The sequence below is a fragment of the Microcaecilia unicolor genome, chromosome 11 (assembly GCF_901765095.1).
Source record: "Microcaecilia unicolor chromosome 11, aMicUni1.1, whole genome shotgun sequence".
NCBI classification, from domain to species: Eukaryota; Metazoa; Chordata; class Amphibia; order Gymnophiona; family Siphonopidae; genus Microcaecilia; species Microcaecilia unicolor.
This window is the reverse complement of record NC_044041.1, coordinates 75824072-75878765: the sequence shown is the minus strand read 5'-3', so window position 1 is coordinate 75878765 and position 54694 is coordinate 75824072. Positions and strand designations below refer to the sequence as shown.

At 44.7% G+C, this 54694-nt stretch overlaps 2 protein-coding genes and 1 long non-coding RNA gene across 5 annotated transcripts; 1 reads left to right on the top strand and 2 right to left on the bottom strand.

Annotated features, from left to right (window-relative positions):
• The first annotated feature begins 5281 nt into the window (after nt 1-5281).
• Nucleotides 5282-44842, top strand: TMEM221 (transmembrane protein 221). The gene is made up of 3 exons (XM_030217872.1): nt 5282-5636; nt 20138-20223; nt 44255-44842. The coding sequence occupies exons 1-3, from the start codon at nt 5341-5343 to the stop codon at nt 44782-44784; spliced, it is 912 nt and encodes a 303-aa protein (XP_030073732.1). The 5' UTR covers nt 5282-5340; the 3' UTR covers nt 44785-44842.
• LOC115479727 lies at nt 29429-39671 on the bottom strand. The gene is made up of 3 exons (XR_003943742.1): nt 39628-39671; nt 32830-32832; nt 29429-29545 (listed from the first exon to the last, which is right to left on the bottom strand). It is a non-coding gene; the product is annotated as an uncharacterized LOC115479727 (long non-coding RNA).
• BORCS8 (BLOC-1 related complex subunit 8) lies at nt 42900-53814 on the bottom strand. 3 transcript variants are annotated; one of them, XR_003943741.1, is made up of 7 exons: nt 53724-53814; nt 50954-51066; nt 50034-50098; nt 48097-48204; nt 46841-46923; nt 44851-44967; nt 42900-43433 (listed from the first exon to the last, which is right to left on the bottom strand). XR_003943741.1 is itself a non-coding variant. In XM_030217873.1 (6 exons), exons 1-5 carry the CDS (start codon nt 53758-53760, stop codon nt 46881-46883), a joined length of 366 nt encoding a protein of 121 aa, XP_030073733.1. In that variant the 5' UTR covers nt 53761-53814; the 3' UTR covers nt 42900-43433; nt 46841-46880. The 3 variants fall into 3 exon arrangements, 2 of the variants coding, with proteins under 2 accessions (XP_030073733.1, XP_030073734.1); XM_030217873.1 differs by lacking the exon at nt 44851-44967; XM_030217874.1 differs by lacking the exons at nt 44851-44967; nt 46841-46923.
• Between the last annotated feature and the right edge of the window lie 880 nt (nt 53815-54694).

Here is a 54694-nt window from a genome sequence, read left to right as displayed (position 1 = left end):
GCTCCCAGGCAGGACAAATAATGCCAGCTTTGAGCTAGAATTATTTTTCCATGAATAATTCAATTTACATATCAATGAGGAGTTTTGCATATATTTGCATGCTTTACATCTCATTATTATGCACCCTGCAGCAGTGGTGTAGCCAGACCTGCTATTTTGGGTGGGCCCTTCTGACCTCCCCCCCTTATGTAGCTCAGAATCTCCCTTGCTCTTCCCAACTCCCCCCCTATAGGTATATATAGTGTGGGGAGTTTTTATACCTTCTCCTCTGCTCCCACATCCAACATCTCTTCCCACCACCTCCTCTGTCTCTGGTCACAACATGTCTGCATTCTCTCCCCCCCTCCCTCTCTCTCTGAACCCCCTGCCCTCCCCTGTGTGCCTCTGAGGTGTCATTAGTGGCAGCACTGATTCATATTCGCTACCTGCTGTGGCCCCTGCAGGCTTCTCTCTGCCATGTCCCACCCTTGCTGATGTCACTTCCTGTTTCCCCAAATACGATTGTTAAGTGCACTGATATGAATTTCTAAACAATTATTTTATATAGCCACTATTTTTGAATTGCTATCTTTTCAAAGAGTATGGACATTTGAATATGTATGGTGATTTGTGTTGTACAATGATTATAAAAGATTTGAGATGTACTGTCCATGAAATATCATGAGTTTACAAATGTCTCAGTGGTTATGAGCACATATCTACATTTGATTTATATATGAAGTGTAGGGTTATTTTTGCTATATATTTACCCTTCAACAATTTACTGTTTCCTGATGCACATTGAACTGAGAATGCATGGGGAGCGGGGTGGGGTAGCTGCTGGCATCGGGGGCCCACCTGTGACTATGCCACTGCCCTGCAGTAACAAAGTAATGTATGTTTAATGCACAAGAAGAGGCAAATATTGTGTGTTATTCCCTTAACACATGTTAGTAACTACCCCCTTAGAGTGTACAATTCTCCTAGGGCCCTTTTGCTAAAGTTTAGCATGTACTAAATCCCATGTGTCCCATAGGTATAAAATAGAATGTGCAGCAGTTAGCATATTCTAAGCTTTGGCAAAAGGGCCCCTTAATCTATGTAATAATCGCCCCCTTAGTGTGTGCAAAATTTACTTAATGCGTGTTTGCCTAAAAATTAATGCATAAAACAATCAATCTGTATGCATTAAAAAGTTCTAATACTCTTAGGGGCCCGTTTATCAACAGGTGATAGGGCTGCCACTGGGGTAGCGCAGGGTAAATTGACCCTACTGCCAGGCTTACCCAGGAGCCCAGCAGTAGTTCCAGTTTTCTAGCACCTGTGGGCGGGGAGTAGGTGTGATTGGTGGTAATCACTGTCCAATTACTGCTGAGTTACCACTGGAGCCCTCACCATAAGAGCTCCTGCAGTAAATGGCAATGCCAATTTTCTAAGTAGCGTACATTTACTGCCCTGACTTGGAAAATGCCCTTTTACCATCTGTGGTAAAAAGTAGGCTCGGTGCCCAGCAATCCCACATGCCAACACCACCGCGAGTCACCTTTTACAGCCGCTTGGTAAAAGGACCCCTTAACATTTTAAAATGTAGACAAATGTGGGAAATGAACTGAAAAAGCCTGAAAATTAGGGTGGAAAAAAACCCTAAAAAATCTGGAAATAAACCAACATTTTTTTGCTTATGCACATCCCTAAAATGGATTACTTAAACGACTGGAGGTTAATGAGCTAGGGTACAGTATACTGCTTTTATTAATATGCCTCATCTCTCCAGCGCTACCAGATGCGCAGTGTGAGAACAGACAAAAACGTAGGCACAGCGAGGCCTCTTTTATAACAGATTCTGCATTTAGACAGACAATGAAAAGCCCCTGAGAGGCAGAATGTGTGCGAGGGAGAGTGAAGCACATTGAGGCAGAGACCTCTTGGGAGGAAACGATGATAAAAAAATCATAAAATCGGTTCTGGCCAAAACTAATTGGAGTGCTCTCACATAAGAAGTGAGTTCTGGCACCTCTGCCACCTTCTATAACCACAGCTCAGTAGGCTGAACAGATTTTTGTTATTCTTTAGTATCAAACAGCAGCCACTATATTGAGAGCCTCGGCCCTAAGAGTTATGCTAATCAGACAGACCCTAGCCCTGGCTGAACCAAACTCACTTTCCCACAGTGCGGAAAGTTGGAATAATCTGGGTTTCCATGGGAACAATGGGAACATAATGAAATTGCAAAGAGAGGCTTAAGGGGAGCAGAGAGCCAGGGCAGGCCAGAAGCAGGGAAAACAAGGTCTGCAAGAACAATGCTGGGCCTTCTCCCCAGCCTTAAAGCTGCAGTACACCCACCTGCTCAGCTGCCACCTCTAGAAACTCAGCTTCTTACCCACAGGCAGCTAGCTGGGCACTCTGCCTGGAGGTCAAAATTAAACAAAACCGCATCTACTATCATCTAAGCAAACTAGCCCAAAGAGACCTGAGAGTTACAAGAGCAGAGAGAACTTCTGAGGGAGGAATTTCAGGTTGTCTTCCTTTTTATGGCCTCTATTTACTTATTCCAACCCCTATCCTTCTAATCAGTGATCCGTCAGGGATATCTTCAGTACTATATTGTCCTTGTTTTCTCTTACATTCTCTTTCATGTACCCATAGAAGCCAACTTTTCAAAATGATTGGGAGTGCTAAACTCAGTGGAAATTACCCCTCCCTCAAGAGTTTACATCAGCACCAACTAATTCAGAATGATGCAGCATGACTAACAGAAGGCTGCAAGCGAGGTGACCCAAAAACTACACTGGCTACCGGTATCTTACAGGGCTAAATTCAAGCTCCTCAAACAAAATGGGCCAGAGTACTTAAAGAATAGATTTGCCCTTTACATGCCTTAAGAATAAGTTTGCCCTTTACATGCCTTTGAGACCTCTAAGGTCCTCTCAAGGATCATCAAAAGAAATTGTAGGATGTGATACCCACCAGGGAGCATTCTCAGGAGCAGCCCCCATGCTCTGAAATTTACTTCCAGAGGGGCTACCTATAACTCCAGACTACCTCTACTTCAGGAAGCAAGTGAAAGCCTGGCTCTTCTCCCAAACCTTTAATACATAGGGTGACTGACTACACACTCATTCTGCACCTGAACTAACTTGTGTAACTTAGATCAATTCCTTATTTCTTGCTTAACTGTACAATGAACTTGCTTTGAGTTTAGCCACCCATCTATTTATCCCAACTGACTCTGTACCACCCATCTTGTCCTCACCTATATATATCTGCATTTGGTCCCTCAGCTATATGGTAAGCTGTATTGTAGAAAAACATTAGCATCATTTCTATGTTAGTTGAATGTTCTAATTCTTGCTTATTAGATGTATCATTAGTATTATGTTAACATTGTATTATATCTCTGGTATTTGAATTCCAGTGCTGTTAAATGTGTATATTTTTTGATACTGTTTCATGGTAGCCCTATTATTAGGTTTCAATTTGCTGCTTTCAAGTTTACCTCATTTATTGTATTTATATTTATAATTGGTCATTTTACTATTGTTATGCTGTAAACAAAATTGTAAGTTTTATATTAAACCGTACCTGCTGTACAGAGCCTTGGGTGATTCTCTTCATAAATACTCAGTGCATTTTTTCTAGCGAAAAAGGTGTCGGTACTCAAATGCCAGGCCACCCTTTGGGGTGTGGTCTGGGATGATCACTGAGGGACCCCCACCCCACAATAGCCAGGCCTCCTGCAATCATTCACTGAATCCATGACAAGGTGGAATTGGTGTGTAGAGCCTGAGCTCTTTCATTAAAACTTAGGGACCATGGGTCAATTTTAGCAGACAATGGAAAAGGTACCGGTACTCAGTACCCCTAAGTACCCCTCAAAAAAGCCCTGTAAATACTTCTCAAGAACCTACAGCACTGGCTCCTATGCAAGTAGCAGACCAGCTACTGCAGTGGCTCCCTGTAATGGAGTGGAGTGGCCTAGTGGTTAGGGTGGTGGACTTTGGTTCTGAGGAACTGAGTTTGATTCCCACTTCAGGCACAGGCAGCTCCTTATGACTCTGGGCAAGTCACTTAACCCTCCATTGCCCCATGTAAGCTGCATTGAGCCTGCCATGAGTGGGAAAGCGTGGGGTACAAATGTAACAAAAAAAATGATGTTCTTTGGGCAACCACTGGATATGACTAGAAAAGCAGTGGTTGGCTCTCCCTCTGCTCCAGGTGACCTAGAGACTCTGTATCACACCCAGCCAGACATCTTGCTTTTGCAAGCACAGTCCTGAATTCTCTCTCTCTCTCTCGTTGTTGAAACAATTCTAGTTCATTTTCATTGGAATTGTATTCAAATATTCTTTCCCAAAGCACAGTCACTCCAATATAGCACTAAAAGCTGGGTCACCCTGACAAGTACCAAAATTGGTCCCCACTGGCTATTTCTAAACCATTAGTTCAATTGGCTGGGCTAGTGACACCATATACACCACTTAAAAACCCAGCAGGCCTTCTAGATTTGACAGTCTTGTTACTGAAAAGTCTCCTGATAAGACACACAGCTATAGGCATCAGGTGCATCACCACAGTTTTCACCATCTGACCTCTCCACAAAATTGGGCCCCAAAGCCTTTCCAGGCAGTATGCAAAACAGCTTACAGATGCATCAGAAACCCAAGAAAACTAAGCAATTAAAGATTAAGGAGACTAAAAAAAAAATATATATATATATATATATACACAAATGCACACTGTAAATACGAAAAGTAGTTTTCATGCAGCTTCCCTTAGCTTAGACCTGGAGCCATGCAAGGGAATGTAGTGTGAATGCTTGAACCTAACATGTACTGCATACCGAGCTTAATCTTACATTGCTAATACAGAGAGAATAATATTGAGAATACCAAAAGACTTTGGGATTTGGATATATTTTACTTACAAATTATCTAATAATATTAAAAAAAAAATTAGAGAGCAACAATATCAGACCTTCAACGCCTTAACATTTAGAAATGTTAAAAAAAAAAAAGATCAAAACTTGGATACCCAGAATCTGAATACAAGACAGTGGAGTTTTACCTCCCTCTAACAGAGCCACAGTAAGGAGGGATCTGTTTGACCCTCCCCTCTCCCAGGCATCACATGTCCTACAAGAGACAGCTACAGTTACCCGGAAAAATGTCTCAAACTTACTCTCTTTTCTGTAGTGTCTGACCTCTCTTTAGTCTGGCACAGAGTGATGTTGTGTTGGGGGGGGGGGGGGGGGGGGGGGGGGCTTTAGAAAAGTTTTTTTTTTTCAGTGGATGTGCCAGTGAATGGTAAGGCACGGAGGAAGGAGGTCACGAGAGGATCTGGTCCCCCTTTGGAAGTTCCAGCATGCCTTCCACATATAGCCAGCACTCGCTCACAGTGCTCGCCCTGTTTGGGATTTTAGCAGCCGTGATGTCGGTGCTCTCCCTGCTCCTCATCTTCCAGATCCAGGGTGGGCAGTTGCTGGTGAAACAGGGCCCTTCCCCGGCAGGGTTCTCGGTCGCAGGGGCTGATGTCTTGCTGCCTGTCTCGGCAGTGCTGGCAGCCTTGTGCCTGTCTCTGAATATCAGCTGTCTCAGCATTTGCCTGCTGCACAGCTACTTTACCACGGATGTCTGCAGGGGAGATGCAGACCCTGACAGGTGAGGCTTCTAACTTCATCGCCAGGGTGCCCGTGTCACACTTAGAAGCTCCTGGGAAAAAACGATACATAATTAACATAAAAACTGGGTTGGAGGGAATGAAAAAGACGCTCTGGTACTGTAAAACGGGTCACTGCATTTACACGGAACTGAGGCTGGGGTGGGGGAGAGGGAAGGAGATACCCCAGTAGCAGGGATATCGGATTTTTCAGTCTCTCTAGGTTTATAGTACAACATTCTTAGAAGAGTGAAAGGAAAGATTCAGCGAGCAGGAAAGTTCAGTAGTTGGGTAAAAGTTAATGAGTGGCTGAGAATATTATTGCAGTAATATTTTGTGTGCACTATGGTGCATTAGTCTCAAGATGGTAGAGTTAATTTGCCACCTCATTTTCTCTGCGGATACTTATCCGCCACCAGAAAGGACTAAATTAATTCCCCCCCCCCCCCCCCCCCCCCCCCCATCCAGTTTCCTTCTTGCCCCTGCTGAGTCATGTGTGTGTTTTGGGGTTTTTTTTTAACATCCCAACCAGTGACTGGCAGGATGCACATTTCCAAATATATCCGTACAGCATTTACACATTGCTTCAAATCTAGAGGCACAAGAAACTCTAACGTGAACCAACCTGATCCCCTTCCCCGGGTTCTTCTGTTAAACGATAAAAGCAAAAACTTGAAAAGCTCTACCGATTGCTTCTTATGAAGCGAAGCCCACTCTTTTCTTCTCAACCAGTTGATGCTGAACAGCGTCCCACCCCCCTACAAAACACCCCACAATGAATAATCCACAACTCTTCTGGCACATCATCTAAAATGTAGGACCCCCCCCCCCCCCAAACAAACACACTTCTGACATCTTTACTTAAGGTACTGCCTCTGACCCTGCCATAAGAATTAACAGGGGTTATGAGACTTTCACCGCCTTCCCCTTCCCTCACAATTAAATACCACAAAATTATTTTAACAACAAAGATTGATTGAGACTCAAATAACTCCACATCAAAACAGGCATGGGAATAAAAGCAGACTACAGCTTTGTTTATTGGTGGAAAAAATTCTGTTAACCAGAGCTAACAAAAATAAGTCAGACTTATAATTTATATACTGAAAACAGGACTACCTGCTGTTAGCAGTTAGAAGTCTTAGTGCAACAAAGAACAGTGTATAAATATATTCCCTGCCTGCCATATCAGCTAGAAGTAAAGCGTAGGCCTAGGTCTACCATTCACCTCCTCCTGAATATTAAGGCCCTGTTCAAAAGGATCTCCTTTTGAACAGGCTGTAGCTCAGGTACCCCCCCCCCCCCCCCCACCAACTGCGACGAGTTCAAATACCCATGGAACACTCCCCAGCAACACAAAACTTCTGAAATAAGGGACAGCAGTGTGGGGGGGGGGGGGGGGGGAGGAGGGGGTAAACAAGCCACCTCCTGGAAGCAGGATCCTGGTCCAAGGAGAGGCTGGGCTTCAATATAGCCAAGAAAATCCCTCCGCGCAGCAAGAAGGAAATGCCCCGACTGGAGGAGGATTCCCAATAGTTAAACAAAATCTGCCCAATCAGGTAGAGATCCAAACCTTCCCTTTTGGCTCTTACCAGCACTTGAGCTGATGCTTAAACTGTGAACGACTCCATCATTCCTAGGCTTCCCTTTCAAGGCCCAACCAGAGTTCGCCATAGTTCGTCCAGGGGAAAAAGTGTGTGTGTGTGGGGGGGGGGGGGGGGGGGGGGGGGGAGAGTGGCTCATCCCACCATTAAAAGTCAGGCTCCGGCTGCCCCTTTGCCCACAGGCACATCCAGCAACACTCCACGGGAATAACGAAGGTGTTTTTGTGTGCACCAGGCCCTGAATCACCTACAAATGTATTTTCTCCATATTTGTATCTATAGCATTATACTTTGGCATTAAGGGGTTAATTCTAGAAGGAGCTGCTTACTTGTAAGTAGTTAGAAAGATGTGCAAATAGTGGCACTTTAGCCGTTTACACATGTAAATGACCTCTTATAGTGGAAAAGTACATGCCACAAACAGGTTCATGGCATCTATTTTGTCGGTGGTGCATGGGTGGAGTGCACAAGTATGCATGTAAATGATAAAATACTTTAATTTATGCATGTTCTAGCACACAACTAGGCCTGGGCATGTACACCAGCTCTAGGACTAGTGTAAGTGCTCATGCCTTAATCCTAGGATTCCACATAGTGCTTAAAATTGCATGCGAAATTCAGGCACATGCCCAATTAGCTCTAACTGGCCTAGTGGTTAGGGTGGTGGACTTTGGTCCTGGGGAACTGAGGAACTGAGTTTGATTCCCAATTCAGGCACAGGCAGCTCCTTGTAACTCTGGGCAACTCACTTAACCCTCCATTGCCCCATGTAAGCCGCATTGAGACTGCCTTGAGTGGGAAAGCGTGGGGTACAAATGTAACAAAAATAAAAAATAACTGGCCACTACTAATCAATTATCAGCACTAATTGATAACTATTAGAATTTAGGTGCGCACCTTGCTAGACATAATCTATAAAGATGCACACCAGGGGTGTAGCCAGACCTTGCGGTGGGAGGGGGACAGAGCCCAAGGTGGGGGACACATTTTGGTCTGTGGCCCCACACCCACTGTTGCAGCAAATAACTTGGCTGGCAGGGGTACCCAACCCCCACCAGCTGAAGCGTTGTCCAGCGCCGGTCTCAAGCGCCGCTGTTGCCTGTCCTGCTTTGTCTTCCCCACACATCCTGCACGCGCCTTTAAGTGAAATTGAGCATTCTCAGTTTCATTAAAAGGAGTGTGCCAGACGTGAAGGGAAGACAGAGCAGGTCAGCGGCGCTGGAGACCACCGCTGGACAACGCTTCAGCTGGCGGGGTTTGGGGACCCCCACCAGTGAAACCAGGGGCCCACAGGAAATTTAGGGGGGCCCAGGCCCCCCTGGCCCCACATAGCTATGCCACTGATGCGCACATAAATTCTAGTGTGTGGATCTGAAAGGGGGCAGGGTTATAGGAGGGACTTGGGCAAGTCATAGGCTTTCCAATAATTTGCATGCACTGTTATAGAATATGCCTGATTTGTGCCTAATTTAGGCACAGGTATTTACACCAGGTTTCAGCTGGTGCAAATCCCTGCACGGATCCCGGTGCTAGGCACTATTCAATTAGTGGCACTTGACTAGGAGCGAAAGTGCAGCAAATTCCAAATGACCAAGGCAGACAAGGAGTAAGAGCATCCAAAAAGTTTATTCACCAAAATAAACTGACCCAAGTGACCCTACACGGGCCATGTTTCTGCACAAGGCCTTCTTCACTCGCAGAGAAGACTGATTTCAATGGCATGCAGTGTATTGAGCTCCAGTATTCATTGGTTTTTACATTCTCTGCATTGCTCATTTACCCAAACCATATTGACCCCTGAAGAAGGCCTTGTGCCAAAACATGGCCCGTGTAAGGTCATTTGGGTCAGTTTATTTTGCTGAATAAACTTTTTGGGATGCTTCTACTCCTTGTCTGCCTTGGTCATTTGGAATTTGCTCCACTTGTTTTGTGCTTTCCTCTTTGTGGAAGTTGTGGGCCCCTCTTCCCCTTTGGTTGACCTGAATCGATGCGCCATTTATAGAAACATAATGGCAGATAAGGGCCAAATGGCCCATCCAATCTGCCCATCCTTAGTAATTTGGTCCTAAATGTATACGTGTTTTACATAAGTACTGTCAGACCTGTGAGTTCTTGTACCAAGTAGAGCGCTGCTGAGCCCAGTACTTAGACCAGGTTCTGCTTGGCGGCCGGACAACCCCTGGTTTCACCTGCACTGACCGCCATTCCCCAGAGGTTGAGCCCCTAGGTGTGGGTGGCCTGCAGGGCTTACGAGATGGAGCAGGAAGCGGGGTGATGAACGTGACAGCCAGACAGGCAGCAGGCAAGAGAGTGATCCAGGTACAGGCAGAGTCAGTAGGCAGGCAGCAGGTCAAGAGAGTAATCCAGGTACAGGCAAGGTCAGTAGGCAGGCAGCAGACACAAGAGTAATCCAGGTACAGGCAAGGTCAGTAGGCAGGCAGCAGACACAAGAGTAATCCAGGTACAGGCTAAGTCAGCAACAAAGAACAAAGTAGAGGAGAAGCACACTACTGAGCAAGTAACACCTACCAAAGTACAAGCCAAGCAAGGAGTCTAGGGAGATCTCAGCTGATAAAAGTGCTGGCGTCTGACATCAGCAAGGAGAAGGGGCACAACCATAGGACAAGAGCAGGGGAAGGAGGAACCAGAAGACCAATAGGAGAGAAGCAAGGGAAGCCAGGCAGAGGAAGAGCAGACCCAGGTGGGTGGAAGCAAAGCAATCAAGGAGCCTGGAAGCCAGACAGAAAGAGAGCAGAGCCAAGTGCATGGAAGCAAAGCAATCAAGGAGCCTGCAGCCAGAGAAGAACTACACACACATGGCTCAGGGCTGTGCCAATCAAGTGTGCGTGTCGATGGGACCCTGCGCAGCCCGAGGACACCGCTTGCGTTGAGGTAGGGGACATGACAAGTACATAAGTACTGCCATACTGGGAAAGACCAAAGGTCCATCAAGCCCAGCATCCTGTTTCCAACAGTGGCCAATCCAGGTCACAAATACCTGGCAAGATCCCAAAAAAGTACAAACATTTTATACTTCTTATCCCAGAAATAGTGGATTTTCCCCAATCCATTTAATAATGATCTATGGACTTTTCCTTTAGGAAGCTGTCCAAACCTTTTTTAAACTCTGCTAAGCTAACCGCCTTTACCACATTCTCTGGCAACGAATTCCAGAGTTTAATTACATGTTGAGCTAAGAAAGATTTTTCTCTGATTCGTTTTAAATTTACTTCATTGTAGTTTCATCGCATGCCCCCTAATCCTAGTATTTTTGGAAAGCGTAAACAGACACTTCACATCTACCTGTTCAACTCCACTCATTATTTTGTAGACCTCTATCATATCTCCCCTCAGCCGCCTTTTCTCCAAGCTGAAGAGCCCTAGCCGCTTTAGCCTTTCCTCATAAGGAAGTCGTCCCATCCCCTTTATCATTTTCGTCGCCCTTCTCTGCACCTTTTCTAATTCCACTATATTTTTTGTGAGATGCGGTGACCAGAATTGAACATGAAACATGAAAACCTGACTGGCTGGGATGTGTTCCGAGGACTGGGTTGAGAACCCCTGCTATAGAGTGATAAAGCTACTATATCTTTATCGCTCTTTAAATGCTGTTTCATACAAGAGCAGATTACTGGTACTCTCTCCTAGTGAAATCTGGAAGCGTCAGGATTCCCATTTTTGATCCTGCTTCTGAGGCACTCCTTTAAAACCTACAGATGCAGCCTCAATATTATATAATAAAGCAGTCCAGAGCCAGACATGCCAAGGGCAGAGTGGAATCTGGTTTTGAAAGTGAGTAAAACCAATGTTCAAGTATTTTGCTAAACTGTAAACTCATCTGGACTGTTTGTGACCTTATGGTTTTGGTAAGGAGAGTTTTATCAGTGTATTTGCACATGTTTGAGTGTGGAATGTTGCACACATCCTGAAGCTAAGAAAATATATATTTTTTATTAGTCTTATAACAGCTCACCTAAAGAATGGAAAGGCCCACAGACCTCTATTATACAGAAAGATGTAGGTGCCTACATGTCTTTCTAAAATTGCCCCACAAAGCTGCAGAAATCATGGCTACAATGAAACCGTAGACATTCACATGGGCTTGTGAGCAGGTGTAAATGTTCACACATAAATCACAACTCCACAGTCTGTCACTGAACATGCCTATTAAAAGGTCACACCGTTCATGTGGGGTAATTTTATTAGCAGGGTTTTAAACAGGTATACAGGCATATACCCATGAAAATGCCTTTACTATTCTTAAGTGTACGTATGGCCTAGTTAAGCAGGCCTCATCTCCTTCCCTTTGTTTAGCTCACTCTTGAAGAGAGAGCCCAGCACTCCGTATTTATATTTTCAGTGTGGTACAGCTCTGGGAAATATTACAAGACATTAGCTGACTGTTGTCCATGCCGGGAGGGGGACAAAACAAGTTTATTGCAGCAGTCAGCCACTGGAGGCTTTTCCACTCTTACTAGCAAGGCAGACATTCTTGGCAGATTCTCTCATTAGTAAACATTTCATAAAACTTATCTAGCAGTAGTTGCAATTAAGCATCCTCTACTTTCTTTTCTTCATGTGTTTTGGGACGCGGGCCTTGTAATGTTCTCGTAACTACTTAGGTTGAAGTGTTACTAGAGGCATTTCCCATTCCACTGCCAGGTTCCTCAGACCCCATCCCCACCAACTTACTTAACACCATCACTCCTACTGTCACCCCCCCCCCCCCATCTGTCATATCCTCAACCTCTCTCTCTCCACTGCAACTGTCCCTGACACCTTCAAGCATGCTGTAGTCACACCACTCCTCAAAAAACCATCACTTGACCCTACCTGTCCCTCCAACTACCGCCCCATTTCCCTCCTACCCTTCCTCTCCAAGATACTTGAACGCGCCGTTCACAGCTGCTGCCTCAATTTTCTATCCTCTCACGCCATCCGCGATCCACTTCAATCCAGCTTTCGCCCCCTACACTCGACGGAAACGGCACTATCTAAAGTCTGCAACGACCTGTTCCTTGCCAAATCCAAAGGTCACTACTCCATCCTTATCCTCCTCGACCTATCCGCCGCTTTTGACACTGTCAATCATAACTTACTTCTTGCCACACTGTCCTCACTTGGGTTCCAGGGCTCTGTCCTCTCCTGGTTCTCCTCTTATCTCTCCCACCGTACCTTCAGAGTACATTCTCAGAGTTCTTCCTCCACCCCCATCCCGCTGTCTGTTGGAGTTCCTCAGGGATCTGTCCTTGGACCCCTTCTTTTCTCAATCTACACCTCCTCCCTGGGTTCCCTAATCTCCTCCCATGGGTTCCAATATCATCTTTATGCCGATGACACCCAGCTTTATCTCTCCACACCAGACATCACTGCAGAAACCCAGGCTAAAGTATCAGCCTGCTTAGCCGACATTGTGACCTGGATGTCCAACCGCCACTTGAAACTGAACATGGCCAAGACCGAGCTTATTGTCTTCCCTCCCAAACCCACTTCTCCTCTCCCTCCACTCTCTATCTCTGTTGATAACACCCTCATCGTCCCCGTCTCATCTGCCCGCAACCTTGGGGTCATCTTTGACTCCTCCCTCTCCTTCTCTGCACATATCCAGCAGATAGCCAAGACCTGTCACTTCTTCCTCTATAACATCAGCAAAATTCACCCCTTCCTGTCTGAGCACACCACCCGAACTCTCATCCATTCTCTCATTACCTCTCGCCTTGACTACCGCAACCTACTCCTCACTGGCCTCCCAATTTGCCACCTATCCCCCCTTCAGTCCATTCAAAACTCTGCTGCACGTCTTATCTTCCGCCTGAACCGGTACACTCACATCACCCCTCTCCTCAAGTCACTTCACTGGCTTCCGATCAGGTACCGCATACAGTTTAAGCTTCTCCTTTTAACCTACAAATGCACTCGATCTACAGCCCCTACCTACCTCTCTACCCTCATCTCCCCTTACATTCCTACCTGTAACCTCCGTTCTCAAGACAAATCCCTCCTGTCAGTACCCTTCTCCACCACCGCCAACTCCAGGCTCCGCCCTTTCTGCCTCGCCTCACCCCATGCCTGGAATAATCTCCCTGAGCCCATACGCCAGGCCCCCTCCCTGCCCATCTTCAAAGCCTTGTCAAAACCCACCTCTTCAATGTCGCCTTCGGCACCTAACCATCATACCTCTATTCAGGAAACCTGGACTGCCCCTACTTGACATTTCGCCCTTTAGATTGTAAGCTCCTTGGAGCAGGGACTGTCCTTTATGTCAATTTATGTTAATCTGTACAGCGCTGCGTAACCCTAGTAGTGCTCTAGAAATGTTAAGTAGTAGTAGTAGTAGTAGTAGTGGTTGTTTACCACAGATACCAGCAAACTCACTTTCCAGCCACGTTGGTCAGTGCTGAAGAACTGAAGGAAACCCCTCAGAGTCTATCAAATACCCCCAAATATGGTATGGTAGTATATCTTGTAAGAGCTACCACTTACTAGAAAGAAAGTTCATTTTGATACGTTGGGTGGGAGAATTGTAGCAGGCGCTCAGAGATTTATTTCTCTCTTTAATAAAATTTATAGACCACTTAGTCCTAAGCGGTTTACAAATTTAATACATACATAATCCATAATACCAAACCCACATACACTCCACACTAGCAGACAGCTACAAGAATATGAGGTATTTGACTATGAAATTTTGATATGCCATCTTACGTTTACATCCCACATCAGGTATTTATTTATTTATTCATTGCATTTGTATCCCACATTTTCCCACCTCTTTGCAGGCTCAATGTGGCTTACAATATATCATGAATAGTGGAATAGATTAGAAAATAGTCATTTAGTGTTACAGAAGGATCTTGGTAGCATTATAGTGATAAAACATGTTAGTTATATAACAAGCAGATATTATAAGACAATTCTGAATGTATGTGGAGGAGTTGTGTGTATTTACGTTTGTTGATCTTTTTGGTAAGCCTTATTAAAGAGATAGGTCTTCAGTAGTTTACGGATGTTGGTAAGTTCGTAGTTCGTTTTTAGGTTGCGCGGTAGTGCGTTCCATAGCTGTGTACTCAAGTATGAAAAGGTAGACGCATGCATTAGTTTGTATTTCAAACCTTTACAGTTAGGGAAGTAAAGATTAAGATTAGCAGAGTGTAGAACTCACCAGCTCAGCCTGTCTAATAAAAAAATTAATTAAAATAATGATAACAAGGTGATACTTTCCCTTTCAATAACAGAGCTAACTAGGGCTTGGAGAGATCATTTTTACCTCCAAACCTTTTCAGTGTCCTAACCGCCCCATAGGCGCCCTGCATGAAATTCTGATCAACTATTGTACAGCACTCAATAAACACCAAGTAAAAGCAGACCGATCTAAAGACTGATTGCTCCAATTTACTGCTTGTAAAATTCTCTCTGGCCCAGCTCAACTCTTGATAAGTTCTTTCCTATATGAATATTGTAGTTCTTTTCTGTCTCTTCCAATTTTTTTATGTATCGCTCTGCTAAGTTAGTGAAGGCGGTATAGCAAAGGCTAAATAAACTAAACTTAAGATCGTCAAATTCAGGGTTAAATATAAAGAAAGAGGCAGGTCTCTTTTATATAGGAATAAACAGGGCATCTAAGCAGAAGATGGATGATACAGGATAAGAAGAAAAATGCTCACTCAACAAATAGTTCAGCTCTGAAACTCCTGTCCATAGTCAGCTATTGAGATAGACATGGGGAAGCCACTGGAACATGGAATCTTACTACTGTTTGGGATTCTTTCAGGTGCTTGTGACCTGGATTGGCCACTGCTGGAAGCAGGATACTGGGCTAGATGGACCATCTGTCTGATCCAGTATTGCTATTCTTATGTTCTTATGAGAATGCAGAAAGGCTGTCTGCTGTGAAAATAAACCCTTGAGACAGGCTGAGCTGGTGAGTTCTACACTCTGCTGAATGTAGAGAGCAGCAACACCCCCCCCCCCCGCCCTGTCCCAAAGAGCTTATGCACTACAGTTGGGACACTGGAAGGTCAGGTGCTCTAGGTCACACTATTGTGGTAAGTAAAAATCCTCAATTTTCAGATCTTAGCTTGCTTGGTTCTGGAGATGAGAAAGCTCATGGCCTGTCAAAAAAAAGGGAAGCACAGAGGCTTCACCTTGGCCAGGAGGGTCAATGTTACTTGCTGTGAAGAAGGAGAGAGCATTACAGCCCCCACCAGCAGCACTGGAAGGAACCTGCATCAGTGTCACATGGAGCTGCAGCTCACAGCTGACAAACCAAAAACCATAAAAAAGGAGGGAATTTAATATTATTTATTTTCTCTTTCAATGCCATTTCTCACCTGACTTGGGTAACGTGAGTGGCAATATCCCTCTGCTTTAATGAACCATTCCAAGCTCTCCCTCTCGTCACCTTCAGTCATTTTCCATTGTCACCTTATAACCTCACACCAGGGCCTACCAGAAATGTGCATATTTCTGCTTGCCAGGGGTTCCGCTTCTTGTCCTCCCCTCCCCAATTCATTAAGCTCCCTCTTCACGTAGCGTAAATCTTTCCCACGTCTGCGGCTGTCATGCTGAATTACTGTCCTAGGTTTTGGCTGTGTGATGAACACAGACCCAGACAAGGTCCCTCGTCCCTTTAATTACAAAAACAAGACAGATTAAAAGAAAAATACAAAGACTGCCCTCAAGTCTGCTCCTGGGTGTGTGAGCAGAGTTGCACTCTCAATTCAGCGCTCTCAATTCCTCCCTGTGAGATTTAGCTTACCATTTCTGCCTACTGTAAAATTTACCAAAATGTTTAGGACAAGCTCTACTAGTGCTTTTTGGACGCACACCAGTTCTTTTATTTCTGCCTGCTCACAACCTCTTTAACCACTCTCCCTTCCTGCCCTGCTTTTCAATTAATGGCATACAGGGCTGGCCCAACCATAAGGCAAACTATGCAGTCACCTAGCTGCACTGACAGCCACGCAAACCCAGAGAAACAACAGTGCCAACTTTTATCTGCGGGACGAATGAGCAACTTTCAAATAGCCCATTGGCCCTTTTAATATGGCTTTTGCAAATTACCCTCATTATATATCAACAAAATTTGACTATTTTAAAAGTATGATGCAGTGGTGTACCTAGCTTGGTTGCCACCCAGAGCACAGCACCCCCTCTTCTGGGTAGTAAGGGGATGCATCGAGCAGTCGCAGAGCCACAGTCTACATGAATGCAGCTGTTGGCTGTGCCAGTCCCCTGCCTCCTCCAACGTCAACTTCCTGTTCTGGGCCAGGGGGCTAACAGTCATACACATGTAGACTGTGGATCCACGACTACTTGATATATCCCCTTACTACCTGTACCTGGGACATATCACACCCACCGCTCTGCTCTTGGTACACCACTGGTATGGTGTACAAATATATGTTTTCACAGGATTGTTCTGGGGGCGATTGTGTTGGGATGATTAAGATCCTTCAGTTTAATTATCCAAATCTTAGGGGTGGGGGTCCTTTCCCTGAGGCAGCCCACAGCAAAACATGGCGCATGTCGGTTGCAGGTCCCATTAATAAGATAATATATATAAACTAGTAAAAAAGGCCTGTTTCTGACACAAATGACACGGGCGCTAGCAAGGTTTTCCTCGGAGTGTGTATGTTTGAGAGAGTGTATGTGAGAGTGACTGTGTGTGAGAGAGTGAATGTGTGAGTGTGTGTGTGTAAGAGAGAGAGTCTGGGTGTGAGTGTGTCTGTGAGAGAGTGTGTCTGTGAGAATGAGAGTGTGTGCAAGTGCGTATGTGAGACACAGTGAGTGTGAGAGAGAGAGTGTGTTTCCCACAGATACAGTGTGTGCGAGAGTGTGTGTGAGACACAGACTCTCTGTGAGACTGATTGTATGAGACCAAGAGAGTATGTGAGTGACTGTGTGACACATATTGAGCCTGCAAAAAGGTGGGAAAATGTGGGATACAAATGTAACAAATAAATAAATAGAGAGTGAATGTGATACAGTATGAGACAGAGTGTGTGAGAGTGAGAGAGAAAGACACTGACTGTGAGAGAGAGTGTTGTGTGACAGATACCTCCTCCCCCCCCTCCCTCTTTCTCTCTCTCTCTGGTGTCAGGCCCTCCCCTCCCTCCCTCTCTCTCTGGTGTCATGACCCCCTCCACCCTCACTCTCTGGTCTCAGGACCCCCTCCCCCTCTGAGGTCTCTGGACCCCCCTCCCCTCCCCTCTGGTGTCAGGACCCCCTCCACCCCCTCTCCCTCACCCCCTCTGGTGTCAGGACCCCCTCCCCCCTGGGGGGTACTGTTGAACTGGGATGAGACTGAGGCTGATCTCTTACCTGATTTGCGGTCCATTCTTTGATGTGGCCCATGCGGTGCTGTGTTTGGTGAGACGTGGGCATATCTGAAAGGGGAAGGGGAAAGGGAACCATGTGAAGCTAATTTGGTGTACTTGGCTCCGCGCGCACGTTGTTGTGGTGTCTCGCATGGGTGTGATGAGAGAATGAGCACTGGACCCGTGGAGAGTGGCGCTGGTGGCGGGAAGAGTCTACCTTAGTGCCGTGTCGATCAGCTGATCAGCGCTGTGGAGAGCGAGTTGCAGGTGGGCAGCGAAAAAGGAGACTCCACGGAGAGGCAGCTAAGCATTACTGTGCAGGGCGCTGAGCTCTGGCTGTGCTTCAAGGAACTGACCAATCCTATTTAATAGAATGCACCTCCAACATTCTGAAGCCGAGAAACCTCGTGTGGTTGGTCACTTCTGCTTGTGACGAACCCGGAAGTACGTGATGTCAATTCAGGAGATGGATACAGAGAGCAGGAATGCCTCAGCCATGCAGTCAGCTTCAGAATGATGGAGGTGCGTTTTATTATCTATATAAATAAAACCCACCTCAAACGTTCTGAAGCTCACCCCATGGCAGTGAAGCACTCAACTCCTGTACTGTTCAGAGTAGGCTAGGCTATGACCTATGAGGACCACTCACCCTCACTCATAGACCCGCCCTCCGCCACGCCCCATCTGCACATAAAACGCACCCTCAACGTTCTAAACCTGACTTTGTGGCTTCAGAGTTCGTAAGTTCGAAGCTCTGTAACCACTTTTAACAATCAGGTATCTGTGCCCCGCCCTCACGTCAAAACGTTATGACATCGAGGGCGGGTACTAATGACCACAACTACACTCGCCGACATAGGCCCCGCCCATCCCCCTATCCTCGCCATCCACACACGTCACTCCCTCCCTCCGATTTGAACACCCTCCCTCCCTTCCTGTTACTGCCCTCCCTTCGCGTTCCTTCAAAACCTCCCCCGAAGCCTCTGACTGCTACCCACCACCCCAGGTCGCTCGCTCACTCCCCCACCCAGGTCACCGCACCGCCCACAACTTTGCCGCTCCACCCACCTCCCCCCCCCCCTTTTCTAAGAATGCCCCACGCCCCCTCCATTGAACTAACACAGCCAGTACCTCAGAAACGCAGAAGTACAGAACATCGCTTCTCTTCGGCTCTTCTTCCCTCCCTGTGTCCCGCCCTTCCGGAACTTACGTCACACGAGGGCGGGACAAAAGGAGGGAAGAAGACCCGAAAAGAAGCGATGTGCTGTACTGTTGCGTTTCTCAGGTATTGGCTGTGTTACTTCAATGGAGGGGGCGTGCGCCGTTTTTAGAAAAGGGGGGGGGGGGGGGGCGTGTGCAGCGGCAAAGTTGTGGGCGGTGCGGTGACCTGGGTGGGGGAGCGACCGACCGACCTGGGGTGGTGGGTAGCGTCCACAGGGACGGAGGAAGGCGCGGAGAACCGGTGACCGACGATCTCGGGGGCTGGGACGACTGCACAGCTCTGGGGGAGGGGCATGGATGGCCTGGCCTGCTGCCATGCATCGGAGGACAAACACCTTGCTAGCGCCCATTTCATTCGTTTCAGAAACGGGCCTTTTTTCCTAGTATAGGATAATACACAAATCTTAAGGAGAGTCAATATTAAGACAGTTGATTGGACAAACTGGGCCGATGACGAAAGAGGTGAACCACAGGACTGTGATCCTGTGTGAAATGAGTCACCACTGAGGTCCATAGGTATATAACTCCCGAAATGTTTGTGAAACTGCTTGAGTTACATACAGCATGGGAGTTATCAGTATAGGGTGCTGGGTATATTTTTCCAGCAGGCGTGGCATGTGTTAGGCGGGAGGCAATGGGAAGGGGCCATGCGTAGAGACTCCTTGCAGGGCTTCATTTGCATAAATCACTAAGAAGTTGAAAAGCAGGGATCTGTGTGAAAAACCATAGTTGCTCAATGGTAGGACTGGCCCTGCTTTCAGGCGCACAGCCTTGGTCTCAACAACATCTGCAGTCAGAGTACTTGAAATCAATGCCTGAGCAAAGAAAAAGCCGACTACTGTACCTATCTATTGTGTACATGGTGCTGAGTGTTTTATCCAAAGGGCAAAGATTGGTTATATATAATATTCATACAGATAAAATATAAATATATATGAGAAGAATGGATGCAGAAAGGGAAAAGGCACGAGAGAGAAAAAGAAAACAAGGTTTACAATGGAAAGAGCACAGACTCAGATGGAAGCAACAGTGATGGACAAAGAACTGGGTTTCTCAAAGCTGCAGTGGTAATACCACTGTTTTGGACTCCAAACAAAGGTGCCTGTCTATATTTTCTGTAGGAGACCATCCTCATGCACTCAGATAACTATGGTCTAGTCACAGTGATACTTAGGAAAAACCATTACAACCAAACACAATAAAAGAAAACACAATTGTAGCTGCTGGTGAGGGCTGAGAAGGGGAGAAATGCATTAACTCTATCCCTCGACATCTGTGAAGACTCATAAAAACTCAGCTGCTACTGTTGCTTGGTTTTCTCCTCAAAAATGCCCATAATTCCTTTTGTTTGTTTTCCAGAGGAGTCTGGTTCTTAATGGACAGCCGAATCATCCGTCATGCTGCGATCGGCCTGTTCTGCTTTGGAGTTGCAGTATATTTGGCAGGTAGAGTTTGCTTCTTACCTAACAATGGTGAAATTAATGATAGAGAAATGGAGAGGTGAACCATAGATGCCTTTCACACAGAAAGTCTTAGATTCAGCTCCGACCACATAGAAAAACAAGGTCATTATTTCGATTCCCTGACATGATTAAATTGCTGCCAATGAACAAGCAACTCCCCCATCCATCTAGAATAGTCAAACGGTAAATTTGGACAGAAATCTGTCCATGGTGCTCATCTGATTCTGATGAAGAGGTCCATAAAGTACAATCTTTTAAAAATTGTATAACACCTCATAATACACTACTCCAAAGATGGTGAAAACACACAATGCAGCATATGAAGAAAAACTTACCTTCTGAGCTAAGAAATAGCGGGGCTTAGGGCCCTGAATATTTTTTAAATAGTTTTATTAAGAACAAGAATATCATACCTGCCAATAAAGAAGTACAGCTAGAAAATATAACACAAAATTCTCCAATCCCAACCCAAAACCCCACCCCATCACTCAGTATGAAAAGCAAACCATCCCCTCCCCTTCCCCCAGAACCAAAGAAACCAGCCCACTCCTCAGTCTACAATGGAGGCAGAGAAAAAGGAGAAGCCGACGACAGAAGTATTATCCATCTCTAGACAAAAGCAATCAAGAGCAACCCATGCCCTCTTCAGCCAAAATATATGTTCCAAACTTTATGAAAGGATTGAATATGTCCATTCTTCAATGCAGTCAACTTAGTCATAAGACAAATAAAATCTAGTTTAAAAAAAAATACTTGATCTGTTGATGGCATGTGCTTTTTTTTTCCGCAGTGCACTGCTATTAAAAGTTTGCTTACTGTATAAAGGTAGCAAGCCAGTTTATGCAAGTCTGGCTGGACACCTACAGTCTTCACATGGAGTAAGCAATGCCATGGTTGCAGGGAATAGCATTCTGTGGTGATCGTGGTTTAAAGGTCTAACACTGACTGCCAAAAGGTTTGAATCTTTGGACATTGGAGACTTTTACCATATCTGGTGGCAATCTTACCACAGGCTCACCAACATCGTGCTGTGCCCATTTAAAACATTTTATAAAGGCGAGCTGGGGTGAAATACCACCTGTAGAGAATCTTATAACAATTTCCAACCCTGGGAGTTGCTATAGACACTTTTAATAATTTCTTAAAAATCTTTTCCCAAGTACCATAGTCAAGTGGTTGGTGAATGTCAGTTTCCTACTTAGCCGTATAGGTTAGTATAGGAGTGGTATGGGAAAGTACAGCCTGATAAAGGCATGATATTCCCCCTATGTGGGCTGCATCTCAGCACTTGCTCAAGCAAAGTTTCAGGTAAAACAAGTTCACTCCTAGCCCATCTGGTTATCAAGTCTCTAATTTGTCTGTATGCAAAGAAATCCTGGAGTATCAACCCAAATTCCTCTGAGATCCTCCCATGAAATAAATTCTCCTTCCTCCCCTATTTGTCCCAAGGTCCAAAAGGAGTTATTTGTGTATAGACTAAAAGTACCTTGAGGTATCCCTACAAAATCTGTTAGTGCACAAAGAATTGGAGTAGAAAGGAAATACCATCGCTCTGGAAACCATGTCAAGTGGCAGGTGAGCCAAGTCATGAAGAGGGTATGTCATTAAATTAGACAGGGGCTGAGCTAAGGCCAAAGCTCATTGCATGGTACCATCCACAGCGGGGTTCTCCCCAAATATGCTTGCTTCATAAGGAGCCACGGCTTAAGACTCTTCCTGCAGCCATGCTGATATAATCTGAAGTTCAGCTGCCATATGATATACTTCAGAATGTTTCTTTGGCTGGTATAATATCCTCAGACTAACCCCAGGGGGCTTCCTAGACCACATATACTGAAATACTTAAGCTTAAGAAAAACCTTTTGGAAACTGGGATGGGGAGGGCCATAAAGCGATACAAACGTTTGGGTGCAGGATCCTTTTTACAGCGTGAATCCTCCCTAGCCAAGATAAGTTAAGATCTTCCCAACAGTCCAATTCCCCCAACAACTCCTGAAGATGCATTGGGAAATTAATGGCAAAGAGGTCAGAAACAGAGTGGTATAAATGCACTCCTAAGTATTTAATGGAGGTAGCCACCTAGCAAAAGGGATAGGGATGCTTGCTCAGAAGTTCTTGTTGGAATACCAGGATGAAACCCAGACAATGCTCCAAAGCCATTGAAGAGGTGATCACCTGTGGCAAGGAAGCAGTGGGATCTGTTAGCAAAATCAGAATGTCATCAGCAAACATTATTTTAAAGCCGTGCCCCCCTATAATTCCCATTATATCCTCATTAAGTCAGATAGATTGAGCCCTTTGCACAATGGAGAGTGCACAACCTTGTCTAGTGTCCCTGTACAATTCAAATTCTGCCAAATAAGTATGATTAATAAATTAGCTAGAGGCTTAATATACAATGAATGGAGCCATCCCAAGTAGTTACCAGAGATACCCAATTTGTCCAGGACTGCAAAAAGGAAAGGCCAGTACACCTGATCAAAGGCCTTTTCGGCATCAACTGAAAGCAACAAAGCTTGCTCTTGTGATTTAGAAGCAGCCTCGATCAGATGTCGAGCCCCAGATGTCTGTCTCCCAGTTATGAAGCCCATCTAGTATGCAGCAACCAACTGAGGCATGTATTTATGGAGACGCTTAGCCAATATCTTAGTAAAAAGTTTTATAAATCAGTACCCAAGAGCAATATGGACCTATAAGAGGCACAATGCTAAGAGCGGTCAGCCACCAGGAGTGAGGCAAAACAGTGTCGTGTGTGATGGAATTAAACACTTTGGTCAATAAAAGGGCTAGATATTGTTTATAGCATTTATTTTATTTTTATTACATGTGTACCCTGTGCTTTCCCACTCATGGCAGGCTCAATGTGGCTTACATGGGGCAATGGAGGGTTAAGTGACTTGCCCAGAGTCACAAGGAGCTGCCTGTGCCTGAAGTGGGAATTGAACTCAGTTCCCCAGGACCAAAGTCCACCACCCTAACCACTAGGCCACTCCTCCACCTTTATAAAGTGGTGTCCATCTTTGCCTGGAGCTTTCTGCTGGGGTAAATTCTTAACAGCCCAAAGAGTTTCCTCTCGCTTAATAGGTTTAGACAGGACAGCTGTCTTAGTGTCTGTGAGGCTAGGCAATGGGATCTCATGCAAAAAGGAATTGATGTCCTCCAGGGGTGGTGCAGCTTCAGGAGTACAAAGATGGGAACAGAACCGTACAAACTCAGATTGTATGTCAGACTTCTTTCTCCCACTCGATTCCTAATTTGTGAGATATCATTGCAAAGGCACTGCTTGCGTAACAGATGAGCCAGCAGATGGCTGGCCCGATTTCCAAATTAAAAGTACATTTGTCTGGTGCGCTGCAGCCCTTTATTGATATAAACTAACGCCAAGTCCCGAAGCTGCACTCTTACCTCATAGAGATGCTATCTAAGCTAGGGCTCCCTTGACTTTGTTGTTTCCGCATGTCTAAGGTCTGTACCATATCACGCAGCCCCGCCTCCTAGGCCGCTTTCCGCTTTTTTTTTCATGTGCTTGCAGGGAAATAATTTTCCCACACATCATCACCTTTAAACCTTCCCATACAGGTAACAGGAATGACATCAGGGGTATCATTAATATTTAAATATTCTACTAAATCTTTCTCCAGTTCTTCAACATAATTATGTTCAGAAAGAAGGGTGCCACTGAATTTCCACTGACTCGGCCTGGGTTGCAATATAAGCATGCTTAAACTCTCAGTAAGGAGTGCATGGTCTGACCAGGTGTGAGCATGTATAGATACATCCCGTAGATGAGACTGAATAATAGGATCACCTAGCCAGAGGTCAATTCGGGAATATGTATTGTGGGTAGGGGAGTAAAAGGTATAGTCCCTACCCCGAGGGTGGACAAGACACCAAAGGTCCCCTAAATCCCAGTGTGTGAGAAAGCTTTGAAGGTGCTGTCTAACCCCTTGGGAGTACCGAACATCCCTGGCCGAGCTATCCAAGTCAGGACAAAAGGTCAAATTAAAATCTCCCCCTATAAGCAAGCATCCTTCTCCGTTTCAACAATAAAGTGGTAAATTACATGATAAAATTCATCTTGGTTAGTATTAGGTGTGTTCAACAACGTCAGAACAGTTTGCTGAATAGAATCACTAAAACATATCTACCTGCAACATCTCTAAGTACCTTATTATTATTTATTTGGATTTGCTCACACCTTTTTCAGTAGTAGCTCAAGATGAGTTACATTCAGGTACATGGTATTTCTCTGTCCCAGGAGGGCTCACAATCTAATTTTGTACCTGAGGCAATGGAGGGTTAAATGACTTGCCCACGTTCACAGGGAGCAGCAGTGGGATTTGAACTGGTCACCTCTGGGTGTCAACACTAGTGCTCTAAACAGTAGGCCACTCCTCCACTCCACGAGAGACGCCAAGTGATCAATATTTCCATCCCACTCATTTTTGTATTTTGGGATGTGTTAAATGCCAAGTATTGTAACAGAATTTATCCTGCAAAAGTAGGTGCTCATGCTGTCGCAAAAGGAGAGTCTCTTTTCTAAAGTAAATAGCCACCAGGAGGCATGTAGCCTCTTTAAACAAAAGGTGGCACTTATTTGGAGTATTAAGATCCTTAACATTAAGGGTCATGAAACTAAGCCCGCTCATACTAATAAATAGAGCTGAGTAGTGCTATACCCAACGTGTAAAACAGTCCTAACTCATATATAAGATATACATGTCCCAAAACAACAAGTGGCAGCCTAAAACTCCCTCCCACCCCCACCCCACCCCACCCCATCCTATCCCATCCCACCATAAAACCAGCTAGCATAGGGAGGAAGTGAAGTGGTCCATCATGTAGCCTGAGGATTCAAGCATCAAATGAATCAAAATCTCCAATGGCCAATCTCTATTGGAGCCAACAATGTTACAACAATGTGCCCTACCAAGAAGTAAGACACCCCTGAACACAGTTAGGCAAAGTAGGATTAAATCCACTGTAAGCAATAAATATCACTCAGGTTGGGCTCTTGGAAGGCATCTTAGTTGCCGATTGTTGTCTGGTCAAATGACATTTCCTACTTTGCACCCTCTGCCACTTGGGGTATGGCTTAACCATCAGGTCAGACCCCGAAGAAGTTGATTGAGATTGCTGTTTATTAGTTGGCTCACTCTCCAAAACTGCTAGCGCCTCTTCCTTAGGTTTCACTTGATGTAGCTTTCCTTGGTAATAAAAAGCAAGCACAAAATGATGTTGCCATTTCTCTCATAGTTGCTGTGTGTGAAGAAACAATGTGCTTTAAGCCTGAAAAATGTATTAGATATTTTCCTGTTTTAATTATACCCTGAAGTGTATTTCTCCTATTTGGCCAGCAGGTGGCATTTCTTTGCTGTAAAGCTGTTACAGGGAACTGAATGTTCTTTTCCTTTAACACAAGCAGGAAGCAAGCAGCAGTATACTTTTAAATCTTGTTGACTGGTCTCTGATTGGTCTGGAGTTTGAAAAATTACCCAGTAGTACTGGCTGTTGCTTCAGTCTTAGCCTGGGAGAAAAGAAAGACAGATCTCTTTGCTAAGGCTCTGTGAACATATATATGTCCTGATCTTCCCAGGTACAGTTTAGACAATATGCAAATGTTTAGTTTTCTAATGATCCATTTTTCAGTTACTTGTTACTGTTTGCAGTTTATTTTATTTTTTTTATCATTGTTCAAGTGTGACAATAAACCTGTTTAGTTTGTTGATTTTGCCTGTCTGGACTGATAAAGAATCCTGATGGTTTGTGTGTTGGGTCTGCGAGTGCTTTCTAGGAACTGTGGGACCACTGGGAGTGAGGCTCTACTAACCTAGAAATCACTGGGGATAATTGGAGAGTGGAAGAGTCACCCAGAGGCAGTTGTGATCCAGTCGGTGTGAGGAGGGTGTTAGTGTAGAGCACAAGCGGAAGGTGCAAGCAGACCTGAGCTGTGCTGGGGACAGACCCTCTAAGTAGCTGTGGCAGGTGGCTAGGTGTTTCATGACACTGTGTGATAGCTTTAAGTTCACTACGGCACTTCAGGGTGGTGGCTGCCAAGTCCTGGTAGATTTCTATAGTGTAGGTGTCCCAGATTACATGCTCCATGCCCCGAGCTCTGGATAAAATCACCTCCTTGGGCTTAAAATTCAGTAAAGCAAGCTATAATATCTCGGGCCATATTCGCCTGCGGTCTGCCCAATGCTGTATCAGCCTGCTCAATTTTCATAGTTGAAGGGTCCACGGGATGAGAAGTCTCTGACAAGGAGCTCACCAATTTTTGCACACAATTATTGTATTCTGGAGGCTCCAGGAGGCCGTGTAGGAAACGAAGATTGCAGAGTCTGCTGTGATTTTCAAGGTCTTTGACCTTATCTGCAAGAGAAGCCTCAACAGATGCCACGACCTGCAGCTTGGATTCAAGCGGTGCAATAGGTTCCGCATGTTCAACCAGGCCTCCCTCCAGGTCTTCCATGTGGTGTCCCAGGCTACGCGATTTCCCCCTTTAAGTTCATCACCAGGGTCACAAGTTCTGTGTGGAGAGCTGTAAGATTGGACTTGATCGCCAACATCCACTCATGCATTTTTCCCAGCAGGGAACCTATCTGATTAAGGGACTAGGGAGAGAAATCCACAGTAGGAGAGAGGTGCGTTGAAGTCAATGAGTCGGGGTCTAATGGCCTCATCTTTATCGCTCCCACAGTCAGGGACTCAGTGCTTTGTAGGCAAAATCCTACAGATTCAGGCGACTCACCACAGAAATACTCTATCCAAGCATGCTATAACAACTGTTGCTCACAATGCCGAGGAAATCACGGCGGAGGAGCTCATAGTGAGGGACACATTAATTCATATCCTCAGGATATGCGGAGCACTCAGCTCAAGCAACCATCTCCGACACTGACGTCACTTCCACCAGGCCCTGGAATCAATCTGTAATCCCTAGCAGGCCAGAATTCAGGAAAAGACAAGATAAGCACAGAGGATTCCTGGTTATGGAGAGCTGAGGTGAGAGCCAAAGATAGCTGGAAATGTTGTCTGACTAAATCTCACACTCGACAACCACGTGAAGAATACAACTAAGAAAATCTTCCACGCCATGTGGAAACGTAAAAGAGTAAAACCCTTCTTCCCGAGATCTATCTTTTGCAACCTAGTACAGTCACTGGTACTAAGCCACCTGGACTACTGCAACGTACTCTACGCCGGCTGTACAGAACAGATCACCAAGAAACTCCAGACAGCACAAAATACCGCAACTAGACTCATTTTCAGAAAAACAAAATATGAAAGCGCAAAGCCCCTAAGAGAGAAACTACACTGGCTCCCATTAAAAGAACGGACCACATTCAAGATCTACACGATTGTTCATAAAATCATCTACAGAGATGCTCCAATGTACATGCTCGACCTCATTGACTTACCTCCCAGAAATGCTAAAAGATCCTCCTGCACATTTCTTAACCTACACTTCCTGGACTGCAAAGGCTTAAAATATAAGCTAACACATGCTACCAGCTTTTCTTACATGAGCATGCAACTTTGGAACGCACTACCAACAAATCTGAAAACAATTAACAAAATCACTAACTTTCGCAAATCTTTGAAAACCTCTCTCTTCAACAAGGCCTATCCTCAGAATCCATAACTTAATGCTAACACTTCATCAACCCACCTACTCTGAAGAATGCCTCTTTATTAATGTCTGCTTAGCTCTTCTATGTAATCCTCGATCTCACTGTAATACTGATTGTATCTTCTACCTTGTGAATGGCGATGCCATAACAGGCCTTTGTAAGCCACATTGAGCCTGCAAATAGGTGGGAAAATGTGGGATACAAGTGCAATAAATAATAACAACTAGGTAGATGGTGTGCTCCTTATATGCTGTCACATTCTAGTCTTCTCTCACAAAACATATCCAACTCCCTTTATGTTTAAATCTGTTTATTAATATCCGAAAAAGTACAGCAGCATATAAAAACAAACACATTCAAAAATATAATATTACAATGGCCTTGAAGACTAATCAAAGAGATAACAACTACTCCCCCCTTACCCATTCATACTTGCATCTGGGGCAGTCACTTTTAACATCTACATGGCTCTAATACACATTTTATAAATTCAGGATGTACCTGTGAGCACAAGATGGTAAGGTTAACCACAAAGGCTCCCGAGTGGCTTGAAAATTTTGTCCTCCGGGGCTCTGAAAGTCAGACACTCTCTGGCACTCTAATCGCATTTCTGCAATTAAATAAGCTCGCCATCTTGATAGAGTAGGGCCTGTAGATTGCAACCATGTAAACAAGCTTTAAGTCCAAACAAAATGGCATAAGAAAGGAATCTCTTAAAGCCTTCTATGATTTGTCCATTAAAGGTAAAGGTGCCAAACAAAATCTTGGCATCCATGGTGACCTGCACATTCTAAAGCTTCCATATCAGGTGTAATAGACGTTGCCAAAATCTTTTAACCAAGGTACAGTTCCAGAACATATGCCCCAAAGTCACTGGACTCATACCACATCTAGGGCATTTAGAGAGCTCAAGCCAGCATGTTGCACTCTGGACGGTAATATGTATAGTCAGAGTACAAATTTATACAGTGTTTTCTGGTGTAGCACATTAACCAAGCAGGCACGAGACTGTTATAGATAAGCTCGTAAACAATCTCCAGAAATAGTACAATTAAGATCCTATATCCATTTCTGTGGTAGTGTAGCATAATCTAAATTAAGTGTCGAGTCTTTGAGAAATCCAGGATGGTAAGTCAGGAATATGTGTTGTTGAGACTCCAAAGTAGACAATGACATGGAGATAAAATTTGTCCCCGTTCCATCCCTGTGGGTTCTGTCTCTGTCTCCACTCCAGCTCCATCCCTGTCCCGTCCCCCGGCTCCGTCCCTGCAGGCTCTGTTCTCATCTGCAGAATCTTTGAACACTTATGATTTTATATTTAAATCTTTTTATTAAAATATAAAAAGGAACAATATGCTGTGCAACTGTTGTGTATAAATTACAAATAGAAAACAATAATAACAATGAGCAACTATAATAAACCCACCACCCTCTACCCTTCCAACCCCAATAATAGATGACTTCTACTACCCCAAGGAATCCTAATCCACCCTGTTAAAATGTCCAGGGGTACAAAATATAACCTGTTCTGTATGCCCTAGAGGGGAGAAATATGCCCTATGAAGCTTGGTTATGATTTTTTAAATCTGTGGATGAATAAGAAGTCATCAACAATCTCAGGATTTATTCTAGCTCTCCTGCCTTCCACAGTCCCTCTTGCAATAGAAGACCTCTTTAAGGAAGAGACGGAGGAGAAATTTGACTCCGATAATGCCCTCCCAGTGTTTTACCATTTGCTTAAGGGTACCTTACCTACGGAGATTAGAAATAAGCTGGAGAACACAGTGGGTCTCCAACTTGAAAAATGGCCTAAAATTCGCGAACATATCCTTCACCATTGTAGAAGGCTTGTTAAAAGCAAACAAGATGAAGAGCAAAATCGCAAAACAATACGTACTAATCTAGACGTATTGCAGACTGAAGACCTCAAAGATAAAAGAGCCTCTAAGAGCTCTGACACTGATACCAATACCCCGGAGACCTCTCCCCCTGTTATCGTCATGTATGCCGATCAACGATATGACAATAACACCCGCAACCAGGGCACACGGCCCTACCGCCCCGACCGTAGAACAGATTATCCTGAGGAGCGAGGCCGTCGCTCCCAACCCCAGAGAGGTCCCCCAAGGGGCCCTCCTGATGATAATAGACGACCTAGAGACTTCCGTTCCCGACCTAGTCCTGATCGCTTTCCAGATGTCCTGTGCTTCCGCTGTCAGGAATATGGTCATTATGCACGTGAATGTCCCCAACCATTACAAAATAGACCTAGACATATAGTCCGGCAAGAACGACAAGAACGGCAGTCCTTCCCTTTATGGAACCCAGATCAACGTCGCCCACAGTGACTAGGCGTAGTCCACACTGCTGCAGGATTGGATGATCCTATGATCACCCTGCTCATCTGCGATGTCCCTGTCCCTTTCTTAATTGATACAGGTGCTTCTCGCTCTGTGCTGGCTCACGTTCCGCACAAACTGCAGAAACTCCTCAAAGTTTCCCCTAACAACATTACCACCACTGGATTTGATGGTGTCCCAACGGACACACCCCTGCTTGAGCCCCTGCCAATTACATATGCGGATCAACAACTATCTGCTCCTTTTTTGTATGCTCCATTATGCCCTGTCAATTTACTTGGGAGAGATCTATTGACATTGTTTCACTTTGAAATTCATTTTGATTCTTCCCCTGATGAGAGTACCTCACTCATGATGGCTGTCACCTCTATGGTTGAAAAACAAATAGAGATTGCACTAAATGACCTACCAGGTTTTCTTTGGGCGACACCGGAGAAACCCTATGGTGAGGTTACCGGTCCTCCCCATCGCATCCAGCTTTTACCTGGCTGCAAAGGCCCCAAAATTGCCCAGTACCCGTTAAAACCAGAAGTTATTGCTGGAGCTCAAGAACAAATTGATTCCTTATTACAGCAAGGCATCATTGAAAAGTGTAATTCACCATACAATACTCCATTATTCCCAGTGCCAAAGAAAGAGCCTGGCGCCTTCCGTATAGTACAAGACTTACGGGCGCTAAATGACCTCACTTACGCGGTATTTCCAAACGTGGAAAACCCAACTACACTCCTCAATAGTATCTCCTTGCAGACATATCATTCCACCATTGACCTGTCCAACGCCTTCTTTTCGATCACCCTTGACCCTGTAAGCCGCCCGTTAACGGCTTTCCAATTCAATAACACAACATATCAGTGGACTCGCCTTCCCCAAGGATTCACTGACAGTCCTACCATCTTTTCCCAAACTCTAGCAGAACACATACATGAATTTAAACATGACAGGTATGTTCTCTCACCACATACTTCTATTGTTCAGTATGTGGATGACATGCTTATCACATGCCCTGACTTTGACACTTGTGTTCAAGTCACCTGTGACTTTCTAGGCTTTCTTGCTACGAAAGGCTACAAAGTTAACAGAAAGAAATTAAAAGTTGCTCAGACACATGTTACCTTCCTTGGCCATCACATTGGCCCCCGTCAGAAGGGCCTAGGTCCCGATACCCTACAACACGTTTCTTCTTTGCGTATGCCCACCACAGTTTCTGATCTCAGAGGTGTCCTTGGCATGCTAAACTTCTGTCGCCTTTGGATACCCAATTATTCCGCCCGGACTCAGCCATTTTACATGAAGCTACAAGGTAAACAAAAAGTAAAACATGAACCCTTACACTTTACAGCTCAGGAAACAGCTGATCTTATGGCCCTTGTAAAGGATGTTATGCTTTCCTCACCATTGGCAACCATTGATGTTTCTCAGGATGTGCACCTTTGGGTTGTGCATACTGAGGATACTTGGTCTTGCCTAATCACACAAGAACATGATGATCTTGCATGTGGTTACCTTTCAGGAACTTTTTCACCCGTTGAAAGAGCCTTTGCAACTTGTGAGAAAGGTCTTGTTGCCGCCAGTACGGCTGTTACCAAACTTTACAGCTACATTCCTCACCTTCCGGTGATTCTCCACACGTCCCATGATGTTAAATATCTGTTGGATAAACAGATTAGTCACATGACTGTCTGCCGGTTACAAAAGTATCAAGTACTTTTGTTCAGTGTAGTGCACTCTATTCACCCATTAACTTTAACTGACCTTCAACGTCTAGATCCATTACTCACCGTAACAGAGACAGCACAGAATGCTATCTTTCCCCATGAGTGCACTACCCAATTGTCTGTACCCGCATCTCTCCATCTGCATTCAGAAATATTGCAGAGTGGCGAGGTTTGGTTTACAGATGGTTCTCAGCAAAACGGAGTTGCCGGTTTTGCCGCCCTCCGTTATACACCAGAAGAAGATATACTGGATCCTGTACAATTCAGGTTACCGGATGCATTCACAGCCCAAACCGCAGAACTTGCAGCGGTTTTGTACGTCTTATTGTTTAAAGCACTACACTCAGATTTGAGCATTGTCACCGACTCGGACTATGTTTTTGCTTCCTTGCATTCCCATGTTCGCAAATGGAACCAGAGGGGTCTGATTTCCTCTACTGGGCAACCTCTCAGTCACTTACCTTTGTGGACTGCACTTTTTGATGCGCTGGAGAAGCGCCATCAAAAAGGCCTCCGCACCAGTATCTCCTGGATAAAGGCACATCAGGAGGCAGTCTTTTCTTTTGCCATTAACGGCAACCATGCTGCTGATGAACTAGCCCGTGAGGTCACTTCCCTTTCCAGTCCTCCTTCCGGAACCGCTACCGATGCGGTACTTCTGGTCATTGTGTCCGAAGCACCACTTCTTGACACACCTCCTTCAACTCCTTCCGATTCCACACAATCTGATTCCTCCTCTCTAAGTACTCCTCCCCTTTTTCCTACTCCTCCCATCATTACCCCTCCCTTATCTCCAGCACCACAGTTTCCTCAGAACGAGCCTACTCCTCCTGTCATCTCTGAATCCCTAACTTCCGACTTCTCTTCTACCCTCACGTCCTCACTTACACAAGCAGAAATTACCTTGTGGAAGCAAGCAGGCTGTTTTCTTAATCCTAATGGTATTTGGTCCCACCCCAACGGTCAATTATGTGTTTCACAGCATGTTCTTTCTCTCCTCTTGCATGCACTCCATTACCCTTTGCATTTGAATGCTAATACATTATATAATCAACTGTCTCCCAAATTATGGGCTCCCCAAATGATGCCCATGTGTCACACTGTAGTTCATAATTGTTACAAATGTTTTCTGAACACACCTAAACGAGGACCTGTCATTCCTTCAGGTCATTTGCCTGTTGTCCAGGGACCTGGCCAACATTGGTATATAGATTTCACAGATATGCAGACACCTGTTCGTGGTAAACGGTATCTGCTTGTCTGCGTGGACGGTTTCTCCAAGTGGGTGGAAGCTTTCCCTTGCTCTAGAGAAACCGCACAAACGATGGCACAGTCACTGTGTAATGAGATTATTCCTCGATTTGGTATTCCTGCCAAAATTACCACAGATAATGGTATGCATTTTGTGAATGAACTTTTACAGAACCTCCTTCCTGCACTTGGCATTACTCACAGAACCGTCTGTGTTTACAAACCCACCAGTAATGGTTTGGTTGAAAGATACAATGGATTGCTTAAAACAAAATTGCGTCAGCTTATGGCAAATGGGATAAAGAATTGGCTTGATGCCCTCCCTTTGTCACTATTATCTCTCCGTGCCACCCCATCCTCTTCCCTTAAGCTGACGCCGTTCCAATTATGTACAGGTCGCCAGATGCGACTCCTACCTGGCAATCCAGACACTCAAGTGCCCGATCAATACTCAGTATATTGGGATATCTTGCAGACTATTGTAAGTTCTCTGTCCTCAATTCCACAGGCCATTTCGGACAAAAGAGGGGATTGTGATGCCAATAGATCCCCCCCTTACAAAGTGGGCGATCTAGTGCATCGGCGTTATTACACGCACAAAACCTGGCGAGATCCCATCTACGTTGGCCCTTTCAAGATAGAAGCTCTGTCAGCAACAGCTGCTAAGCTGGAGGACCACACATCCTGGGTCCATCTGAAAGATATACGAGCCTACCCGAATACCGAATCAGGCCTCCTGGATGTTTCCATTGATGTTTCCAGCACAGCAGCCACTGGAGAGACCACGAACCCCATCTCCACCGCCACTGAGCCCAAGACCACCGACCCCACACCCGACTCTCTTTAATCATCTTGATCAACTCGATCAAAGACTTAATCACTTAATCAACCAAGATCATCCATCTCCTGAATCGCACCTCCTTGATCTTGCTGATATCATCATCCAAACAATCCCTGAATCTCCAGAGTCACCACCTGAACAACCACCAGTACTCGAACCTGCATTTGAGTGGCCATCCTCACCTCCACCTTCCAGTGTTCCAGAATTCCCACTTCCCTACGTTGATCTTCGTATCCGCCTCATCAGAATCCGCAACTTTGCAGCAGATTTGGAAGAAATAGCTCCGGGTGAACCTGGCTCTATTCACTTTTCAACAGTACAGAAATTGAAGAGCAACATCGGTGAGCTGCTTGACATTCTACATTTGTATTTCCCGAATCAAGCCAGATAAATGCCACAAGTAGTTCCGCCGCTGTTCACTCCAGAGGAACTCATTCCCTTACAGACTATTTCTCTACATAAAGTTCCTATTCCAATACCACCTTTCCCAACCACTCCTGTGAAAGTTTTAATACCACCATCCTCCCCCGCTAGCAAACTTCTCCGCAGGGAACCAACTGCTGAGAACCTTGCTGCCCTTGACGATATCAAGGAACCAGACCCCCAGCACACTGGACTTTACCCTGTTGATAAGTGTGACTCAGAACAGTTATCTGAAACCAATTCTCATTGGTCCAACGACTTTGATGGCACTTTTCTGGAAGACGACACCGTTCCAGACGATACGGATGCCAACAGCACCCGTACAAGTGTTGTTTCAGCAGCAGTAACGGTGTTACATCAGTACACCCTCTTCTTCTGCTTTCCATCTGCTCGACTGTTTGCTGTTGGACTTGTGTGCATGATCATACTTTGTATAGGTTTGGTTTTGTTTTTCACTACCCTGTTTACCTATACTGCTGACAGTAACCTCTTAGATCTTTGGATCTCACTCACGGCCTTTCCCACTGGCAACGTTACTTTGCCCGTTGGAAACGCCACGGTACTTGCAACTACTTCGGTACTTGCAACTACCCCAGCGGTACTTGCGACTACTTCAGTACTTGCAACTACCCCTGCAGTACTTGCAACTACTTCTGTACTTGCAACTGCTACTGCTCCCCCATCTACTACAGCAGCCTACACAGAGCCCCAACAGAACACCACATTCACACGCCTGTTTAGACACACATCCTTCCAAACGATCACAAAGATCAGTCCCATTGCCACCAGTAATCCTACCCCCTGGGCAGACACATCTGCCACAACAGACTTTTCAACTGGCAATCCTACAGTGCCTATTGAAAACCCTGCGACTACTCCTGTCCTCACTAATTCTCCTGTTTTTCATGCTACAAGTGTTCCCAATAATATCAGTAGCTCGGTCCATATTGTCCCCAATCGTACCATTACTTTTGAGGATAATATTACCTTGCCTGGATTACGACCCACCCCTCCTCCTTATCATCTGGTTCCTACTAGTGACGTTCCTCCTTCCACGAATACTTCCTTAGCCTCTCCAGGTACCAGAGTCCCAGCTACTCGTCCTCCCAGATAGCTCAGCATCCCAAAGGAGCTACCAATATATGTCCCGTGGAAGAGAATCTCCACCATTGTCGCCTTTCAATTTAGGTGAACAGATAATCCCTGTACCCCCAGAATACCTTCTGGATCCTCGTGAATTATTATTTCCCCATTGGGACCCCGCTCCAGAAGACAATCCCAATTGGGATCCCCTCACTCGATATCAGACACTGTGTGAACCTTTACTTGAGAATTGGACACTTGGCCCCAGTCGAACTGTTACTCACACTCTGGTATTGTTTGGAGGAAGTTTGGGTCTACAAGTGGAACAGACCGACGATCTCCTAATAAGACCAGAAACTGGTGACGTGGTAGATTTTTGGTTATTCACATACGCCGTAATTGACACTGATTGGATACCTTTTCTGTTTCTCAGAGAGGTTGGATTGGGACCTTTGGAAATATATAGTCTCTTTGAAGTACCCGATCCCATTGAAAGAGGGGCTATTAGAGTTTACCCCCCATACTCAAGTTACGCCTAATGATATATCCAGCCTTGATATATTTTGGAATACTGATTGTTGTGATAGCAGCTCTTGCTAAGACCCTAGGGATAATTTTGTTGCTTACCTTAATCATTAGCCGTCATTTACCCTTCGTACAATCTTGATACAGTGTTTGATTATGAAAACGACCAACATGAAGTGCCTGGCCCTTTTCTTGTGTGTGCTCACCATGCCCATTGTACATGGAGCACAGGATTTAGAAAAATTTCTGCAACAATTTACGACCACTTATAACATTACCCACCACAAAAGACACGACCACAATAACCCTTGATGTGTGTGCTTACACAATGTGTGGGGAACATCCTGTACAGCAATATTTGTCAGCTTTTGAGGTATACCTGTGTCCCTTCTCTAATTGCGGAAGTTGGGCACAAGTATGGTGGTACACAGGTTCATGGATTCCCTACTCAGGTAGTGAGATTCCAGATCTCAAAAAGAGCATTTCTATCATGAAATTGCGAGTGAATGGCCTCTGTCCAATGACCAAATGTAATCAAGTGGCTATCACTTTCAGAGGAGTAACGGCTGTTACCTACAGAACTTATTCCTTAGGAATTGATGCCTCAGGTAGAGACCCCGTTGGAAAATTCAAGATTGTTCCACCCCCAGCCCAACCAGAAAAGAATCCTTTGATGCCAACTAAAATCCCAGAAGTAAAGATTCCTTACCAGATTGTGCCGATTAATAATTCCAAAGATTTAGTGGCACTAGAAACAGGATTTGGGGAGACAAACCTATGGCTCGAATGGGCGCATTATACTACAAAGAGTTTGAATGTCTCTAATTGTTATTTTTGTTCCCATGCAAGAGCAGAACCAACAGTAGTTCCTTTCCCTTTAGATCTCCGCAATGATCCAGATGGGTTTTGGTGTATGTTAGAGTTATTGCAGGTAAAAGAAGAAGTCAATCAGTCTTGTCAGCATCTTGACGAGCACCACCCCTACCTACCCCCTCGGATGAGGGTCCCGCCCGCATTCAGGATCCCAGATCCTGCAACCAGATATCATACATGTCTGGAACGATATGGGGTGAAAAATACACGGTTTCTAGGAAATTTGACCAATTGTAACACAACCCTAGAAAAAGGGACTCTACGAAATCTAAATCTCACAGACTTTTCACAAGCTAGAGCAGACATATGGTGGTATTGTGGAACCCGTACTATCCACCATACACTTCACAGAAGTTGGACAGGCAGATGTGCTTTAGTCAAATTGGTAATTCCAATTGTAATCGCATCTTTGCTCCCTCCTCATAGCAGCTCTTCCTCACGAGTGAAGAGAAATGCAATGCCTGGATCTTTTGATGATCGGGTCTATATTGATGCAATTGGAGTTCCAAGAGGGGTTCCGGATGAGTTCAAAGCCAGAAACCAAATAGCTGCAGGTTTTGAATCAGCTTTCTTTTGGTGGGCTACTATAAATAAGAATTTAGACTGGATCAACTATATATATTACAACCAGCAGAGATTTGTGAACTACACTAGAGATGCAGTTCAAGGAATTGCAACACAATTAGACGCCACCAGCAGGATGACGTTGGAAAATAGATTAGTTCTTGACCAGATTTTAGCGTCAGAGGGCGGAGTGTGCCGGAAAATAGGTACACAGTGTTGCACCTTTATCCCCAACAACACTGCTCCAGATGGATCAATCACCAGAGCTTTGGAAGGCTTAACCTCACTGTCACAAGAGTTGGCAGAAAACTCTGGCGTAGATACATCCTGGACAGGTTGGATGGATAGAGCTTTTGGTAAATGGAAAACATTTATCATTTCAGCAGCCACGACCATAATCATAGTGGTAGCAATTTTTGTATTAGTAGGATGTTGCATAATCCCTTGTGCTAGAGGCTTGGTAGAACGCTTAATTGAAACTGCAATAATGAAAAAGACAACAGCAGGACAATATGTCCTGTACGAAAATCTCCTTCCCAACACCACAGGAGATAACACATTGGACTATCTCCCTCTGAGAAGGACCAATCGCTATGCAAATGCTAGAGACATGGTAGAAATGTCTGCCACTGTATAATCAAATATAGCACACAGGGATACAATATAGAACGTTAAGCTTTATGAAATAATGCAATAAAAACAAAGAATATAATTATATAATCAATGCAAAACTATATATATATATATATATAACCTATAATCAGTATATAACCAAAGGAATGAATGATTGTTATGAATATATATACACACCTATATAAGAGTAAGAATAGAACCTGCATATTAATGGGTTGAGCAAAAGTATTGGTATAAAAGAAATGACTGAAGTAGTGCCTATGTTATGATCTGAATCTCAGTAATTTGACCATATCAGGTTTTAGAATAGACTCTGCAGAACAACAGTTTTACAAGGATACCTTCTGGAATGGATGGTACCATGGTACGTTAACCCTGGTGTCACCCTATGGGATAGGGTGAAGAGGGGAATGTTAATATGGATTGGAACTTGAGTATCCACTGGAATGGTGGTAAGCCAGGTTACAGGACTTTTGGTCAACAGAGAAGCCTTGACTAGGCCTGATAACCCACTAATGGCATGACAGTTGAGAACCTGCAAACGCAGGGCTATATGATGAAGTCTTAATAAAACCTGAAACTAATTACAAATTAAATATAGCATATATGATGATAGAATAATAGATAAAAATGGTTTGTAAAATCTAGCTTGTATTTCTATAACATGGCACACAGGTCATAAGATTATATAAAAATAGATTGTGAAACTGGATGTTTCTATAAAAGATAAAGACAAGATGTTCAGGGTGACGGAAATGATGCGAGGTTTTGAAATAGCAAAAGAAAGAGATGTTTACCGGAAAAGACAGTTGGGTAGAGATGGACACCTGGCCGGAAAAAAGAAATGTTTCAAAATAACTAGAACAGGAAAGAAGTTGGTACAAGATGTTGCAAAAAAGTACAAATGACCATCTGCCGGAAAAGGGAAAAAAAATTGGTACAGAGATATTGGGCAATAAGATGAAAAAAAATTAAGATCTGTGCCTATAAAAGAGTTAACATTCAGACAGAAAAGTTAGAAGCTTCTACAGCACTTGACCGACGGCAGAGCTCTGTGCATTTGAACCCAGATGTATGTATTAAACTGAAGACTTTATCTTGGTAAGAATAAATAAGATCTTATTCCTGAAAACTATCCTTGTCTTTATTCCTACATATTGTATTATATGTACTCTTTCCTTATTATCTACTATACACAAATAAACCACACTCACTGAACTACAAAGAGTAGATTAAACCATATAGATATGTGGGAACATAAATGGCCCAGAATACACCTAGATCCAGAAAGGCAAAAAGCAGTGGTTATGGGAATTAGTTTAGAATTGCGGCAGCTGATGCCTCCCCAGAACAGACCCCCATGGGACGGGGTAACCCTGGAGGTTAGGGAAACAATTCAAAGCCTTTTGGATGAGCTAACATTCTTTACCCCTCCGTGTAGAGGGGTCAAGAAGGGGTCTAAAAGAGGTCCAATTAAACACTTCTTAGAAGATGTGCTGGTAGCAGGATGTACAGGATCCCCCATGCAAAGTTTGCTGTGTCCAGCATGTTGTTTTTCCAAAAAAAATAAAAATATTGTCATCTGCATCACTCAAACATAAACAACAATCCAGTTGATTAACAGGCTTCAAAGTAGAAAGTGACACGCGGACAAAGTTTGTCCCTCATGGGCTGTCCCCATCCTTGCCCCCGTGGGATCTGTCCCCATCCCCACCCCATGGTTACCACGGGTCCCCGTCCCATTCTGTACTCCAAAGTATACACATCTGCTAGTGTCTCCTTCACATCCTCCAAGAGATTGGGCCAATTGCTAAGGAAGATACATAATGTTTTAACTGAAGATATGCAAAATAATGTGTGGGCAAAAAAGCAAATTCTTCTGGAAATGGTTTAAGTGTACTTTCTTCTGTCAGTACTTGAAATAAAATAATTTTATACCCTGAGTTGCCCAATAAGTAAATACACTATGACCTACTCCTGGCTGAAAGGCAGGGTTATCACACAGAGAAAGATAAGGTGTTACCGGTGCTGAGAAATGGTGACCGGTAGATCCACCTCCAGACCTCACAACCAGTCCTCAAAAAGGGGTACTTAGTGATTGCCCCCAGAGGCAGACCCCCCTGACATATGAAGAATCTGGGTGAAGTGCACCTCCAGAAACAACTTTGGTTTTAAGGATGTCGAAATAAAAACATTGTGTGTCTCATAACCAGTCGTTAATATGCCTCATTCCGCAGGCTATCGTGAGATATTCAATGTTTAATAAACCCATACCCCCATGGTCTCCTGGAGATCCAACACTCTTTAAAAGATGTTTAGTGATATAACCAGGACAGCTCCACTGGCAAAATGTTTCAGAGGCTTCTAATTTGTCCCTGTGCTGCTGTTTACTTATGGGATTTCTGTAAGGGACACCATCGAAAGCTTCCCTGAAATCCAGCTAATCATTCCGCTCAAGCCCTTGATTTAATTTTCCAGTCACCCAATCAATCAATCTCCCTCTGGCAACATCATGGTGCTTCAGATCTTACAATCCATCAGAATGTAGACCACCATTCTTTATGGAAGTAATCTGTCTATTATTTCTCCGACCTCTTCTCTGTTGTTTTTATAAAGAGAGACAGTACTCAGTTCTCCATTCCCTCAGAATAATCCCCCCCCCCCCACCCCAACCAAAGATCTATTTCAGATGTCTTTCAGTACCCTAATTTCATGTTTGCTAACTCCGCACTGGGGCAGTATCTCTCCCCCCTCCACTTTATTCTTCGGTATTTGTTTAGGACTTCTGCCTTTTCTTTATCCCCCCTTCACATATTTCTTCTTGGCTCCTCTACACCGACTGCAGCTCACAAACCATTTGCTGAGGAGTTTTGGTTTAATTCTTTGTTACCAAGGCAACTCACTACAAGCTATCACTTCAGAGGGTCCTAGAGAGGGGGACAGTCCTTGGATGCCAGGATTTCTGTGTTACAAGGTCACAGGCACTTACTAACTCACAGAAACCAATTACTTTTTTTTTTAATATTATACATACAAAACAGAGAGGACAGTTTAATGACTGTTAATTCTAAATTCATGCAAAAAATGAGTAAGTGTCCCTTATAATTAAATGACAAAATTATATTGGCTTTTTTCTCACTGCTTAAACTGCTGAGTTCAGGCTATTACAAGCCTGCTGCACCACATTCATGAATGATTAGCCTCTGTTTTGTATCTTCTGTTCACTCTTAAAACACAAGAATGAAAGAACATTAAGATTTCACCGATAACAGATAATATATAAAAGGAGGGACGAGGCATACTACATGGGGCCACCGAGAGTCTGACCCGGGGCCCCCCCCCACCCCACAAGGATTGCCGCTACCCCACCTCCGCCTCCCCCCACTCGCTACTGCTGTCACCTCCCTCTCCTGCTCCCAGGCCGCCAGCACCGCAGTCTCCACCTACCTACCCTCAGCTCCCTTCTTTCTGTCTGCCATCCGACCACCTTCATTTAAAAAAAAAAAATTAAAAAATCTCAAAATCGGCAGCACAGCGCCTTCTGTGTGAAAGCGGCAGATCGCCTCGGGCAGGCCTTCCCTCACTGTGTCTCGCCCTCGCGGAAGTAGGAAGTTACATCAGAGGAGGGCGGGACACAGTGAGGGAAGGCCTGCCCGAGGCGATCTGCCGCTTTTACACAGAAGGCGCTGTGCTGCCGATTTCGAGATTTTGTTTTGTTTTTTTAAATGAAGGTGGTTGGATGGCAGACAGAAAGAAGGGAGCTGAGGGTAGGTAGGTGGGGACTGCGACGCCGGTGGCGGCCTGGGAGGAGAGGGCGAGAGACCCTGGCCCTCCTTGGAATCCCAGGCCCAGGGAATCTTGCCCCCCCCCCCTCTTGGCGGCCCTGATACTATAGGGCAGGGAGTGAGGTGCAGTAAGGGGTCTCAGTACTAGAACAGCAGGAGGTGTAGCAGGACAGGAGTGAGGTGCACTGGCAGAAGTGTGTGAGTGAGGGTCTCAGTACTAGAATAACAGGGGGTGCTGCAGGGCAGGAGTGAGGTGCACTGGCATAACAGTGTATGAGGGTCTCAATACTAGAATATCAGGGGGTGCTGCACTGGCAGAACTGTGTGAGTGAGGGTCTCAGTACTAGAATAACAGGGGGTGCTGCAGGGCAGGAGTGAGGTGCACTGGCATAACTGAGTGTATGAGGGTCTCAATACTAGAATAACAGGGGGTGCTGCACTGGCAGAACTGTGTGAGTGAGGGGCTCAGTACTAGAATAACAGGGGGTGCTGCAGGGCAGGAGTGAGGTGCACTGGCATAACTGAGTGTATGAGGGTCTCAATACTAGAATAACAGGGGGTGCTGCACTGGCAGAACTGTGTGAGTGAGGGTCTCAGTACTAGAATAACAGGGGGTGCTGCAGGGCAGGAGGGAGGTGCACTGCAGCACTGTGTGTAAGGGGTCTCAGTACGGGAATAGCAGGGGGTGCTGCAGGGCAGCAGGGAGGTGCACTGGCAGAACTGTGTGTGAAGGTTTCACTGGCATAGCAGGGGGGCTGTACGGCAGAAGTGAGTGGTAGAAGGCACAGCCACTATCTGCTCAAATCTAGTTACTTTTTTACCGACAGAAAGCACTGTTTGTCTAACTCATCCATAAACAGCTGAAAATATAATGATGCCATTCAAAGACCATATGAGGTATTAGCCAAAGTCTAGAAAACTTTTCCACAGTAAAATACTACCAAATTTTGCCAAGAAGATTTTTGAAACCAGTCATAATAGCTACCTTTATTCCAGTAATTCCTAAAGCATGCTTAAAGATCGGCAAAGATCCATGCAGCAGTCATCAGTGTCCGCATCTGCAAACTCGGCAGTGAACAGGCCTCAGTGGAAGCTCTTAGGAAGGCCCCAGCCATTCACAACCAAAGTCTGCCTGCTACAGTATGGGTAGGTTTGGGTATTTTAAAAGCAATTAATGGACACTGAAATATGTTTAGAAAAGGTATTTCCAAACTCCACTCCAAGATACATTTTTGAAAACAAACGTGGAAAAGAATGAGAGAAACTGTAAAACCTCAACTGCTTAAGATTCTTGGGACTTCCCAGCAGAAGCAGCATAAATCCTTAATGACTTGGAAAGCAGTTCTCCTCCCTAATCTGTCAAATACAATGTTCTTGCTTCCATGGTGGCTTCTTTTCTTAATGTTCTGGCACACAACTCTTTAGCAATAACTCTGCATCTTCTTCTGTCTGTGGCACGATTCCCAGTGGCATCACCGTTTCACTGAACACACCGTCCAGGGCTGCAAGAGAAGAAAAGTACATCAAAATGAACCTTTTTACTGGTAATACTGGTAATAGGATTAAAGGACTGAGTAGCAGAACCCTTTCCTTTGCCAGAGCAGAAAATACATTTCAAATGTTCCTGTACAGAGGCATTCAAATGGACTTGTCAGTGCTGGAAGACTTCCAGTTCACGTCTGCTCAGCATATTGGTAAAACCACTATCTTCTGCCATGAAAATTGGGGGGGGGGGGGGGGGGGGGGGGGGGGGCTTGGGCCCCCTTCAAAATTGTGGCTGTTGGGGATGCCCAAGCCCCACCAGCTAAGTAGATTCTCTGCTGGAGCCACACCTGTATTGATAAAACAGCGAGGAATCCGGCAGGGAGCTCCAGTTGCTGGTGCTGGCACTTCCACGTGTGCAACTGAGCATGTGCTGAAGTGCCTGTGTCGGAAGTGCTGGCATCGGAAGCTGGAGCACTCTGCCGACTTCTTCAGTGGTACACGCGCGGCTCTGGCAGAAGAGCCTCCGCTAGTGGTTTTATGCAAGAGGCAGGAAGGGAGGACTGACAGGAAATACTTGCCCTCCCCAGTCCATCTCCGCCCCCCCCCCCCCCGAAAATTGAGTTCTAGCTATGCCCCTGCTGTAGCCCCTCTCAATACATCATCACAGCTGATGATATCATGAGCAGAAGGCCCAAAGTGAGCTTCTAAATCCATTTGTGCAGCTGGACTATACCCTTCAGATTAATGGAAACGTGGGGTTGGGAATAGAAAGTTGAGAACTATTGCATGGTGAATATTTACTAATGCCTATTCCATTCTCTCCCTCTCTCTCCCACAGCATTATCCATATATATGTTGCTGCTGTTTGATATGGAGGCAGGGATAACTAGTGCCTGTATCCTCTCTTCAGGAATCTTGGTCCTCCTGATCACTGTCACTCACTCCCTCCTCAAAGCCTCTCAAGCTACTCGCTGGACCAGAGCTGAGCTTACCAATACCATCTATGAAAATGACTCTGCCCATGGAGGGGACGCCCCAGTCAATGACCTCAACAACTGCAAAGAGATGCCCAGGCCAAAACCACGGCCTGAGATCCACAGGGAGTTCTCCTATCCCCCGTATATTGAGCAGAAAAAGCAGTCCCTCTCTCCAGTGCTGAGCAACTTAACAGCAACGGCGAGACGTGGCACCGGGGCAAGGACGGCAACAGATGGGGACATAGATGTTCCCAGAATGCACAGGACTCTGTCTGCAGAGTCAGGCTTCTTCCAGTCACATGGCAAGCCCTGGAATGGAGTTAACCAGGAGATGAGGAATATTTTGTCACAGAAACCAGGAGGTGCTGGAAAAGATTCAACTTTAGTATAATCTACTGTAAACCACTTTCTTCTAACTGTGAAAGTTGGTATAGCAAGAGTGGAAATAAACATAAACCTGGATGGGGGAAGAGGGTCTGTTTCCTCAAACAATGCACAGTGTGCTATCTTTCCTTTCTCCTCTTGTTTCTTGCCAGCACTGTAGTTATAGGGTGGGAAGCCTCCTTTAGGAAATCTGTTTAAATACAAGTGGACAAGCAAGAATCAGGTACCTTGAGCCCCACCTCATCCCAGCAAAGTATGGAGACAAATTTGGGAGTTCAGGGGTCTTATTTTGGGCATGGTGATTTCCTCCTACTCCTTCCCCCCTCCCCCCATGTGCCTTCACTCACAACACCCAGGGAATTTTACATTGCTATAAAACACCCTCAGTAGAGTCATAAGTACATAAGTATTGCCATACTGGGACAGACCAAAGGTCCATCAAGCCCATAATCCTGTTTCCAACAGTGGCCAATCCAGGTCACAAATACCTGGCAAGATCCCAAAAAAGTACAAAAAACATTTTATACTGCTTATCCCAGAAATAGTGGATTTTCCCCAAGTCCAATTTCATAATGATCTACAGACTTTTCCTTTAGGAAGCTGTTCAAACCTTTTTAAAACTCTGCTAAGCTAACCGCCTTTACCACATTCTCTGGCAACGAATTCCAGAGTTTAATTACACGTTGAGTGAAGAAACATTTTCTCAGATTCGTTTTAAATTTACTACTTTGTAGCTTCATCGCATGCCCCCTAGTCCTAGTATTTTTGGAAAGCGTAAACAGACACTTCACGTTTACCCATTCCACTCATTATTTTATAGACCTCTATCATATCTCCTCTCAGCCGCCTTTTCTCCAAGCTGAAGAGTCACTACAGCAAAAGTCCTGTGTTGGAGACCATGTAGCCTGGCTTACTTCACAACTTCCAAGCATCTCAATGTCACTGCCATATAGTGACCACAACTTCACTATACCCAGGGACTATAAAACGCTGCCTTCATGGCATCCCTCATCCCAATTAACACAGGCAGCAGGAGTCCCATCTTGGGAACTGAACCGGGGACCTTTTGAGTGAAAGTGTTCAGGACTTAGCCACCAGGCAGGCCCAGCTGGGAGTTTTTAAAAGCCCTGCTCGGATCTTGCTAGAAGCAAACTGTTCATTAAGCATTGCTTGACCTTATGTCAGATCTCTCTGCAGAGATTTTAAGATACCTTCAACTTCTAATGGCAGAACACAGATGGAAGCAATCTTACAAGGTGAGCAATAGCTCAAACATCACCTAGTAGTCACATGATTCTAGCGGCTGGATTAAGAAAGGGGTCAAAAACAAGCATGCATAGCTTAGCAAGTGTTAGCAAGGAGAAGCATTCCACTGCTGGTTTCTACAGTAATCAGACAGCAGCTTGTGCATATCATCTCTTCACCCTCCCTCTTCAGGACGCCCATACTGAGGGTAACACAGGCGAATATATAAAACAGGCTCCCAGAGCCAGCCCCAATAGTGCAGAAATGCCCAGGCACAAATTTACACCTGCTCCAAAGATGATGCAAATGTGTGAGTGGACCTGCAAATTTTGTACAATACACAACTCTGCTCTGTTGGAAGCAATTTTGGGCAGTGTCAGAGTTGGTAAAAAATGTGCCAACTCCAGCTTCAGAATAAAAACTTAATTATATTATAAGGTAAATTTATCATTTTGTCCTGGATCTACAGTACTGGTAAATTATTTACTAGTACCTTAGATCCAGAACAAAATTTGTATAAAGCCTAATATCAGTAAGTGCTCTCTGCCCCCAGGAATGCGTATGTGTGTGTGTGTGTGCCCGCGCGTGCGTGTGTGTGAACAGCCATGCAGAGGCCCTTTCCATGTGTAAACCTGGCTACAGTATCTTTCTCCCTGGGAAATCAGATGTTGATGCCTACCTCTTATTCATTGCTGCTCCATGAGTATCCCAATTTGCCCATTTGCTGCCCAGCCATAACCAAAACAAAAAATACAGATGCCGGGGCTAAGCTTGAAGATAAGTTTTTACCTCTGCATCCAGCCAAAGCCACCACTGACCTGAAGTGTACACACAGAGCATCAGCCATCGTGCCGGGTGTCAGACGGAGGGTGATGGGCATGGGGCCTGCGGGGCTAGTGTGCTGCAACAGACACGTGTGTCACATTTCATGCACCAAACAAATAACAGCAGAATCAAAACAATGAGGGAATAATGAACTAGGCACTTCTGAGACACGCAGCTGCACACTTCAATCTGTTAATCCAATACCATCCAGAATACAATAGGATAAAAGTTCCACGTTGTGAACCTGCTCTTGATTATGAACCCCATGCCATAACCCTGTGAAGGTCACATAAGCTACCCTCAGGCTTCCCTACAGGGTCCTGGCAGCCAGAATGAATTGTTGTGTAGTGTTATGTACAATGATGGCACCATGTAAATAAAAGTCACTGTTCTTATAATGCTAAAATTGTAAGCTCTGTTGATTTCACATAAGAACGCCACTTGGACCAGGTCTTAGCACAAATGTTAACTTGTGTTAAAAGACACATTGGGACTCCAGAGTGCTCCGAAAAGAGCATGCCCTTAAGCTGAGTTAGTGAGGCACCCCAATCCACTTTGGCTTTGTTGCTCTCTTTCCTAACCCAAATATCATTTCACAACACAGAAATACTACTACTGCTAATTTAAGGTCAAACTGGTGCTATTCTAACATAAGCAAATCAGTAGACAACTTGTGTTTGAAGACATTTGCATATTTGAAAGATAAAACCGAGGCATGCAGCAAAACTCCTTATTCAGTTAGGGGGTCTTTTACAAAAGCTTAACAAGTTATCTGCAGCAGGGCCCATAGGAATAAAATGGGCCCTGCTGCAGATAACTCGAGCTAAGCTTTAGTACAAGACCCCCTTAGAACAGTACAGTTTGAGGTTTACATTCTCATAATTTTCTCATAAGCAAAGAGTGGGAAATTCTCTTAGTACAGGTTTATGTCCAGCACACACACACACACACCAGCTGGCTCACTGTGTCAGAAATCCACTGTACAGCTTCTTCTATGGGGGCGGTTATTGTCCTGAAGACAAAGACTTAGGATGGGGAAAAACAGTGTCTACAGTAATGCAACTGGGACTCATTTAAAGGTGCATTGTCAAATTCATCATGAATTCAGCTGTTTCATTTCAGTAAAATTCATGTGCAGGGTCATTGTGCAGGATAGCTCGTAGCACTGTCTGCCCACATTTTGTTAAAAGAAGCCTTGGGAAATGGAAACCTAGATTGTGGCTTTGGTAGGCCAGTTCCCTAAGCTTACCTGCGTCCTGGTGCTGAGCCCATCTGCTCCTTGGTGCTAATGGTCTGTCTAAGCAGTCCCTCAATGCTCTTGAAATATTCTTTGCTATAGGTCATGCTTCGGATGGCGCTGGTATGAAAAGGGAGAGAAGAAACGCAGTTACACATCAAGACTGCCCTTTCAGGGTCACCGTTATAACAGTACTCTGTGTACTGGATTCAATATAGTGCTTGCAATCTATTAATACAAACACTTTTTGTAACAAAGGCTGTTCTCACCCTTCCCATCTACAGTAATAAATTCCATTGCATTCAGGGCCTAACCAAGGGTATCAAATGCTCTAGGCGAACTATCACCCTTTTCACCCCCCTCGCCTGGCCTATGGTCCAGCATCTCTCTTCTTATCCCCCCCCCCCATTCAAAGGTGTTCAGCATCTCTCTGCTCACTCCCCACCCCAAGGTGTCCAGCAACGCTCTCCTTACCCCTCTACTCCAAGATGTCCTACATCCCCTCTTCCTTCCCCCCCTCCCATGTTCAGCAAGTCCTGGCTCTTCCTTTCCCATGCCACCACGGGAACTGAAAGAAAGTACAAGCTGTGGGGGGAGGGGAGCAGCAGCACAGCACTAGCACAGTTGGCAAAGCTTAGCAGCACGTAAGCCCTTTAAAAGCCACTGTAGCATCCCAGTGTCTGTGCATGCCCCCTCTGACAGTAATATAGGAAGGGGTGGACTGTGGCCTTGAGCATGCATGAGCGTGCTGGAATGCTGAAAGCCCCACTAGTGACAAAGGCTTTTGAAAAGCTTTGCTTCTTGCGCCAGTGCTGCACTGCTGCTCCTTGATGCCTGCTAATTCAAAGGATTTATGCTCCTAACTTTGAGAGTTATGCTTGAAAACTGGCCTCTGAAGATTTACTAGGGCCGAGTGCATAACTTTATACTCAAAATTTCAAGTGAATTGATTTTTCACTCTTTCAAAAAGTACAAAGACCAGGGGACACTCAATGAAATTATATGGAAATACTTTTAAAACAAATAGGAGGAAATATTTTTTCACTCAACAAAATAGTTAAGCTCTGGAACTCGTTGCTGGAAGATGTGGTAATGGCGGTTAGTGTATCTGGGTTTAAAAAAAGGTTTGGACAAGTTCCTGGAGGAAATGTCCATAGTCTGCTTTGGAGATAGACAGGGGGAAGCTACTTCTTGCCCTGGGATTGGTAGCATGGCATGTTGCTATTATTTGGATTTCTGCCAGGTACTTGTGACCTGGATTGGCCACTGTTGCAAGCAGGATACTGGGCTGATGGACCATTGCTCTCACCCAGTATGGCTGTTCTTATGTTCTTATTAAACTTCTAAATTTAGAAGCATAAAAAGTGGGTGGCAAATTGGGTGGATTTAGGGTGGGGGAAAAAAGGCTAGAAATTAGCACTGAGTTTTCAGCAGAATAAATAGCAGACCTAAATTTATGACCTTAATTTTTACGCTTCTAAATTAAGATGAATTTTCAGCTGAAAATATGTGTTCATAAGTTTAGCTGCAAATAGGGCACAAATTTAAGGAGTTATTTTTTATTCCTTTTAAATACTAGTCCCATATTTAAAGTATATATACACTACAATTATAAGAGACCCAGCCTTAATCACAGCCTTCTTAACCAATAAACAAGTATAATTAGTCAAACCTAAGGTTTTGCGTTATCAGCTCAGGTATAGCTTAGGGCTCATCTATTCAGGTATGATTACAACCACAAGCAAAACCTCAAACAAATGAAACTGCTAGACCATGAGTGTCTTAAAATATTTGTTGTACCATAGATGCCCAATAGTGGAAAGAGAGATTCACCAGCTGAACCGGTGCCATCTTCCTAAGCACTCTGCAGAAACACAGATTCTCTTCCATTACAGAATGTGTAAAGGCAGACAAGGTCTCTAAAGTTCTGGGAGCAGAAAGGGAATTACCTGCAGGCATACTCCACAGTATAGACAGCCCCCTGGCTTTGTTCTTCCCAATTCTGCATGTCAGCCTGAGAAGAAAAGTAAAGCAAAGAATGCCAGCTGGAACATGTCCGATACAGCCTCAGATTCCTCAATGTCTGAGCCTCTCTCACCAATGTACAGAATCGAGGGTCTTCCTGTCATCACATTCTGAAAAGGACAGCCATAGTGTGTGCGATCATTTTCCTAGTCACTGGGCACAATCATCTTGTGTCCAGCGACAGGCCCTGGTGGTTCTGCCCCCAGCCACAGTAAAAACTCTTCTTTTATTTTGAGCAGTGCCACACATAAGGGGCCAGGCAACTTTAATGCTAACTTCCCTAGAGACCTCCAGATTCTGTGGCTATAACAAAGACTAAATGCACAACACAGAGACTCACAATATTTGAGTGTTACACTATGCTGATATACCACCTTCTTCAAACAAAACTTCAATCCAACGTATTTTATTTTGTTTCTTGTAAACTGAACTGTAATTAGCAGAAGTGGAAAGCGGCAGGAGACAAATGTTTTTAATGACACTACATACACCTTGGACATAACTAGACCTGGGATCATTGTATTGGTAACACTTCAGTGTTGAAGGAGATTTCAGCACTTACAGGAGCTGAGATCACGAAGCACCCCAGTGCCTTTCACTATCCTTAAGGGAAGGGCAAAATGCATCCTGTACAGCTCTAATGCCAAAGGCCTCAACAACCACACACTCGTGTGGTGCTAACTCTGGGAGTGCCCCATTACCTGCAGAACCACCCAGTGTTGTGCCAACTCAGGGAGCTCACCATTGCACCAGATGTTCTGCTTGCTCAGAGAGTGCCCTATTATCCACAGTCCCACCCAGTGCTGCTCCATCTTGGGGAATGCCCCATTTCCCAAAGACTCACTTTGTGCTGTGCTAACTCAGGGAGGGATCTTCTCACATGCTCCTGCAGTCGATACAATGCCACCGAGGGTTCATTTGCTAGGACATACATGCTCTCTGTCAATTTGTCTGTAACTGAGAAAAAAAAACAACAACATAATTTACATTATAAAACTGGGTGCTGGACTATGTGTGGGAATCTGTATGCTCAGGAAAAAATAAAATAAAAATTATTAAGCAGTGATGTCAGTTGATGTTGTGCTAGTGGTATGATAAGTAGAATATATCCTAAGTGGACTGGATGAGCCAACCAGCCTCTTTCTGCCATTCTCTGCTCCACATCACTGCATTTACAGCCACAGTTACAAGTTTCCACAATAGCCCACAAGCATAGCAGACCTGTTTCTGTTTGAGCGAGAATGAGTCATTTTATCTCAGGCAGGGTTGGCTCCAACATTAGGCAAGAATGGGCAGTTGCCTTGGATAGCAGCTTCAGGGGGCAGCAGAGAACAGCTGCAGTCAAAGCAAAGTAATAGTCCTGACAGCCAGAAAAACTCAAAAGAACCACCAGCCAGTACTTTCAAACACAGGGAGGGTAGGGAAGGGATTTCCAAATAGCTTATTTACCCAGGTAAACAGCTTTTGGAAATTACCCTCAATAGGTATATACTATATAAAGTTTTTTTTAATATTTAATATTCATTAATTTTACATTTATATATACAAAACATAAATGCATTGGAAATCCAGCAAAATTATAAAGAAATATACAAATAAAATATTTTACATATTGTAAATATGTTATTGAAATATTCTATTAATTTTGTCCACAATATCAGGTTAGAATCAAGATACTAAGATTAAACAAAAAATAGAGTAAATAAGAAAAACATACGGAGCTGGAGAGGACAACAGAAGCCGACAGCCGACTTAACAGCACTTTACCTATGGGGGCGTTTCCAAGGGTCTTCTCTCTTTTTCTTTAATTACAATAAATTCCAACAACTTCTTTGGGGTATAAAACACATTAACAGATTCAAAAGACACACAACATCTGCAAGGAAATTTTAACACAAAAAAGCCACCTAGACTCAAAATTCTGGATTTATATAACAGGAATTCTTTCCTCCTTTTTTGCGTACTACTTGCAATGTCAGGAAAAACCTGAATCTTAGCCCCTAGAAAAAGATCATTCAAGTGACGAAAATAAGATCGAAATATATTATTTTTATCTGGTTCTAGAGCAAAAGTGACTATCAACGTTGTTCTTTCAGTTATAAGTTCGAGAGAGTTCTCCAGAAATTCTGTTAAATTGAGATTAAGCTTATCTTTAGTTTGACCTTTGGGATTCTTTATCCCTGATAAATATTGGGCCCTCGTTACGGGCGGGAAGCCCTCCACTGGGATCTCCAATATTTCTCTGAAGTACTTCTTAAGCATGTCCACTGCTGATATCAATGGACATTTTGGAAAATTTAAAAATCTCAAATTATTCCTACGTCCATGATTTTCAAGGTATTCAATTTTCCTTTCTTGAATCTCTCTGTCTCTGATTAATTCTGAGGTAATATTTTGTAATTTTTCCACTTCACCTTCAGTCTTAACATTTTTCTCACTTTGCTCTTGAAATTTAACAGACAAATTCTGATATCCTTGTTTTAACTCCAAAATGTCACCTTTCATAGATATAGTCATCTGTGACAATGTAGTACTCACTCCCTGTATGGCGTCCCAAAGGGGCTCCATTGTGACTACAGCAGGTCTTCTAATTTCTCCTCCAGCCACCGGCGCCAGACTTCCAGGAGTAGAAGAACGGGGTTGACTCAGCCCCTGTTCCGATGTTGCACTTCCTGGAGTTGAGGTGCCCCTAGGTCCTCCTTCCGCGGCGATAGGAGCAGTCTCTTTCATTCTCTGTGGCCCCTGTGGGGAAAACTCGCTGCCGGGTTGCTGGGGTGCTGTAAATGAGGGAGGACTTAACGTCACTCCCTCTATGCTGCGTTCCGCTCCCGAAAGAGCAGAGCTGGTCAAGGCGGAATTCTGTTGACCCAGGGATACGACGCCAAAGCTCTCAAGTGTTGTCTGGCGGGTAGATGGCGTCGACTGTGGAGCCACGGAGGTAGGTGCCCCAGTTTTCCCTTTCCCCGTCGTTAGACAGTAAACGGAGCCTTCACGCCAGAGTACTTGGTAGTCTAAGGAGCGTCGCGTCCACACATCCGCTCAGATCGCCATCTTGATTCGATCCTACAATGAACTCCTTCTCCCATACTAAATAAAGTTTTATATTTAGATGTATTTTTATAGGAGTATTCTGGGAGGCATACTTGTTGTGAGCATAAATGAGAAATGAGCATAATTGTTGTGTATCAAGAGCTCAAGAAGATACCTAGGGGCCTTTAAGTTAAATGTGGTGGGGGTGCGTGTAAGGCTAAAGATTTGCCTAGTCTACGGCACTAGTAGCCTTACACCAGCCCTGACCCCCAGAAGTACCAACTGCAATCCTGGAGGGCAACAAACCAGTCAGGTTTTTAGGACCTCGCTACTGAATATTCATAATACGTATTTGCACGCAGTGTTCCCAGACTGTGTGAATACTAACCACCTATATGTTATTAGGGGTATCCTGAGAACCAGATTTCCTTACACAATTGCACGAACAAAAAGATAGGAGGGACATATTGGAAGCAGCGGGGCGATCCGACCCGGAACAATGAAACAGACCAATCAGAAATGCAGCTGGTTTGACAGCCATACTAAACCCTACTGGTCCCGGCACAGTAGAGCTCCTCACTCACCCTTTTTCACCTTTAGCTGGATCTCCTGCTCCTCCATGATCACCACGGGGCGGGGAGGAGGAGGGGGAGTTCTGTACCCTCCCAGAAGAAACGCCTGGTGCAGCGCACGAGCGGTCCGTGCAGGAAACCCGACGCCCGAAACAAAGTTCCGCCTAGTACTACGTTACGCCCTTTCCCCTCCCCTCCCCCCCAAAAAAACTACTACTACTATTTATCACTTCTATAGCGCTACTAGCCATGTGCCCATGTCGACATCTTCCCCGCCCCCCAGGATGTCATTCCAGGGAAGAAGCTGCGGGTTGATCTGTTGTAGCTGTACGATAACTTGTTTGAACCACAGCACCCATGTAAACTAAGGGCACCACAGAAAGCAGATTACAAGAATAACGAAAGTTACGAAACGGTGATTTAGTAGTGGCCAATGCTGCATGAGTAATGGAGGAGATGCAGGCATTTCAGAGGAGGGCTACTATCAACTCTACCCAGACATAACCAAAGCAGGGAAAGCGAGATTACGATAGATGTACAAAGAATCGGCAAGCTTCAATAGAACAGTAGAAAGGAGCATTTTCCATTGAAACATGTGTTGTGTTCTTCTTTTGCAAGTACATTAAGTAGACTTCATACACACAGAGATACCAAGTTACCCAGTTGTAGGCTGAAGACTTTTTTTTTTTTGGCCAGTCCTGGGTTTTGAACTTTCATCCCAAAGCAGTGTGGGATTTGTAGCTCCTGATCCCACCGATTGAAATTAGCGCCGCAAATCTCATCATGCATCAGGATGGGGTGGTCAGAACCGATACAAAGTATCCCCGCCTGGAACTGGGTGATTTGCCATCGCTGAATACAGGCCACAGACTCCTTTGATCCCAGGCATGACACTTTATTCTTGCTTTCTTTAGTAACAGAAAAGCCCAGTAGAAAAGTCTTAACTGCAATTTATTCCTTGCGCCGTATCTAGGCAGCAACAA

What these genes read in the sequence shown, in the direction of transcription:
- TMEM221 (XM_030217872.1), top strand. Translation starts at nt 5,341, where the DNA reads ATGCCTTCCACATATAGCCAGCACTCGCTCACAGTGCTCGCCCTGTTT. An exon ending in GGAGATGCAGACCCTGACAG is followed by an intron (nt 5,637 to 20,137) that starts GTGAGGCTTCTA and finishes TTTGTTTTCCAG; the next exon opens with AGGAGTCTGGTTCTTAATGG. An exon ending in AGTTGCAGTATATTTGGCAG is followed by an intron (nt 20,224 to 44,254) that starts GTAGAGTTTGCT and finishes TCTCTCCCACAG; the next exon opens with CATTATCCATATATATGTTG.
- BORCS8 (XM_030217873.1), bottom strand. Translation starts at nt 53,760, where the DNA reads ATGGAGGAGCAGGAGATCCAGCTAAAGGTGAAAAAGG. An exon ending in CCAGCTAAAGGTGAAAAAGG is followed by an intron (nt 51,067 to 53,723) that starts GTGAGTGAGGAG and finishes TTTTTTTCTCAG; the next exon opens with TTACAGACAAATTGACAGAG. An exon ending in CTGAGTTAGCACAGCACAAA is followed by an intron (nt 50,099 to 50,953) that starts GTGAGTCTTTGG and finishes TTTTCTTCTCAG; the next exon opens with GCTGACATGCAGAATTGGGA.